The sequence below is a fragment of the Pinus tabuliformis genome, chromosome Q (genome assembly GCF_031772625.1).
Source record: "Pinus tabuliformis cultivar Carrire ecotype Pingquan chromosome Q, CPIR1, whole genome shotgun sequence".
Lineage (NCBI taxonomy): Eukaryota > Viridiplantae > Streptophyta > Pinopsida > Pinales > Pinaceae > Pinus > Pinus tabuliformis.
This window is the reverse complement of record NC_142296.1, coordinates 88,225,662-88,297,750: the sequence shown is the minus strand read 5'-3', so window position 1 is coordinate 88,297,750 and position 72,089 is coordinate 88,225,662. Positions and strand designations below refer to the sequence as shown.

General features: G+C 38.1%; 2 protein-coding genes across 2 annotated transcripts; both read left to right on the top strand.

Annotated features, from left to right (window-relative positions):
* Positions 1 to 27,030: 27,030 nt before the first annotated feature.
* Positions 27,031 to 29,120, top strand: LOC149218384 (F-box protein SKIP22-like). The gene is given in 2 exon segments (XM_089383931.1): positions 27,031 to 28,706; positions 28,708 to 29,120. Coding segments are annotated over 2 exon segments (1,662 nt in total). The 5' UTR covers positions 27,031 to 27,134; the 3' UTR covers positions 28,798 to 29,120.
* A 6,471-nt stretch (positions 29,121 to 35,591) lies between these two features.
* LOC149218383 (uncharacterized) lies at positions 35,592 to 36,074 on the top strand. Its single transcript, XM_089386547.1, has one exon. It carries the CDS (start codon positions 35,592 to 35,594, stop codon positions 36,072 to 36,074), a length of 483 nt encoding a protein of 160 aa, XP_089242673.1.
* Positions 36,075 to 72,089: the final 36,015 nt, after the last annotated feature.

The window sequence follows — 72,089 nt, the reverse complement described above, 5'->3', positions numbered from 1 at the left end:
AGAGGCATCAATGGTAAAAAGGCATAAGAGAAATAATTCACAACTTTGGTCAGTTCAGTTTTGGTTCTCTCCTTTCATTCTCTCATATTCTTTAACACTTAGAGTATTCTTGGAGCATGCTTGGAGCCGTTGGGTCCCTATAATACTAGTGATTACCCCATTACTATTGTAGTTGCATCCCTTATTAATATTGTTGTGCCCCTATTATCCCCATATTGTTATTACTGTGCCCCATAGAATCCCTCTATTGTTATTTTTGTGGCTTTATATTATTATTGTTAGGTCGGCTGGGTTATATTGTGACTCCTTAGACTCCTATATATAGAAAGGAGGTTTTTTCATTTGAATCATCTAAGAATTGTTCATTTATGTAATGTAAAGGAGGTTGCCCCCTCGAAGAGGCTTAATTCTAAGGCGTCGATCTATCTTTTATTGAGTTGGTTTCATAACATTTGGTATCAGAGCTTTAGATTCTAGGGTTTCGCTGCTCCAAACAGAGCTGTTCGTGCTATATTTGCGGAGATATGATCTGAGGAAGTTGGTCTTCTTGCAAACTCCTGAATTTCATTCCAAACAGGTGACCTGGGGAAAATCATCATAACTTTCTCTCTGAGAATCTGATTGAAATTTCATAAGAAGGTACAGAAAGAGGACGGACTGTAGTTTCTTGTATGTATTTTTCAGAGCCAAAGGCCAAAACAGTGACTGGTGGCATGTCGTACAAGTTCGTTCTACTGAACTAGTCTATAATCAGGTCACTGTGGGAGATTTTGCATAACTCTTCCTTGGAGAATCCAATTTGGATCAGATTGGTGGCATTGGAAAGAGGACATAGAGGGCTACTGTAGGTTGCAATTTCAGAACTGGATGATCTAAAAATATAGAGATACATCAGAGGCAATATCGAGCTCCTGCAAAGTGAAAAAAGGTGTGTAGATTCTTTTAAATTTTTGCTTAAGATTGGTTTGAAAATTTATTTTGAAGGAATTCAAAGGGCATAGTAGAGCATTATTATTGGTAATGGATGCCCCGAGGAAAGAAAATGCAAACACCTAGTAAGCAACCTGAAAGCCCTAGCATGACTCATGAAGAAGATGAAGAAATGCTACATGATATATCAAAATTACAAGAACAAGTGCAACAAATGTCACACTCACAAAAGCTAACAGAAGCTAAGATAAATGGCGTGGAATCTAAGATAAAGAGCATGGAAGCTAAGATGGACGATTTGAAGATAGATTTGAAGACAGATTTGAAGAGAGACATGGCAGATTTGAAGACAGACATAACAGATTTGAAGACAAATTTGACAAATTTTCTACAGGAAATACTTACTAATGGTGAAAAGGTTGTAAAGGAAACTCATGATGCGAATAAAAGAAATGTTAATCATGATTTCATAGATTCCAATGTGGGATCGAAGACCCACCATATTCCAAAAATCGATATGAGGAAGTTTGATGGCAAGGATCCCGAAACATGGATATTACAGATGGAGCAATTTTTCGATCTCAATAATGTGCAATACACACAAAAGGTACGTATTGCAACTTTATATTTCGAACCAAATCAGTTTCTATGGTATCAATGGCTTTGCTCTCATAAACAAATTATCACTTGGGCAATTTTTACGGAAGAATTGACAACACATTATGAGGATACAAAAAGCAACACTTTTTTCAGCCAATTGATAAGTCTCAAACAAAAGGGTTCAATAATGGAGCACATTGAGGAGTTCCAAAAATTGAACATAGGGGTAAAAAATATTTCAGAGGAGCATAGGATTGATGTGTTCATAGGGTCTTTAAAGGATAATATCCAACATGATGTTCGCCTTTGGGAACCTGATTCATTAGAGAAGGCATTCAGGTTAGCAAGAAAAATAGAAAGCAAAGTTATGGCAACCAAGAAGCATACCACTCACAACTATAAAGATGGAAGTGTTGTTGCCCCTAGTCTTCCACAACCTATAAGGTTGACACCACAACAATTGGAAGAAAAAAGAGCAAAAGGGCTTTGTTACAGTTGTGATAGCAAATACACTAAAGGTCATAAGTGTGCTTAGAAGAAATTATTCTACATAGATTGCGAAGAGGAAGAAGAAAAGGAGCAAGAAAGGTCTAAAGAAGAGGATATACTCTAGGAACAAAGCCTAGATAAAGAAGAAATGAATCTGACCATATCTTGTAATGCATTGGCTGGAATTACCACTCCTCAAACTATCAAGATAGAAGGACAAATCAAGAAGAAAAGGTAATAGTGTTGAATGATTCAGGAAGTACCCACAATTTCATTGATTGTAAGGTAGCAAAAGAATTGAATTGCTTCTTATATCCAACACTAGAGTGTCAAGTGATGGTTGCAAATGGAGGAACAAAAAATTGCTCTGGAAAGTGCCATAATATCAAGCTATCAATGGGAGAATATGTATTGACTAGCCCAATGCTTTCCATTCCAATGGGAGGTGCTCATGTTGTACTAGGAGTCCAATGGCTACAATCCTTGGGTACAATAGCTTTTAATTTTCAAGAAATTTTCATGAAATTTTCTGTGGAAGGAAAGGAAATTGAATTAATGGGTATTGCAGGGAAACTAGGAAAGATAATAAGCTCTAACGGTATGACAAAGCTTCTAAGAAAGGAACAAAGGGGTGTAATTGCACAACTATGTTCGCTAGATGTTTCCACATTGGAATAATCTATTTCTCCAGATCTCCAAAAAGTTTTGAACAATCATTCCAAGGTATTTGAGACTCCCAAAGGTCTCCCACCTATTCGTGATCATGATCATGCTATTCATCTGATTCCAGGAAGTGTTCCTCCAAACATCAAGCCGTATAGATATCCCTATGCCCAAAAGAGTGAAATTGAACGTATGGTTACAGAAATGCTAGAGGTCGGTATAATTCAACCGAGTCAAAGTTCTTTCTCTGCTCCAGTAGTATTAGTGCACAAGAAGGATGGATCATGGCGCATGTGTCCGGATTATAAGGAGCTCAACAAGCTCACTATTAAAGATAAGTTTCTGACTCCTGTCATTGATGAATTGCATGGATCAATTTACTTCACCAAGTTGGATCTTCGTTCAGGATATCATCAAATCAGAATGAAGACTGAAGACATTCCGAAAACAACATTTAGAACTCATGAGGGTCATTATGAATTTTTGGTCATGCCTTTTGGCCTTACCAATGCACCTTCAACATTTCAAGGTTTGATGAATTCATTTTCAAACCATTCCTTAGAAAATTTGTGTTAGTATTTTTTGATGATATACTAATCTACAACAAGTCTTGGAAGGATCATGTTGAACATGTTGACAGGGTGCTACAACTATTGGAGGAGAAACAATTATATGCAAATATATCCAAATGTTTCTTTGGAGTACAAGAGGTGGAATATCTGGGTCATATTGTATCTCATGAAGGAGTTAAGGTAGACCCTAGCAAAATTAAAGCCATTAAGGAATGGAAAATCCCCACATCCATAAAGCATCTGCGAGGATTTCTCGGGTTGACAGGGTATTATCGCAAGTTTGTTAAGAATTATGGGAGAATAGCAACACCTCTAACAACATTATTGAAGAAAGATGCATTTTCATGGACTCTAGAAGCAACAAAGGCCTTCGAACATCTTAAAGAGGCAATGTGCCAAGCACCGGTCTTAGCTACACCAGACTTCACAAAAACCTTTATTGTGGAATTTGATGCTTCAGGAAATGGAATTGTTGCTGTTTTAATGCAAGATGAAAGACCCATTGCTTTTGAAAGTCGTCCAATCAAGGGAAAGTTTTTACACAAAGCTATTTATGAGAAGGAAATGTTGGCAATACTCCATGCACTTAAGAAATGGCGACCCTACCTAATGGGAAGACACTTCAAGGTAAAAACAGATCATGATAGCCTTAAATACTTTTTAGAACAAAGATTATCCTCTGAAGAGCAACAAAAGTGGGTCACAAAGATGTTGGGTTATGAATTTGAAATCATCTACAAAAAAGGGAAGCAAAATGTGGTGGTAGATGCACTCTCAAGAAAGGATGAGGACGTGGAAGCATTGTTGTGCGCCATTTCTATTATCCAACCAGATTGGATAAACGAAGCAAGGGAGGAATGGAAGAATGACGAAGAAGTGTGGGCACTTATTCGAAAGTTTCAACAAGATTCCAGTACGTCTGATACATTTAGCTGGCAAAATGATTCTTTATGGTACAAAGATCGCTTATACCTCTGTAAGAATTCCAAACTAAAACAAAAGATTCTTATGGAATTGGAAACTTCTCCCTTAGGGGGCACTCAGGATTTTTAAAAACTTAACACAAGGTTAAGAAGGAATTTTTTTGGGATGGCATTAAATCAGATATTCAAAAGTTTGTGGCAGAATGTTTGGTTTTCCAACAAAATAAAGTTGAAACAATTAAGACCCCGGGTCTATTACAACCTTTATCCATTCCAAGCCAACGTTGGGAGGAGGTTTCAATGGATTTTATCACAGGTTTACCCAAGTCTGAGGGAAAGAGTGTCATCATGGTGGTAGTTGACAGACTTACCAAGTAAACACACTTTTGTGCATTATCACATCCATTTAAAGCTAGTACAGTATCTACTGCATTTATGGAAACAATTCAAAAGCTACATGGAAACCCAAAGATTATTGTAAGTGACAGAGATCCCATTTTCATTGGAAATTTTTGGACAAAATTATTTTCTTGTCTTGGTACTCAGTTAGCTCATAGCTCATCTTATCATCCTCAATCTGATGGGCAAACTGAGATAGTAAACAAATGTTTGGAAGGATATCTTCGTTGTTTTGTATCTGATAAATAGACACAATGGGTCAAATGGTTGCCTCTGGCTGAATGGTCGTATAACACTTCCTTCCATACAGCAACAAAAATGACCCCATTTACGGCACTTTATGGATATCAGCCACCATCCATCACATCATATTTAAGAGAAAATTCTAAGGTTCAAGCAGTGGAACATCACATCGAACATCAACAACAAGTCCTCCAACTCTTAAAGGATAACCTTGTGTTGGCACAGAATAGAATGAAACAACAGGCAGATCAACATCGCAGCGAAAGAAGTTTTGATGTAGGTGATTGAGTATTCCTACGGCTACAACCATATAAGCAAATGTCCCTCAAGCAAGCTAAGAAGGATAATAAATTATCACCAAAGTATTATGGTCCGTACAAGGTGTTGCAAAAGATTGGCACTATGGCATACAAATTGGAGCTTCCTGCAGCTTCTCGATTGCACCCAGTTTTCCATGTTTCATGTTTAAAGAAGGTTATAGGCGACAAGCTCCCAGTTCAAACAATATTGCCAGAACTTGACGAGGAAGGAAAAATTATATTGGAACCGGAATCAGTCACAGAAACAAGAACTCAACAAATACGAAATCGATCAATTTCGGAGTATCTTATCAAGTGGAAGAACTTATCCGCTGAAGATTCCACATTGGAGGATGAGAATTTTATACAGAAGCATCTAGAACTACTCAAGCGTTGAGGACAACACTTTTTTGAAGGAGAGGGGCATGTTGGGTCCCTATAATACTAGTGATTACCCCATTAATATTGTAGTTGCATCCCTTATTAATATTGTTGTGCCCCTATTATCCCCATATTGTTATTATTGTGCCACATAGAATCCCTCTATTGTTATTTTTGTGGCTTTATATTATTATTGTTAGGTCGGCTGGGTTATATTGTGACTCCTTAGACTCCTATATATAGAAAGGAGGTTTTATCATTTGAATCATCCAAGAATTGTTCATTTATGTAGTGTAAAGGAGGTTTCCCCCTCGAAGAGGCTGAATTCTAAGGCATTGATCTATCTTTTCTATCTTTTCTTGAGCTGGTTTCATAACAGGAGCATTCTAGCATTCACTTGGAATGGAGAAAGAAAGCAAAGGAAAGCAAAGGAGCACAAGATAAAAGTTGGGTCAACAACTAGAACATGATTACTTTACAGGTAAAATGTTGCATATGTGATTTCCTTGCTTATTTTCACATGCATGGTATATGCATATGGTTCCATGGTTATGTGTTGTCATTAGCATGGAGATTTTTCTGGGTTGATAGTGGTTTTAGCCTTGCCTTACCATTTCCTAGATAACTATGGTGTTGTGGTTTTCCCACTTATTTTTCCGATTGGTTCTCAGGTTCCCTATGGCTATGGGTTGGAACAAACACTCTGGAGACTTGGAACAGCTTGGGTTGAGTTACTAGTTCCGGAAACCTGCAAGTTGGGACAAATGCTCTGGAGCCTTGTGGGTTGAGTTACTAGTCCCTGGACAGGTTGGAACAAACGCTTTGGAGCCCTGAGTTAGTTGTGGGTTGAGTTACTAGTTCTTGGAACACCGAAAAACTTGGGTAGAGACCGATCAGGTTGATGTTAGTGATTTTTGGACCGTAGAGGTGAAATCACTATGGTTGAGGATTGAGGTGGTTTGGCCTCTGGAAGCCCTGGATGGTTTTGTGTTGTTTTAACCCTTATGATCCTATATTCATGCTTGGAATATGGAGTGGGGGTGATTGGCTGAAAGAGAGATTTGGTTAAAGACCAATCTATGGTCAGGTGGTGTGTGGAAGTCCCTGACTTGGTTGACATTTTCATATGTTAATATGATACATTTTCCTATTGTGATCTATGAGCATTTGTAGTGATTATGTTGGTGATGTTATGGCTGATTTGCCATGGTTTCTATACTGGTTATATGACATATTCTATCTATGACCCTTGTCATGTTTTGATAAGTTATTGAATGGTTGATGAATGCATGGGCTAACAAGTGTTATTGCAGCTATCTTGAGAGGGCATTAGACCTTGGTGATTCTCAGATGCAGTTCAGACCCTTATGATCAGATATGCATTCATGACCTGTAGCTTTCATGTTTACCATATGTTTGATGAAATGTATATCATGGATTAGGCATGTCTAGGTCAAGTTATTGCTTGAGTTTTGATTGATTAGAATTGTCATTACCTTTGATTGAATTCTAGAAAGTTATAGGCAGTTCTGGGCAGTGGTCTGGAGGCTAGCTTGAAAAAATAGCTCAGATCTCGGAACCACTAGCACTGAACTCAGGAATTTTGATTATAACGACATCGAGTCAGGCCTATGCATGTATTTGAGACCTCATAACTGCACTGATGTTGTGTTGTGCGTGTGGTTGGGGAGTTTCCCTAGTGAAAAGAACTCTAACTCAGGGATTGACCATCTGGAGTGGTTTGTAGGCTCCTGAGTGGTTTGTAGTCCTTGAGGGATGTCTGTAAGTTGTCGGTGTGTCGGCCCCACTTCCATAAATGGATCTTGGAGGTTAGATCATATCATAGTGACACTCATCTCATGTTTACCCTATCAAACTTATAGAAATGGGTAAAAGTTGGAGGAGGCGTATATATATATATATATATATATATATATATATATATATATATATATATATATATATATATATATATATATATATATGTATATGTATATATATATATATATGTATATGTATATGTATATGTATACAATTTAGCTTTTATCCTTACTTACTATCTTCAATTGATATGATTCTACCACATGATAATCTCGCCTAACAAATGAAAATTTCTTAATTTTGCTTCACTCCTAACAAATAAAAAGTTGCTTAATTTTGCTTGTAGCATATAACTTAACTTCATATCCCCTTATTTATAAGAAATCCACTTATATGCATGAAGAATCCTCAACCTCTTAAAGTACATATATCCAAGGCATTGATTATTCCACTTAATTATTTGTAAATTGTCATGGATATTCCACTAGACAATTAGTCACAATAGATATGATAAATTATACTTAAAAATCTGGAATCTACGATATGAGGGTTTATTTCTCTTTAGATTTTTGGATGTATAAATTATTATTTATTGCATGTGCATGAAAATTATAATTATGTATAAAATAGAGAGTAAATAAATAAAATCTAACATACCACAATTGCACACAAGATATAACCCGAGAAACCCTTTTGGGAGAAAACCTAGCTGGAAGGTGAGGTTGCTCTACTCTTTTACTCTGAATAGAAAATGGTTGTGAGTACAAAGAAGTAATGCTTATGGCCCTTGGGCTACTACAATGCTCAAATCCTTTTTGTGTGCTCTCTCCCTATCCCTCTTGGCTATTCTGCTTGTTTATGGAACAAATGCACTCAAAAAGAATGAAACCCCTTTTCTCTTAGTGACCAAGTTATAACAAAGCCCGATAGCCTACTAGTGGTTAGGTTTGACTCCCTTAACTCTTAAATATAGTTACAATATAGAATCTTCTAGAGTCTTTTTCATCATAATCACATGGCTAGCCTCTCTTCCATGAGTTATGTGGGATGATGTGGAATACTCTAGAATTGTGGTGGTGAAAATAGGAAGATCAACTTCCTAGTGACAATTTTTGCAGAGGAGCTTTGATTGAGGCGATTCTTGCGTCGTTGGGAAGGTCTTTGTGTGTAACATATGAAAAAAAAAATACATGCTAAAGTGACAAAGTTTTAACCCCCAAAAAATGTTATTCAATGCCTCAAAATACTCCTAGAAGGTGTCATACTCCAATTTTCCAAACTAGGTCCCGTTGGTAAAAATAGTCCAGTGTGCTAATTCCTCCACTTTTCCACTTTGTAAACATTGATATAGATGACAAACAACATAATAATCCAATCTAGATCACTAACTTACATGAAACACCCTCAACTTCAAACACATGTATGTAAAACATCCCGTATATCTTTAAAATTATTACTAAATAATTATAAATACGTCTTATTCATTAAGCCTTGCTATGCATTTTAATGCCAAAACTTACATTTCTTTTATGTAATCATTTCTCAACTACACTACTTTGATTACTATCAATACATTCATTTCCACTTATGAGAAATTCCATAATTTTGTTGTTGTTTTTTTTAATGTTTAGGGTCTGTATTCTTATTTATATTTATCCCTACCAAATTAATTTTGATGTAATTATTTAAATGTTGATTTGAACTTTCTTTGTCACCCCACTTTCATAACTATTTGTGCCATGGTTGCAATATGAATTCCAACCATTGATATGGAAGGAGTATGTAAGGTTCGTACGAATGATTTGTTTTTGTTTTTTTATTTTTTATTTTAAAAGTTAAATTTTCATTTTTATATATTTTATTGTTATTATTTTGTTGTTCGAAAGTATATTGAAATAGGTATTGCATTGATCTCAATTAGTTAGGTCAAATATATGAAATTTATTTTGATTTAATAAAGTTTAGATATATAATTAATTTTTTTTTTTAACAAAAAAAATTATTAATATTTATATTTTATTATTAACTAAAAATTTGAATAGGTCAAATATATGAAATTTATTTTGATTTAACAAAGTTTAGCTATATAATTATTATTATTATTATTTTTAACAAAAAAAAATTATTAATATTTGTCTTTACTATTATTAACTAAAAATTTGAATATCTTATTGCACAATATATTGTAAACCATAATTTTGCAATTATTACCTTTTATTAATACAATTTACTCATTCTTGTTTTATCAATACTTTTTATAAACTAATAATTACATTAGAAAAAAAATAATTGAATATATATATATATATATATTAATTCAATTTTAATAAAATAAAATATACTATTATTTATAAACTAATAATAATTTTTTTTTTCTCCGTAAAAACTAGCTAAGTCATATATTAACTGTACAAGTAAAAATTACAGACTGTAAGACGAGTTTTCCAGGGCCTCTGGTAGCACCCTGGGAACCTTGACCAAAATTCTGAAGGTTCCCACGCAGGGAAAGCCTTATCAAAACCATTCAGACCATGCTCGACACTAAAAGCTCCCACGCAGGGGCAGCACCGGATCAAATTTGCAAAAACAGTTCTAGAAATCAACGGACTCCCAGTGGAGCCACAGAAAGAGGACCCAACACATTACTGCCCATGCAGGGGCTAACTGCCAAAAGGGACTGACTCAACAACCAGATAGAAGTGAGCAAGACAGAAGCGCTCGACGTGGACCAATTGAAATTAAGATCAGACCAGAGACAAGGCTTAATTACATATGGCGACGATGCAAGCATCAGCTGCCAGCAAGCAAAACGAAAATGCAAGAGAGAAGTACCCGCGTCTGCGTCTGCGTTAATCCTTGTGATGAGTTGAAGATGAAGGAAGGGTCGCGAAATAGGCATCAGCTTCTTCAGCGAGGCTTTTGTCCTCCACAACATACGCCCAGCCATCCCCCTCTGGTCGTCCCTCCCACATCTTTCTCCATGTCTCTTCATCAATATCTGAGGGAGCTGGCCCCACCGGAGGAGAGGTATCGTGCGGTCCAGCCTCAGACGCTGGTGGCTCCATAGCTGAGCTCTGTTTCCCTGCTTCATGTTCTCCTTTGTCAATTTCTTTGCCTTTGCCTTCCGCTTGCTTCTCCTGCAAGTTCTGAGGGGTGTTCTCCCCATTTCCTTCCCGAAGTTTTGTGAACATGACTGAGATGTGGGCATTGAGCCCTGGGTTGCTCTCAGAACTTTGCAATGTGAAAACCACTGAGCCAAAGGAGGGAAGCTCGGATTTTTCTTCATTAGCGCTCCCAACCTCCAAGAACTGACTGATGGGGAGTGGGGTAGCTCTGGCTCTCCTATGGCAATAGCAGCAGTAGCAGTGGTGATGCTCATCCACTGCTGGGGCTCGCGAGGAGGAACCTCTTGCTGGACCTCTCCTACATGGCTGTCGTTGTCGGAGTTTAACCATGGTGATTCTGAATCTTTTCTTGTGTGTTTGCAGGTGAGCTTGGAGTCGAAGACAGAGCCAATTGTTTCCCAGATCTCTCTCTGGTGCCCAATTTCCTTTCTGAGACCCGTCCCTTGGTAGCAAGGTGGACCAATTCCAGTTCTTACCCTGCAATTGAGCCAATTGCCGCCGTCTACATGACCAGCAACCAGAGTGGCAATGGCAGTGACAGTGACCACGAGAAACCAGGCGTCGAGGTGAACGAAGCTGCCACCGCCTCGGCTCTCTGTAATTTCCCCTCTTCCAAAATTCTTCAGACAATAATTCCTTGCGCACTCCATCGCGCCTGATAAACTCTGCCTTATGCCCTCGAACCAGGCGCGCATTAAGTGCTCTCTGCAGATCCATAAACCTACCACCCTTGCCATTAACTGCATTAACGCAGCTGGGGGGTTCATGTTAAGGTTGACGGCCTTCCCCTGGTGGCCGTATTGTTTACACGGGGCAGCCCATGCGTGGCATGTGGCGTGCCCATCTCTTCCGTCCCTCCACCCGCATCCGGGGTATAAACTAATAATAAATTAGTGTTATTATTATTTTCAAATATAAATTCAAAATTTTAAAATAAAATATATGTATATTTATAAACTAATAATTATATTAAAAGATTTTTTATTGAACATTTTATTTCAAATTTTAAGAAATAAAATATATAATTTTTGATTGGACGACTAATGTAGTTCAAATGTAAATGCAAGTATAACATATCATAGTTTTTTAAAACTATATTTATATAGGCATTGAAATCAGGGTCTTGCTCTTTAATTGCACGGATTAAGACTTTACCAATCAGTAACACAGATTAAGACTTTACCAATCAGTAAAACTCAAATTGATGGAATTATAAACCTTAACACTAATTTGAATTTAGTATTTTTACCATAAACTAGCTATATTTAAACTAAGCGGCATGACCCTTTAATTGCACAAATTAAGACTTTACCGATCATTGAACTCAAATTGATGGAATTCTAAACCTTAACACTAATTTGAATTCAGTATTTTTACCATAATTTAGCTATATTTAAACTAAGTGGCAGGACTAGCTATTATGTAGCGCATGTTTTATATTTGTTTTGAGAAAATATAGAGATGGTTTAAATTTAGTGTTAACTTCTAGACAACTCTCATGTCAATCCAAAAACTCTTTATTAAATTTTAGATATTAAATTATTATATTATTATTATTATTATATTGGAATGTAGACTAGAACTTTTTATTGTATTCTTTCATTATAATTGTAGTCTTTGTCTCTCTCTTATATATGTGTATGTGTCAATGCGACGTAGTCTTAGGATTATCATATCTTATCTCATACATTTTTTTCATGGTAAAAGAAGGTTTCCCCTTGGACTATAACTATTAACTTCTTGTCATTTTTTAGGCACATGGTTCATAATATTTGGTATAATTTTTTCTCTGGGGAAGATTCAGAATGTGAAATTTTGAGATGATTGAGGAGAGATCTCGAAGTACATCTCATAATTTTTTTTATTTTATTTTGGTTTGCTATACTTTCTAAGATACACCATATGGAAGTTAGGGTTCATCAATGATCCCAAAATCAGTTTCAAATGAGTGATCTTGGAATTTTCGTGATAACCTTATTCTGGTACACTTTTGATGGTAAAACACTTTACAAACTAAGTAGAGATTGCAGGATACATTTGGTCACAATTTTAGATTATGGTTCACTACAAGTTTGGAGATATATTATGTGGAAGTTAGGGCTTGTGAATAGTTTTGAAATTAGTTTCAAATAAGTGACCTAGAAAGTTTTATTGTAACATTGTCCCAAAGAAGTTTCATACCATGAATTTTATAGAGATCCAAAGAGACATAGCAAGGTACGTCAAGTAAAATTTAGAACCGTATTTAAAAAATTAGACATGTGGCATGCTATATAAGTTTTTTATGGGAAATATACCAAAATGAATAAGTTTGGTAAAGTTAGCATAACTATCACTTGGAACACCAAATTTGGGTGAAAGCTATGAAATTGTAGATAAAACATGTCAACGTATTGTAGGCAAAAACTTTAGATTCGTAAGGGCTAAAATTTCAGAAATCCACTAGGACAAAAGTCAACGATCTAGATATCTACCAATTCAGGTTTTGAAAGGTACGTAACTTACAATTGAATAAATTTTGACTATAAGATATGGTTTTGGTGATTTAAAAATTGTGATAAAGACGAAAAAGAGGAGCACTATTATTTACTTAGATGGATCCTAAGGGTGCTACAAAAGTTACTTCACCACTAAAATCTCCATAAATCTCATCCATGACTCATGAAGAAATAGAAGATATCCAATGCCAAGTATCCAAGTTGGAAGGTTAGTTGTCACACATGGAATAAATGATGATGGAAAGCATGGAAGAAATGCAAAATGTCAAGGAAAAAATACAAAAATTCATGATTGAAAGTAAGGAAGAAATAAAAAAATTACAAACCATTTTATTAAATGATATCCCTAAAAGAGATATAAAGATCCAAGGAAATCATGAATATCAGGAGAAGGATGGTGTTGAGAATCGATCACATGTTGGGAGTATTTATCACAATTTGAAAGCATAAATATTAAATCTTTTTCTTTTTTTCCCAAGGAAAAATCGCAACTTTATTCAAAGAAAAAAAATTACATTTTGTAGATGCTAAAAACCATTCGATCATACCGGTATGAGGCTAGTTCCTAAGAAAACAATAACTAAAAAGTAGAAACACAAACACGAAAAATAAAACATTTCGGAGCTAAGTGTGATACACTAAGCTACCCTTTTTTTCCTTTATTTTTCTCCACTTTTCGCCAACCATTTATGTTTGGAGTGGAATCTACATGATTATCTTCAACATTAACAAAGACTTCTTTATTTGAATATGAGACTTCTGGGGAATGAATTCTTTTTGTTCCACCCACCTCTATTTCAGGAGGGGTCTTCCCAATTCGCTATATTTGAATTGTAGTTCCTATGGCTTTGTTAATTCTTGGACTTTGAACCAATATTCCTGCATGTTCAACTCTTTCTTCCACTAATAATTTCTTGTGGCTTCTACACATCATTATTTGTATCATTCTCTGTGATGTCTTCCTCCTCTATGTCCAAGAGATGTTGTTCTGAAAACTGCCATCCCTTTGGTTTAGGGGACCTGTTTCTTTTTTCTTTTTGGATCTTTCTTTGCTTGAGGACACGAATTTTGTAAATGTCTTGTTTGTAAACTAATTCGACATGTAAATGTCGTGTTTTCAAAATCTAATGACAGGGTCAACTGAAAGATATTATGAAGCAAAAGTGTGTGATCTGGTAAACCTTTCCTAAGATCTACCTCCACACGGATCCTAGAAAAAGTAAAAATATATTTTTGAGCTCTATCTATATCGAAATTTAAGAATTTCCCCAATGTATATTTGATTCCTTATAATACTTTATGATGCCAGAAATGTAAGGGAAGAGTATGTAATCTAACCCAAACATGCATTTTGGAAACCATCATGGTATTTGCATCAAAACTTGGAAACCAAGGGGTCATAAAAAGGCTTGCACTTCCCCAAAACCATGGCCCCTCTTTGAGAGCGAAATCCACATCCTTCAATGTATCAAATTTCATAATAAAAAATCCCCAAGAGCATAAATGAATATCATAGTTGTGGTCCAAGTGGCGTAAATTTACTAACGTAAATCCTCCGACTTGGGAAAAAATCCATTAAATCTATGTATAATTGCCCGAGAATGAAAATCATAATACAAAGCATTAACCTTAGGAATGTTTACCATCATAGTCAAAAATTGATTCATTTGTTCCACGTTGTAAGGATCATGAATGAAAGGAGTTTGATTAGGTTTCGTTTGTGTTTTTGCCTTTCTTTTTACTGTGTCTTTAAACGAAACTGGTCCCTTTGAACTGTTGGCACCAGGAACACCCCCTCATAACCTTAGGTTCAATGAAATGGATGCATCTTGTCCAATTCCATAGTCTCGCAGCTTATATTCATCTTGGAAAGCTCTCCCTGTATAAATAAGGCTTTGTTGCTGCACCGTGTTAGCATTTTGTAATTCCTACAGGCTGAAGAGAGGAACCCAAAGGTAACCACAAACCACTTAGAAGCTTGGAATCTATCCCTTCCAGCTTCTGAGAGGGCTCTCTCTGTTTAAAACTTCTATCACTTATATTTTAGGTTAGGTATGGTGCTGAGAGGGATATAGATTTTAAAGGTTTATTGGTAGGGAAGAAGATAGATCCATTGGGCAATACAATCATATAAATTGATTCTTTTCCAGTGATAGGATGAAGAGAAAGAGGATCTTCTATAGGGGCAAGGTCGGCAGTATTTTTGGATTTTTTCAGTCATATTCGTTGTAGGAGGGTGAGTAGAAGAAAGTTGGAAATAACATATAGAGCATCAAATCATGGGATGAATTCTAAATGCCATCAAGGAGAAAACATAAATTGTTTAGTAAACTGAAACATATCACTTTTTAAAACAAATTCTGAGACAAATTTTTGTTTATCTAAACAAGCGGACACACATTTCAAAGCATTATTGATAACAGAAGATAACTTACAAAAAAAGAAGCACATCTCCATAGAAATTGACATAGGAATCCCTATAAATTCAGACCTTTGTCTTTTCATTCACCGAAAAATATATCTAAAAAATGCAGCACATAATTTTTCTTCTTCTAAAACCTAACCAACCCTTTGCTTCATGACAATTACAACATAAATATATCAAAACAAATCAATTCCCACCTCTAGGAATTGCATTCCCTAATAGGATTTGTGTTTCTACCTAATGCAGAAAAAATAGAATTGTTTTTCAAAAAACTAGGAATTGTTTGACAAAGGCTTTCTAAAATAAATTTACATTAATTTCAAAGCCTAAACCGAGATCCAAGGTCCTTAGATGATTCATATTATTAACCAAGATGATAAAAACAAATTACATATCCTTTAGACATGAAATTCTCGGTCAAAAGGCTAACTGTGTGAAAGTGTAGTGTCGGCGTTGCACAACCTCCTAGTTTAACAAAAACGCAACATAAAAGCACAACAAATCGGTGGTTGTTGTAGCTCTGGTCACTCCCTGAGTTGCTTGATGCCTGGTACACATGTGAAATGGCTCGGACAACAACATCTTCCACTCTAGAAACCTTCTTCCATGATGCAAAGCTCAAGCTTCCAAAATTTCACTTACAACAAAAGCACAATGCTTGTGAAAGTGCAGCAAAACCTGTCGTCCATGGGATTTAACCAACACTAAGGTCTCTGAACAAGATGTGAAACCTGGTGATGATGTAAACATTCCTGATACCCCTTTTCAAACCTCCATTCACCAAAATTATGACATAATTCCTGATTTCCATCAAAACCCTAACCCTAATGCTTGGTCAAAATACAAAACTGTTGTTTGAGTTTCTCTTTTAACAAAGTTTCGTGGTTTCTTGAGTCTAGTGATTTTACTCTCAAGAAAACTTCAAACAGTACATGACCCCCTTATACAACCTCATTCAACCATCATTATTGGATGAAAAACAAAAAGGCCAAAATTGTTTTCATTTACCTATTCCAACACTCAAACTTTGCCTGCTTCAACCAACAAATCCAACTTACCCCTGCCTTTCTCTCGTATCTCCTTCAATTTATGGTTGGTAGCTCTCAACTCCTTCCTCATGGTAAGGTTCTTCCTCCATATGTTTTTCAGTTGCTTATGCAATGGGAGAGACCTCTTGAACATATACTTGGCATTTTCCATTGGTGGTTCATACATGTTCAAAAGATCATACATATTTTTCCTATCCCTTTCATCCCGCTCCTTAAGTTCAAAAATATCACAGTGGGCTTTCTTCAATTGCATTCTTAACCTGCTAAAAGTATGTTGCCCCTAATTTATTTCAACCTCCTCTTTTTGTACTGACTTTTCCTCCCATAGCTACAATTTTCTAACTGAGGACCTAGTGACTCTGGGTGATGGAACTTCTAATTATAGAATGTCTTCTCTCACTATCTTCTCCTTGCCTTTATACTTAGTGGAAGATGGTGTGGCCTTTATCACTAGGTCCTCTTCTTTAGCCTAAGTTGTCCTTTCTAGAGAAACCTTCTTCAATTCTCAGTTATCATGTTGTAATTGGGCAATAACCAAGTGTGCTTTCTTAAACTGTTCTTGCAATTCTAAAATCTCCTTGTCTTTTTCACTTGGAAAAATTTCCTCTGGTATAGCCTCTAAAGGTTCATATGGTTGCTCAAATGTTTTTTCCAAGGGCAGTTTCTTTGCAATAGATATAGTGAGGGGTCTTTTGGGAACCTTCAATATTTCAAGAGAAAAATGTAGCTTCTTACATTTTTTCTTTTCTGATGGATCCACAACAACTAATGGTCTTTTCACGGAACTTCGAGTTGGTGATTGTATGTATTTTGACACAGATGACGGTGTGTCTTTTTTACTCAGAGAACTGGTTGGTAAGTCAACTGCGAATTTTGAAGAATCTATAAATCACTGCCATGATTGATTTCTCCTATTTAATTCCTTCAACACCAACAATTTAGTCAAAGAAAGTGGAAAAGACTAGGTTCCACTTGGATTTGTTTTCCTTTTACTTTGTCTGCCATCTTTCTAAGGCTTCTGCACAAATAGAAGGGTAGATTTAAAGGGCTCTTCCCTGTGAAATGCATTAAAATCCTAAAATGGAACTGATAGATCCTCCCAAACATGCCCTCACTGGTAAATATATATGGATTTCCATCAAAATATTGTTGTAGGACTCAAGCAAATGTTCTCTAGGTATAATGTCTCCATACCCTTTTTTTGTTTTTGGGTTTTAAGAAATATTTATAATTGGCTATGTTAAGAGGAATGCCCTTGAAACACTGCTCTCCTTGTAGAGGTATCTCTGTGGCAGTTGAGATAGTGACATCTGACACTGGAAAAGTGAGTCCTGCAACCTTAACATATAATCCACTGAAACTCGTGGCAAAGTCTTTGGTGAGTTGTACATTAAACCCTTGGATCTTCTCACAAAATATCATGCAACCAACTTGTTCAAAGGCAACTCTAATTGATGGGTATTGAGGTTGACAAGATTTTCACAGCAAAGATGATTTCCAAGGTTCCTTGAATGCAACTTGGTGTACATTAATTAAGCACAACAAATGAGGTGGCAGCGATGAAATGGAGCTTAGATCAAGGTTTTATGACAATTCAAAATGAAAACCTTACATGGCAAACTCAAACAACACAACACATATCCCAAATCCAAAACAACAACTAATGCTTGCTTGGTCATAGTGGCAGAATTAAAAACACAGGTGCAGCACTAGAAGCACACCGAATGAGGGAAAAATTGTTTCTTGACCTCTGAGGAAAGAAACAACTAGGTATGAAGTTTCAAATCACTTGCATGATAAGTAGGATTTAATTATCAAGGTGGAAAACAAATTGTGGGAGTTTTGTGAGGATAAGAACATAAAAACGCAACGTAAGGGCTAAGCGCAATGTGTTCCCCCGGAAATGCAGCAAGCTAACAAATTAGAATTTTGTAGGTTTAATGCATTGCCTTAGCACAGGAGAGTAATTTCAATGGCATTCAAAACAAACGGCTTCAAGAAAACAAAAAATTGACACCTAGATAAGCAATTTGACCACTGACTTAGAAAATGCATCACCTGTCTGTGAGCACAACACCTGTCTGCAAGCACAGTGCCTCCCCTACCTCCTTTGCGCAATGAACCTCAAGTGATGCTCAACGACCTCTCGATGTAAAAATGAATGGTTCTGTGATGCATATGGAAGTTAACCAAGCATTTGAACTCCCAAGGTGGCTAAATTCGAATTTCAAGAATGATGATGACAATATTTGAACCTCAATCATAAAACACAACAGTTGTCAGAAGCACAACGTTATCCTCCCAATTGTTGTACTAATGTGATGTCATGGAAAGTTGTGATTTGACATTCTAACTGACTCAAGTGACACTACAAATATGTCCCAATGATGACAAGACATGACACCGTGACCTTATTCTTGATTTTTTGGTGAAGCATGAACCTAGACCCAATTAACTCAACCTCTAAGGATATTAATGGCTATTCCATGATCCTTCACACTCTTTAACATAATTACATTCAATAATGAAACTTTTATTCTATACTAAGACCAATAGCTTGATCTCCACAAGATCATAACAAGAACTATGTACACTTGCCAAAATAATTTAAAAGACAAAACTTGTTTTCTGACTACTATAATTATAGGATACTAACACATCGTAACTCCCAATCTGTTCAGAATATTATGCTTCAGATCTCGAACTAATTCCTCCATTCGAAACTTCAAAATGGTTGATTTCCCTTTTAGAGTTCTCACAAAAATTTGGGTCATCTTCTTCAAACCTGGATCTAAATGAAGACCTTCCAGATCCAGATCTGATTGATTGTCTGGGGTTTTTATACAATCATGAAGTGGAATATTCTTTATCAGATCTATTTTGTAATACTTACCAATCTCTGATTCGATGCCTTCATCCACAAATCCTGGTATTGTGAGGTAGACAGGTTCCATTAATCTGTATAGACAACTGATGGAAAGTCATATCTCTATAATCCCTGCCACCTCCAGTCATCGAGCATTGATAAGGTTGATCTACCAACGGGCCATGTCTTCCAATCGACCCCATAGATAAATAGAGACCTAGATTTTCACATTCTAGACCCTCCATTCTTGATGCAGTAGGAAAAGGAAGTTCCAACAAAAGAACCTTCCTGTAATCTTCATAGGATGACCAAATCCTGCTTGAAAAAAAATATTAACTGTGGATCCATAATGATAGGAGCGAGAACAGTTACAGTGGATGTATAAACACCACTTGAGACCCATTTCTCCTCATAAAAATCAAACCCGCAAGCGAAAAAAGTATATGGGATTTTGAGTGAGAGATTCCTCGTAGGGAAGAAATTTCCATGAAAAAAATCACCAAACCCTGATCCATACTACCTTTGTCCCATACTAACACCAATTTTTCCAAATCTCCATTGCCTTCCACCATGGTCCATCGAAAATTTGAAACCTTAGTTCGCAACTCGCCACCAGAGAGAAGAGCTAGCACATGATCTGAGATGGCAAAGCTTGCACTGCAAAAAACCCTAACACTCCTTGCAACCATCGTACTCAACCCCCAACATAAATATTGAATCACAAAACCATAATCATGACTTTTCAATCCAAAATCCATATCACTAGGGCTTGAAGTTGAGATCAAGGAATCACTTCAGTTTGAAGATAGATAAGAGGAAGTTTGATGGAAACGGTCCTATAACATGGATATTCTAGAGGGAACAATACTTTGATATACACCAAGTGACAATCTTACAAATGATAAATATGGCATCCATGTATTTCAAACAAGATCAATTTGTCTGGTGTCAATGGATTTGTGAAAGGAAAAAGGATTTTGTTGTATCTTGGTCCATTTTTATGAAGGGATTGACACCATATTATGGGGATAATAAAAGCAATACATTGTTTAGTCAATTGGTAAATCTTCAACAAAAAGGTTCAATTACAGAACACACTCAACAATTCCAAAAGTTGAATATTAGGGTAAATAACATTTTACAGGATAATTGTTAAAACTATTTATGTGAACTTTAAAGGAAAGAATCCAACATGAGGCACATCTCTTTGAACCTAAATACCTAAAGCATTCTTTCAATCTAGAAAGGAAAGTTGAAAGTAAAAATATGCTTACTAGAAAATTGGTCACTAACAACTATAGAGAACATCATGCTCCCTCTCCTAAAATGACAAGGTTGACTCTTAACAAATGGATGAAAGAAGAGCAAAAGGACTATGTTTCAATTTTCATAGCAAGTACAATAAGGGGCATAAATATGGGGAGAAAAATTTATTCTACATACACTATGAAGATGAAGAAGATCACGAATTGGAACTGTCACAGGACTTGAAGCTATAAGAGACTACTCTAACAATACCTTGTCATGCATTGACCGACATTAGTACCCCACAAACCTTCAATATAGAAGGATATATTAAAAATAAAAAAGGTAAAAAGGTTGATTGATTTAGGTAGTACCCATAACTTTTTCAATTACAAATTGTCAAAACTTCTTAATTACTTTATATTTGCACCATCAAAATTTCAAGTAATGATTGTAAATGGATATACCATAAATTGTTTAGGGAAGAGCAATAATATTGAGATGAATATGGGGTACTATTTATTGGATAGTCCAATGATTGCAATCCAAATGGGTGGAGATGATGGTTATATTAGGGGTCCGATGGTTACAATTATTGGGAACAATGACCCTTACTTTTTAAGATATTTTCCTCGGAAATAAAGGAATTTTAGCTTAGAGTTATCCAAGGGGAACCCATTAAAGTGATAATTACTAATAACATGACAATATTACTCAAAAAGGTACACCATGGTGTAATTACACAAGTGTGTTCATTATATGTTCAAACATATATATCCTCTATTCTAATGGATCTCCAAAATTTTATCAACAATCATTTCAAAGTATTTGGAGACATGTCTAAGGGTTTTCCACTTGCTTGAGTTTAAGATCCTCCTATTTCTTTGCAACTTGGAAGTGTACCACCTAACATTGGTATCCATATGCATAAAAGAGTGAGATTGAGCACATGATTCAATAAATGTTAAAGGTCGACATTATTCAACCTAGCCAAAGTGCTCTCTATTCACCAATGGTGTTGGTTACAAAAAAGGATGGTTTATGGCCTATGTGTCAAGATTATACACAACTAAAAAAAGGACCATGAAAGATAAGTTTCCTATTCCTATTCTTGTCATTGATGAATTATTAGATGAATTGCATGGAGTAATTTTCTTTACTAAGTTGGATCTTTGTTTGAGATATCATCAAATCATAATGAGGCAATAAAATATTCCCAAAACAACCTCTAGAACACATGAAGGTTGTTATGGGTTTTTGGTTATGCCATTTGGAATTACTAACATACCTTAACCATTTCAAAGCTCAATGATTTTTTATTTTCGAACCCTCCATTAGAAAAGTTGTGTTGGTACTTTTTGATGAGATATTAATCTATAGAAAAAGCTAAGAAGATCATTGTATAACATGTTGATAAGGTCTTAATACCACTAGAAGAGAAATAACTATATGGAAATTCTTTAAGTTTGCCTTTGGGGTTCAAGGTTTGGGATATTTCGCTCATATTGTATCTCATGAAGGTGTCAAAGTGGAACCTAGCATAATTAAAGCTATGATGGAATGTCCAATCCCCAAAATGTTAAAGAAACTCAGAGGATTATTAAGATTGACAAGTTATTATGATAAGTTTTTCAAGAATTATGGTCAAATAACAACACCTCTAGCAACATTGTTAAAAAAGAAAGCATTTTCTCGGACTTAACCAGTAATCAAGGCCTTTGAAAAACTTAAGGAGGCTATGTGTATAACTCATGTCCTAACCACAATTAACTTCATAGAAATATTTGTGGTGGAGTGTGATGCCTAGGGCCATGACATTGGTTTAGTTTTAACGTAGTAAGGAAGGCCACTTGCCTTTGAAAGAAGCCAATTTAAAGGAAAGAATTTGCTAAAATCCATTTATGAAAAATAAATGTTGGTTTTCTATAATATGTATACACAAATTGTGGTTCATCATGTCACAAGTTCAACTTTTATCTCAAGGTGTCCCCGTAACTACTTCAAAATATTAGGCAAAGGTCATGGTAATGGAACCTTGACACAAATGTTCTCTTCAAGGAGAACATGGGTGTTTTGTTGGATTCATAATCTACATACATGTAAGTTCCCCCTGATGTCATAGGTTTGACCCCTACATCCCCTTTCCCCACAATGACCTTAATGTGGTAGACAGACATTATTAGAATGAAGCCTTGATAATGGCATCTACCTTGAGAAGGTGTAAGGGTGGACTTGGGTCCATAATATGTACACCTTGATAATGGAATCTACCTTGAGAAGGTGTAAGGGAGGACTTGGGTCCATAATATGTACACAAGTTCGATTGCCCCTTGGAATAATAAGTTAAATCCTAGGATTTCAAGGGTCTCCATAGCTACCTCAAGGTGTTAGGCAGAGATAACAGGAACGAAACCTTCATGACTAGTGTTTCCTTAATGATAAAATAGGGGTGAGCTTAAGTACATAACATGGAAGCCATTGCCTCCCAGTGCCATAAATTCAACCCTTTCTTCTAATAACTCCCACAACTACCTCAAGGTGTTTGTAATACCCTCCTCGCACATTTACCCAATTTAATCGCCCCGTTGAGGTAAACATGTAACGAGAGGTTACTATGATGTAATTCAACTCGCCGTGTATAGTTAAGAAGTGGAACCGACAAAACCAAACCAACTTGACCTTCCACAAATGTTACAGAACCTTTAGTAGCCAACCAACCCTTCCAGGTGACCAACCCCTGAGGCAACTTGACATTTCACTGATAAGGACCCCTAGCCACTCCAATGACAAGTCATACATGGAATTGAGGCCTTCTAGTCACTTCCACAACAATGCATGCCAGTAACTGAGGACTTTTTCAACTAGTTCTGAGATAGCAACCCCGGATTCTTTGCAACTTTTTCAGGGCCAGGACTTAGGCCACTGCCCATAACTTCATGAAACTTCTAGAAATGATAAATATCAACGGAACAAAGGTACTAATGAAAACACTTGATCAATGAATTGACTAGACCCCTACTAGCCATGACATGCATTTCATCAAACATGTCACAAATATGCAATCTACAGGTCATAACAACATATTTGAGCATAGGGGTCTCATACTTATCTGAGATTCGTAAAGAAGCATTTTTGCCATATCACAATAGCTACATTATCATCTATTAGGTCATGTATTCATTGTACTTTCAATTACTAATCAAAACATGATGAGAGCCATACATCAAGTCTGTCATAAAACATACTCATAACCAACATATAACCAACAAAAATAACAAGGATATAACAACCATAAAATCCACATATAAGCCAATATGTATACACATGAAATACCATGGAGAAGGAACTCTTATTATTGAATGCAAAAGCCAACTAAGTATGGGACTTCCATGAACCACCCAACCATAGATTGACCGAACCAAATCTTTCTTTCAGCCAATCACCCCAGTGCCATATTCCAAGCATGAATGTGTGACTCAAAACCAAACCAAACTAGGTTTCCTCAAGCTTTACCACAATCCCCACCGAATCACTAGACCTTAAACAAACATGGATGCCACTAGATTTCTCCACCTACAACAGGAGGAATTTTCCTGCCTCCTAGTCTCTAGGATTTACCGTATATCTTGCCATACAATGGTCAAGGATTCCTGGGCCCACGGAGGCACACAAAATGCTTGATGCTACTCTTCCTTGCTTGATCTTTGCCTTCCTTTGCCTTCTTGGTCCTTCCTTTGCTTTCCTTGATCCAATGCTAGAGTGCTCCAATAATGCTCTAAGTGTCTAAGAGTGTGAGAGAGAAAGAGAGAATAGAGAGAGAGCTCCAAAACTGAACTAACAAAAGGTACCAACTGATCCTCATAAGCCTTTTCATTAATGAGGCCTCTATTTTCTTCAATTTTCCATTATTTTCCTTCATTTTCCTCCTCTCCTGTAACCTACGACCTTTCACCTTCCTTTTCTACTAATTTCCATTATTTTCATAAATAAAATGCCAATTAATGCCTCATGCCTTTCGAAAGCCTTTGCCCTTGCCTTTTCCAATTTCCTTAGCCATAATAAACCAAATGAATACCAACACTAGGATGTTTTGCCCAACACTAAGCTTGGAACATGTGTCCCATGACCTTGGTTATTATTTTTCCTTTATTAACTTTATTACACGAAATTTTGACCAGGGTTGTTACAGTGTCAGTGAAAGAACATAGAAATGGAACCTTGGTCATTCACAACTACTTTAAGGAGAACTTGACGAAACTTGACGTGTGCTTAGGTTCATGATATATATAAACATATGCATGGGTCATCTCCTCCTAATCTTACAAGCTCAATTCCTCCAAATAAGAGCCCCACAACATTGTTAACATATGGTGGACATAATTATCATACAAACACCATGAAAATGATGGTATTTGATATGGGGCACTCAAATCACAATGTATTCTCTTAGAATCCAACTAACCGATAATCTCTGAAATCATACTTAGCATTGATCAAATCATCATTTCAATCATTTGGGTGGATTGGAAGATGTCATATTAATCTAAATTTGTAGTCTACAAAAACCAATATTGCATAATTGTGTTGATCACAATTTCACTATTGGATTTAAATCAACTATTACCAAATTTATTACCACATCCCCTACTCAAAATGATGATGATGTTGATGATTAATAACCATTGACACCAAATTTGGTTTATCATGAGCATAAAGAAGAATGATGATGACTATGCTAGCTCAAGTCAAGGCAACATAACTTGCTTCTTCTAAACAACTTTCTAACTTGTCAATATATATGCAAAAAAGGGTAGGGAACATGGGATAACCTTTCTTAACTCCCATATTACAATTAATTTCTTTTGACTAGTAATACTTTCTCACACAACCATATTACAACAACTCCTAGTTTGAAAGCAAGTTTTAACTCTTCTAACATTTTCCAAAGTTAGTCTATTTGTGAGACAATGTCAAAAACTTTTCCAAGGTTAATGAAACAACACGAGAGATTGGTTTTATTATTGAGACACTCCTTGACAATGATTATAAGCATAATAAGGTGGTCCATAATCGAATGGTAGCCCCTAAATCTAGCTTAGCTTTTAGCTCTTTTTCAATGGCTTTCTAGCCACACATTGATTTTCTTTCCAAAATAATTATGTATAACTTTGCTAAAAAAGGGTCAATCACAATTGTCGTGTACATAAAGGGATTATTTTTATCCACACTTTTAAAAATAGGTACAATAAAGCTTTGAGTCCAAGGTTTAGGGAAGTCTTGCTTAATTGTTAAATTGAAGAGATTATGGATGTGAAGTATGAGAACAAGTTCTCCAATTTTTAAGATTTTGACATAATAGTTGTTGAGTTTTTGATGAATTTTACTTTCTCATTTTCTAACCACTTAAACCCAACCTCAAAATCCATGTCCGTATAAAAAACTTCTTCCTTTAAGTCCCCTCATGAGTGATCAAGTGGTTGGAACAATGAGATGTTATCCCATCCCCTTGGTTTTAAATACCACGAGGGGACATCTTTGGCTTGCTATAATAAGGTTAAAGGAGTAAGCACTCCCATCCCCGTGGAGTCTCAACCCTTGCTAAGTCATGAATTACTGGTATATCGACTTGTGGGTTGTTAGATATACTCTGGGTGTTATAGTAGCAATCTCATAAATTACTAATATATCCGATTTGTGGGTTGTTGTATATATCTTGGTACTCTTCATGTTATAATAACAGTGTCATAAATTATTGGTATATTCGACTTATAAGCTATTGGATATACTCTTGGTGTTATAATGGAGTCTCATAAATCACTAGTATATCTAACTCATGGGTTGTTAGATATACTCTTAGTATTATAGTAGCAATAGCTAAAATTAATTTTAAATCTCACCCATATTACTTCAACAAATTACCACTTTATATAGTAGCAATAGCTATATTAAATTTTAAATCTCACCCATATTACTTCAACAAATTACCACTTTGTATAGTAGCAATAACTAAATTTAATTTTAAATCTCACTCCTATTACTTCAACACATTACCAATTCAAAGTGGTTAAGAAAAAAAAACAACAAAAATAAACCTTATTCCTATTAAAAAAAAATATTTATAAGATTACAAGATAAAAAACGGAGTTGTCTTTAATACGATTTTTTAGAGATTCTAGTGACGGAATCCGGCGGAAAAAATTGAGGTTAAATCTTGATTTGTATTATTTAAAATGGTTTTTTAACTGCATATTTGGATTCAGCACCTGAAAAACCCCTGGACACTTTGATTGTGCAAAAATTAACTATCAAACTTGCGATTTCAATAAATTGATTCCGGATTTTGACCGAAAAAACCCACCGAAAAAACTTCCAATTTTTTTTTTAAAGACAACTCCATAAAAAAAACGAGGATCAAATCACCGCATCGAATGCACTCAAGTTTTGGAATATAAAATATTCTAAGTCTGGAAATGATTATATATATAAAATTAAAATGAAAAATGAGAAATTCCTCACATTGATTGGAATATAAGCAACGAGGGTGCGAGCACCGCAACGAATGTGTCAGTCAGGTTTCGGAATGAAAAATATTCAAGTCTGTTAAAAATGAAAGTTAGGGTTCGATCTGTTAATGGCGGTGAGACTCTGAGACTTGATCTTCCGCTGAATTGTAGTCTGCAGTCTCTAAAGGATACTATCGCCGATAAAATTGCCTCAATTCCGCCATTAATTCGTCTTTCTCTAAACAAGAAGGACGAGCTTCAGGGTTTACCGCAGGAGCCTCTGCAAACCCTTGGCATCGCGGGTGGCGATCTGATCTATTACACACTCAGTGCCGATGGCTTTCAGATCGCAGATACCCCCAAACGGGGCCGAGAGGAAGAGCAAAACCCGAAATCTATGAGAGAATTATGCGCTTCTGCCGCTGTCAAGCGGACTTCGAATGACGAGGGTTCGAACTCAGGGCCGTCTAGAGAAATCTGCGTTAATGACACTCAAGATGATGACGATCACCAACTTGGGGTTGAATCCATGGAGGTGGATGGCGAGGAATTGCCCTTGCTGGAAAAATCGAGGTCCGTCCCATGTTTTCTTGAGAGGGTTTTGTTGGCAGAGCGGGAGAATGCAGAAAGTGGCCACCGGTTGCTGGTGATAGCCGTCCACGCGGTGATGCTCGAGTCAGGGTTTGTAGGGTTTGATTTGAAGGCCTCAGAGGAGCCAGGGTTTCACGGATTTCGACTCCCTGAGGGTTGGTCTACGAAGGCAATGGTGAGTCTTTACTACACGCTCCCTGAACTCGTTTGTGATAACGGTAAATGTGTGGAAAGCGTCTGCGTTAGATTTCAGATGTTGGGGAGTTTTTTAGTCGTTTATGGGAGTCTGGTGAGTGTAAAGGATTCACAAGTATACCGTCTTTCTCTGAAAGTTGAAATGTTTTTAAGTGCTTTACAGTTTGCTGTGAATTCAATAGAAGCTATCTGTAATGGGGGAAATTCCACAAATTCTTTATTCACAGAGGGCAAGAAGCGAAATGAAAATAATGAAAATTTTTCTCTTAACATGAGAGATTCCCAACGTGTTGAAATGATTGGGGGGGGTTCTTCAAGGCAGGAAATGGGTGTGAAGGGTTCTTCATCTAGCTGTGAAATCGATGTGAAGGCTTCTTCAAGCCATGATATGTGTGTGTTTGAACTGTGGAGAATAGTGAAAGACAGGTTTTCGATGCCGGTGCTTACTTCTTTGTGTGAAAAAACTGGGTTGCCATCTCCACCATCTTTAATTCTGCTTCCCACAGAGCTTAAGCTGAAGATTTTGGAATTTCTCCCCGCTGTGGATGTCGCCAAGTTAGGTTGTGTGTGCACAGAATTTAGGTTTCTCTCTGTTAATGATGAATTATGGAAGAAGAAGTATGCGGATGAGCTTGGCTCTTTTTCTGAGGTTGATAGACCAGCAGGAGGACGTCCGGACGGTCAGAGATGGAAAGATGCTTTTGCGAGGGATTGGATTATGAAGAAAAAAATGGAGGCCCAGAGGAGAAACTTCAGGAACAGATACGTTCGGCAGACTCCTCGAATGCGATTGCCCCGGTACATGCCTGTTCCTTTCCCAGGGACGGGTTTCGGAATTAGTGGAGGGGATTATGATCGGTTTCCTGCCATCGGTGATATGGGATTTTATCCAGGTAGTGGCTTGCTGGGGAGCAATGGAAGGAGGCTTTGGCCGACAGGGAGAAGACATGTGGCAACGGGCTGTGATTTCAGTGGATTGAAGGGTGATTCTAGTTTGTGAAAATCGAGTTTATACTTTGTCAAGGTAGGCACGTTATAACCATTGCACAGTGCATCATGTAAAAAGCCTTTTTTCCGAGTGTTTTAACCTTCAGTTTATCGCAAGTTCTTTCAATGCAATTCTAAATTGTCTATATTTGGGATCTAGCACGAGTAACATATTTGAGTTGTTGTTACACAACGTATTTTGATTATTGTTACGCAAATATGAAGAGAGAAATGAGGATTTTATGTAAATCTATCAATATATGTGTGACTTTTTTAATTAAATTTGGGGTAAATATGAAAAGTGTATTTTTGTCGATATTTTTTTAAAAGCTTAGTCTTGATTGAGTTTAATGGAAATGTGTGGTTATTATTGTCATTAATGTGTGGTTATTATTGCCATTAATGTAAAGAGTCACAAGGAGCCCATCAGGACTGCCATTGAATGTGCTATGAACAAAGTTGAACCTACGGGATACTCATCACAATAAGATTTTTATGTTTTGATTCCCAAGTTTTGTTGCGTTTCAAAGAAATGCATATAATGTTTTGTTTGTAAAGATCAGGGTCTTGTGTTAAATACGTGTACAGTTATATTTAAATAGTCATCCAATTTTGTAGATTTATTGGTTATATGTTTTTAAGCTTTGAGTACGAAGTTAAAATTTTAAAGCAAATTAAGCAATTTTTTCTTTTATCTTTTTAGTAGCTGAAATTTGGTCTGCCCATCATCATCGTCGGGTTTGAGCACGAAGTTGTCTACGTTAATGACTTAATCCTAGGAGGAATATTGTTGTCATTATTTGTTCCGAACTTTTTTCTATTCAATCTCATTTTTCTGTTAATCAAAGATTGGAATGATAGCATTTTTTACATCGTAAGAGAACTTGTCCGAAAAATTTGAAGGCCAAGCGTGCCTATTTAGTTACAACTTCACGTTTTTGATCATTTTATGCTGAGTTGAATGACCTTTATGAGTCGCATTGCTTTAGAGCAAAAGAAATCTAAGAGCCAAAGTAGAACCATGAACTTCTAATTTGAGATAGGGACAGTAGAATCAGTTGAGCATCGATAATTTGGAAAACGTGAGCCAATAACTTCCTTTCAAAAGTATCGGCTTTCATATTGTCTAATTCTTTGGTTAAGTCAATACAATGAAAATCCATTATGAAAAACAAGTGTCATCAAATGTACCCAGTGAACAATTCTGATAATTACATGGTTATTATGTGTGAAAGTTTGAACACACAAATTTGGTCTTTTAATTCAATGAACCGAAAAATATGGCTTTCGTGTTTTGGTTACAGGCACCTGAACAATGTGGACATTGGAGACGGAAAAACAATAATCTTGCAGAACTAAAGGGTAGAGCTTTGCACGTTTTGCATGAAAAATAAGTATAATAACACATTGTGACAAGTTAATTGCTCCTTGATGATAACTTGTCTTCCCATTGGTCAATAACGTAATTTCTGTTTTGATATATACAAGTCTATTATGGTCTTAAACAAGCATTCATTCGATGAACATAGCTCTGAAATTTGTCATTTGTCTTGGGAGGGGCCAGAGTAAAAGAGCAGGTACACTATGATTTGAAAAACCTAAATCCACTAATCATGGGCATTGGCAACCACCTTTGTTTTTGTGAGCGAAAAGTACAACTACAGTGCCCTTACCATGTGGCTTTCGAATAGATTGAGAAATGCTAATCCTGGAAGGGAGCAGGTTATTTCGGTTTGCTCTAGGTTACACACTCGCTCGTCCTCATTTCTTCGATGTAAGCTCCCGCAATGCATTCGTTGAATATAATCTCAGCGTCCTCAATTGCTGGGCCCGACCTTCCGTACACCTCTCTCTCTATCTATGTGTATTATGATCAAATGGTAGTCTATAATGGTAACCACAACACCAGTGTGAAACGGAAACTAGGCTTCCAATACTTGGCCTAGCCTGCGCAAGCCCGAGGTTTTGGGTTGTTTTTATAGTGGTTTGTCATTGCATATGCACAGGTTAAGGGACTTGTGCAGGGGAGAATATGAGGGTGGTCTCCATTCCCTCAAATCAATAGAGGTAAATGATCCAAACAAAAAGTAAATGGTCTTAATTTCAGACACGAGTATTTCTATTTATATTGTATTTGTGTATTTTTTTTTGGAGTGGTGTGACTTCAGTCTATTTTCTAATTGTTAATATGACATTGTTTATATATTACTTTCGAAGATGAATTCATATCATAATCAAGAATAATCGTAAATAGTCTTTGTAAATTGCATTGCATTGGTGTTTCGAAGATGAATTCATATCAGAATCAAGAATAATCGTAAATAGTCTTTGTAAATTGCATTGCATTGGTGTTAGTGAAAGTTAAAACACTATTGATTTTGTGACATGGAGGATCAGAGTTTTTGATCTTCATCCTTGTGAGTATCCTTGTGACATGGAGGATCAGAGTTTTTGATCTTCATCCTTGTGAGTATTGTGAAAAGATTTTCATCTTTCTCAACTTGAATCTGAAAAGGGGGAAACAATATCAATGATTGACAATCAAGACAAAAAGTTTCAAATCCTATCAATTGAGCTTGAATCAGAGCCATTAACTATAGCCACAACTAGAGTTGTCTTTGTAACCAGAGCTAGAGTCAAACCACTGAGCATTATTTGATTTGCGGTCTTCATTAAACCACCATTTAATAGAAGTTTTATAGCTTTTGCCATACACCAATTTGCGGTTATCTTTAAACCACCAACAATTTGCAGTTATCTTCAAACCACTAGTTGCGAGCACTTCCACTTAGCAGAACACAAACATCAACTTCTAGCCAATTATGGAATGTTCTAGGTAGCTGAGCCTTAGACATTGGAAGTTAATTTCAAAGGTCATAGACATTGTATTTATATGTGGATCATTTTTAATAAAACAGATTCCATGTTCATCTATTTCCTGTGTATGACAGCGGTATGGCGAAAACATAAGAGAACTTTGTTAATAAGGGCGAGGGTGGGGGAGAAATAGCAGAGATTCTCATTCTTTCCCCCTACCTCTACCCTCCTTGATTTAATTCTCTTTCATTAGCAGAGATCACCCTCATCCTCACCCTCATTAATTTAATTCTCTCCCATTTCTCCTCCAACTCTTACCTTCATTGACAAAGTTGATAAAATTTTATTTTGTAATATATTGGGCTAGTTAACTTTATTATGTTATCATGTATAACATAATATGGTAAGGAACATGTGTTTCATCTTAAATAGTGACAGGTTTAAATCCAGAGGTTGATAATGTATATACACCTTTGTAAATTTTAGCGGTCAAATCGTTGTGTGGAGGTGGGTCCTTTGCTTCACAAACAAAGGGGTTTCATACACCAATTTGGTGTCTCGCTTGGCCATAACCTTAATTACATTATCATTATTAATGAACATGCCTTTATAATATACGCTCCTTCCCATTCACCACATCATACATAGAGAAAGGGAACACGTGTAATTTTTCAATATCGATTACTAAATAAAGGATATATTATATACATAAATTTTCCTTGATCAATGTTAGACATCAAGGTTCTTTTTAGATATTTAACTTAACAAATTCACTTAATGCATGCATCAATTATATTGAGTAGTGTGGCTTCATGTTTATCATCATCTTAAGTGAAATGGCTATCCCTTAAGTAAGGGTATGCCCTACAACTTTGTCTTTTTTTGCTTTGACCCTAGCCACCACAAAGCATCATTTTGGAGCAAATTTTGGCATTCAAGTGGCTTGTCAAATATTCATATTTTTTTAAACTTTACCTTAATGGCAAAATCTTAACTTTAGAAAACACAAAAAAGAGAGGAATCCATAGTCCCTATTGATGTGCTCTTTGCCTTTCCATCCTGGAATCTTCTCACCACTTATTTTTGGATTGTCATTTGACTATGGGGTTGGTTAGTAGTGGTTAATGGCGTTGAGTATCGATTCAAGTGACCAAATTGATTGAAGCAACTATTTGAGACTTGGCCCGATCATTACACATGGCCCTTTCATCACAAACCTCTCTTTAAAAGGGTGTGGACTGCATTGTTTAAATTCGTACGTGGAAAATCCTTGTTGACAAGAAATCATGCCATCTTCCAACAAATGATTACTCAACCAAAGATTGTGGAGATTAAAGCTCAATCATTACTATTTTAGCATCTTAATTCAAAAGGGATAATTTCACTCTAGGTCGAGATCTAAACAAAGAAGAATGTTAATGGCTAGATCAATTTAATCTTTTAGATATTCTTGTCCTTCTTCACAACCCAAGCAAGTATGTCTACATTCATGCTAGTAGATTTAATTAACTTCACAAGAATCTGATCAATGGAGTCAGGCTAAAAAACCCTTCATTCTCTAATTTGATGGTGCTTTGAAATTGAATCTCGGAGTGATATACCTAGTAAAGAAGATAGAATGTTCTTATGCATGGAGTCTAGGAATATTTTCCAACAATCTCGCTGAGGCTCATGCCTTTCTACAAGGTTTTTAAGGCTTGTTGCTTATCTTAATATTCCAAATTTGATTGTGGTGAGGAATTCAAAGAATGTCATTAGACATAGTTTTTGACACAAGCCCCATGGATTTAAAGTTAGCATTGATGTTTGTTAGGGCTTGCCAAGTTGTATCCCACATTTTGAGCATGATATTTTTTCATATGCTTCTAGAAAATAATCAAATTACAAATAATTACACAAATAAGGCTAAGGATGGAAACGGGGGGAGCATTGTTATCAATAGCAAGACATATATCCAACCAATTCTATGAGGTAACTTGTCTTCTCATGACATGTCAAATCGAAGGGGCAGTGGAGTCCTTCTATGAGGTACTAGTTAGACTTGAATATGTAGGTGTACGACAATGACAAGGAAGCATCAAAATATGTTAACAACTGTTGGGTGTGAACCCTGATTGTTCAGAGGTTTTTGTTTCAGTTGCATTGGATACTAGTTCCTATCGGTTGCCGCTCGTTTAATCATTGCCATGGGGGTTCGAGCAGGGGGGAGCAACGACGAATTTTATGAGCCCCCCCGGGAGTGGGGGTTCGGGCGCAGCGTCCCTGAAGCTAAAAATAGATGTAAAATTGCCTTGCAAAATATTGTAATTTCATAATCAATTTAGGCCGTTCATTAGGCGAATGATCTGACGGTAGAAGTTATGTTAATTTAGGGTTGCAGGGGCATTACGCCGAGCACATAAAAAATGATAAGTTATTAGAGTCAGACCAATAGCCTAGCAATGTGATGGATTGATCACATGTCAAGGCTAGAACATTTTAAAGTTTATTTGTGAAAACTCTTTGATATTCAATTAAGATTACTTAGGAATATCTAGTTTAAAGAAATGATTTTATAGTTAGTAGGTAGTTACGGCTAAGGGAAATTGGTTCACATCCATGAACTCATTTCTTAGACAGTTGCTTTTAGTTTTTGGAGAGGGGAGCAACATTTTTGTGGGTTGGAAGTTTTTTGGGTTTGAGAGAGAGAAACTTACGCTGTTTTTTTTTTCTCTGTGGAAGATTGAAGTTAACAACATTTCTTAGACAATGGTTTTTAATCAGGAAATCGAAATTTGTAACTGTGTGAGACAGTTATTTGCAGACGTGCTTGTGAGGTTTGTGAACCATAATATTAATACTAGAAATTTAAATTGATTTGGTCTTTAAATCGCTGTGTTGAATGTTGAATGAGGAATTCATGCATTGTATTTTTAGAAATTTAAATTGATTTGGTCTTTAAATCGCTGTGTTGAATGAGGAATTCATGCACTGTATTTTCTCCATTATTTACATTTAAGTGAGAACCCAGAGAATCACATTTCAGTTAATCTTCTAATTCAGTGCTTTTGCATCCAAGATTGTGTATTGGAAGAGTTTTTTACATTACAGATTCGAAAATACAAATCACTCTGTATCAAGCCAATAGAAGAAAGATAAATTTGTAAGGGAAAACCGTCATCAAATTTACGGGTCAATTTCTGATAAAAGGAAGCCGAAATTTGAAATTCTGGCATTTTGGTTTTGTGTAGAGCAGGGTCTATTTGGTAAATGGCGAGCAGTATTCCAAAAAGGTCCTTGGTTGGGGAGTTATGAAGGGATCTTTAAACTGTATTTTTACACACTGCGTTGCTGGGAAAAACGATTCGCTGTTCCCCTGTACCAGCACTGTGGTTTGCTGAGATAGCAACGATTTGTTGTTCCTCTTGTACCAGCACTGTGGTTTGCTGAGATAGCAACGATTTGTTGTTCCTCTTGTACCAACACTGTGGTTTGCTGAGATAGCAGCGATTTGTTGTTCCCTTGTATTAGCACCGTGGTTTGTTGAGATAGCAACGATTTGTTGTTCCCCTTGTATCAGCATTGTGGTTTGCTGAGATAGCATCGATTTGATGTCCCCCCTGTATCAGCACTATGGTTTGTGGTATCAGAGCCTTAACGTTGTTGGTATCTACAATATAGAGAGATGAATAGGGGAGCAGGAAGGGCACGAGGTTGCGGAGGCAGACCCACGGGTAATGCAGAACTCTGGGAAAAGATAAGGAGACTGCAAGTTCGGTGAGAAGCCATGGAAGTAGGGAGACAACGAGACCCTGAAGGTGAAGATGTTAGTGAGGCCGAAGAGGAACTTGAAGGAGCAGCGCATGTTGAAGACACTGCTGAGATTAAGTTGTTGAGAGCAATATTGGGCTCAAGTTCAAGGCCAAAACTTGAAATCTCTATTTACGATGGCAGTTTGAAAGATGAGAATCTACTAAATTAGATTAGTGAGATGGACAAGTATTTTGAGTACGAGGAAATTGATGAAGATAAGAGAGTCAAGTTTGTTGTGACAAGGTTGAAAGGCTATGCTGCACTATGGTGGGACAATGTATACGCTGAAAGAAGGAAGAATGACAAACCATTGATCAAGAGTTGGGATAGAATGGTGGCAAAGATGAAGAGTAAGTTGTTGCCAAAGGATTACCAGGTAACTCTTTACAAACATATGCAAAATCTTAAACAAAAGATAATGATAGTGAGGGACTACATCGAAGAGTTTTACAAGGTGAATTTGAGAGCAGGCTATGTAGAAGATACCCCAGGGAAGACAAAAAGGTATATCAATGGTTTGAGGTTAGATATCCAAGATGAAATCAACATAATTTCTCCAAGGACAATAAAGGAAGCATGCCAGTGCGCCTTGAAGGCAGAGGAAAAGATAGCTAGGAAGAAAAGCTCTGGAAGAGGACATGGTTTTTCCAAAGGGAAATGACAGACAAATGGAAGAGGAAAATTTCCTGCGAAAAATAATGATGAAGGCAACTCAATCAGCAACGACAGTCAGAGAAAGAAGGTGACAACAGAGGAGGGAGACCTTACCAGAGAGGTAGAAGTAGAGGTAGAGGAAGACGCAGAGAGACCATCTACCGGTGTTACGAATATAACAAATTGGGTCACCGATCTTTTGAATGTCTTGAGAATGACAATATGGGACATCGAGGTGCATACATAGCTCAAACCGAAGCAGTAGAAGCACAAGTACTTGAGGTAGAGAATGTGCCAAAGACTGGAGAGGTGTTGATGATGCACAAAGTCTTGTTAAAACCAACAAAGGAGACTATTGAACCAGTCCAAAGGAAATCCTTATTCAAGAGAATGTTCAAGGCAAAAGGCAAACACTACATATTGGTGATTGATAGCAGAAGTACAAACAATCTAGTCTCCTAAGAAATGGTGGAAAAATTGGAATTGAAAAAGATTAAGTACCCCACACCTTATAAGGTATCGTGGTTACCCCACACCTTATAAGGTTTCGTGGTTGCAAAAAGGACACCAATTTTTGGTGCATGAACAAAGTGAAGTTGAGTTTCAGATAGGCAGGTATAAAGACAAGGTGCTTTGTGATGTAATGCCAATGGATGCTTGTCTCATTCTTTTGGGTCGCCCATGGTCTTAAACACGCATTCATTTGATGAACATAGCTCTAAAATTTATCATTTGTCTTAGGAGGGGCCATAGTAAAAGAGGAGGTACACTATGATTTGAAAAACCTAAATCCACTAATCATGGGCATTGGCAACCACCTTTGTTTTTGTGAGCGACAAGTACAACTACAACGCCCTTACCATGTGGCTTTCGAATAGATTGAGAAATGCTAATCTTGGAAGGGAGCAGATTATTTCGGTTTGTTTTAGGTTACACACTCACTCATTCTCATTTCTTCGATGTAAGCTCCCGCAATGCATTCGTTGAGAGAGAGGGGGAGAGAGAGGAGGAGAGAGGGAGGGAGGGGGAGAGAGAGGAGGAGAGAGGGAGGGAGATAATGACAAAGTTGGAGGGTGGAGAGAGAGTGTGTGTATGATGGGGGCAGAGGCAGAGGGAGGTGGGAGAGAGAGGAAGCAAAAAGAGAGAGGACTTGAGAGAGAGGAGAGAGAGGGGGAGAGAGAGGAAGGAAAAAGAGAGAGGACTTGAGAGAGAGGAGAGAGGGGGGGAGAGAGATGGAGTTGGAAGGGGAAGAAAGACATAGAGAGAGAGAGAAGGGGAAGAGATAGAGAGGGAAAGGAAGAGGGGGAGATAGATAGATATATAATATGTGGGGAGAGAGAGATAGCGTGGCATGCGTTTAGGGGGTTGAGATAGAGAGACAAATAAGGAGAGATGGAGAGGTATAAATATAGATGGCGGGGGGAGAGAGGAAAGAAGAGAGAGAGAAAGTTAGGGAGAGGCAGGTAGAGTGAGACGAGGGAGAGAGGGAGGGGAAGAGAGATAAGGAGAGCAGCAGGGAGATAGACACAGAATGAAAGGTGGAGAGAGAGGGAAGAAGAAAGAGTCTCACAGAGACAAATACAGATAGAATTTAGATCTAGAAAGTCATGAATATTTTATATTTTCACTAAAATAGATGTATTTATTTCAATGTAATTGTTGATTTCTAATCAAATTTGATCACATGCACTATATGCATTGATTTCAATGTAGATGTTGATTTATAATTCTATTTAATACCTTACACTAGATGCATTGATTTCAGTGTCGATGTTGATTTCTACTCTTATTTGATTGCTTGCACAGGATGCATTGGTTTTAGTGTAGATATTAATTTCTAATCCTATTTGATCGCTTGCACTAGATGCATTGATTTCAGTGTAGATGTCGATTTCTAATCATATTTAATACCTTACACTAGATGCATTGATTTCAGCGTACATGTTGATTTCCATTCATATTTGATTACTTTTTTTAGATGCATTGGTTTCAGTGTACATATTAATTTCTAATCCTATTTGATTGCTTGTACATGATGCATTGATTTAAGTGTAGATATTAATTTCTAATCCTATTTAATTGCTTGCACTAGATGCATTGATTTCAGCATAGATGTCGATTTCTAATCATATTTAATACCTTACACTAGATGCATTGATTTCAATGTAGATGTTGATTTCTACCCATATTTGATTGCTTGCATTAAATGCATTGGTTTCAATGTAGATATTGATTTCTAATCCTATTTGATTTCTTTCACTAGATGCACTGATTTTAGTATAGATGTTGATTTATAATCCTATTTGATTGTTTGCACTACATGTGTTGATTTTAGTGCAGAGGTTGATTTCTGATTTGATGCAACAAGATGTATGATGTACATCAATTTCAAAGTAATTAGATTAATAATGTGCATTGATTTCAGTGTAAGCACATCTCTACCTCCTCCATCTATATCTCTATCTCCTATTGTCTCTCCTTCTCTATCTATCTATCTCAGCCCCTAAACATACACACTCTCTCTCTATATCTATCTATCTATCTCTCTGTCCCTCCCTTTCCCCTCAATCTCTCTCTATTTCCCTTCTCTCTCTCTCTCTCTAACGTTTCTCTCTCCATATATATCTCTCTTCCTCCCTCCCTGTCTTTGCTCTCTCTTCTTCCCTCTCCTTCCCCATCTATATCTCTATATCCCCTTGTCTTTCATTCTCACCCCCAAAAGACACACACACTCTCTAAATGTAAGCACATAAAAATTATTCAACATTAGATACAATACTTGATTTTTCATCCCATATAAAATATTTGCTTCTTGAAACTATAAACTATTTATAATTGGCCACATTCTTATTATTTCAATTTTCCATCATTCAACATTGTTAATTACTTTGCATTCCAACGCAATAATAGAAAATAACTACCATTGAAAATTATTTGGGGTTTAACACTCCATAAGTCAGAATGATTGACTTTGGAGAAAACTACTATTAATATTGGAGAGCAACAGAGACAAGGTATGTTGTTTACTACAGTAGATCAAGTTAAATATTTGAATGGTCTATGCTTCCAACTACTCTTTTCATATGATCGATAAGAGAAAATGGAAAAACTAATAGGTGTGATAATAGAAACAATAGAAGAAAATAGTTTCAGATTGATTGCAATGAACAATATTTGTAATAGATTATATTCTTAGTATTCACATTTTCTATCTATCAAAATTGTTACATTGACACTTTGCACGCAAAATTTGTATTTCATCATTTTTCATCATTCAAGTTACTAATAGTCTCTCTCATCTCAACAAACTGAGGTAATTAAGCAAATTTTAAATTAAATTGACCAAATTAATCTTAGACATATTTAGCATATTTAAAAAAAATAAAATTAGATGTTCAACAAATTTTGTATGACTGCACATGACCAGCCTAGATCCATGTTAACACCGGATCTATCAAGCGCCGAGAGGGATCAAATCTGTCGATGCACAAACCTTTCCTCAAGTTTTTCATTCAAAAAATAGGTTTGCACCTCGAGAGATTTGATCCCTCTCGGCGTTTGATAGATCTGGCGTTAATATGGATCTAGGCTGGAGAGAGCAATTGTTATAAGTTTGAAAAGGATGGCATCAAGCGCACTCTTGTACCATTGAAAGATGAAGGTACCACTGAAACAAGCAGCCCAAAAGCACTTCTACTTAGTGGAAAGGAATTTCTACAATAGATGGAAGAAGAAGAGGTAAGCTATGCAGTGGTTTGCAAGCCAAAGATAGTACTTCTGCACACTAAAATTGTAGATTTACCTCTTGAAGTTTAGAAGTTGTTGCATGAATTTCATGATATTGTAGTTAATGAATTGCCAAGTGAATTGCCACCCAAAAGAAGCATTAGTCATCACATAGACTTGATACCGAGAGCAAGTCTTCCAAACAAGGCTGCATATCAAATGACACCCAAAGAGAATGAGGAAGTGAGGAAGCAAGTCCAAGAATTATTGGACAAAGGACTAATAAGAGAAAGTTTGAGTCCGTGTGCCGTACCTACAGTGCTAAGTCCAAAGAAGGGTGGAGAATGTGCACTAACTCTAGAGAAATCAACAAGATCACCATTCGTTACAGGTTTCCATTGCCACAAATGGATGATATGATGGATTGCTTGGGTGGAGCAACTTACTTCTCAAAGATTGACCTGAAAAGTGGTTATCATCAAATTCGGATTAGAGAAGGAGACGAGTGGAAGACAACTTTCAAGACCAATGAAGGCTTGTACGAGTAGATGGTCATGTCATTTGGCTTATCAAATGCACCCAATTTTTTATGCGGCTAATGAATGAAGTCTTGAAGGAGTTCATTGGTAAGTTTGTCATTGTTTACTTGTATGACATTGATGTTGTTTTTAAAGAAGCTTTTGCAGCGTGTAAAAATCCAGTCAATAGGGACAACAATCCATGGAAAGAGTTTATGTTGCAGGATGAACTATTGTTCAAGAACAATCAACTATATATTGTCAATTGCTCAATGAAGGAAAACTTGGTCCAAGAAAAGCATAATGGTGGGTTCCATGGACACTTTGGTGTTGAGAAAACATTTGGGCAATTGAGTCACTTCTATTTTTGGCCTAAGATGAAGGCAAGTGTACAAAGGTATGTATGTAAGTGCAGTGTATGTCAACAAGTGAAAGGGAGATGTCATAATGCTAGACTATACATGCCATTTCCCATTCCCAACAGACCTTGGGATTCGGTGAGTATGGACTTTGTTCTGGGTTTATCGAGAACTCAACGAGGTAATGATTCAATCCTTGTAGTTGTGGATATATTTACTAAGATGTCTCATTTCATTTCATGTTTCAAAACTAGTGATGCTACCCATGTGACTATTTTTTTTTTGATGAGATTGTTTGGTTGCATGGTTTTCCAAAAAGTATAATCTCTGACAGGGACACAAGATTCACCAGACATTTCTGGAGGACCTTGTGGAAGAAACTTGGCACTAAGCTAAATTTTAGCTCATCCTATCATCCACAGTCTGATGGGAAAACAGAGGTTGTAAACATGAGTTTGGGTAATTTGTTGAGGAGTTTAGTAGGTGACCGACCAAAGCAATGGGATCATGTGCTAGCCCAGGTTGAGCTTGCATATAATGAATCACCAAATAGGAGCACAAGAAAGAGTCCATTTCAGATCTTGTACAACATGCATTCGAGGGGAATTTGTGAGCTAAGAGACTTGGGAAAGCTTGAGCATAGAACAGCTGATGGAGAGGATTTTGCAACGTCCATGAGTGAGCTGCACGAGCAAGTAAAACAAAGATTACAAGATACAAGCAACAACTATAATCAATGAGCAAATGTACACATGAAAGAGGTAAACTTTGAAGTGGGAGATGTGGTCCTAGCTCACCTAAGAAAATAGAGGTTTCGAAGGGGAGAATATAATAAATTGAAAATGAAGTATATAGGACCTTGTAAGATCCTCCGCAAGTTTTCAGCAAATTCTTATGAGTTGGAGTTACCTCCAGGAATTGGCATTTCACCCATTTTTAATGTAGCAGATTTGTATCCCTACAAAGTTGGTGATGCAGATCAATCTTCTGGGAATATTGACCAGGATGAAGGAAAGGAACAACAGTGGCTGAAGCAAATGCCCATGGCAAAGAGTGTAGAGGTTGAACAGATTTTGGATACACATGTTGCCAAGAAGACCATAAGGAAAGAATATCTTGTGAAGTGGAAAGATCGTTCGATGGAGGATTCTACTTGGATGGATGAAACAACACTATAGAAGGTAGGTCATTCTATAGAAGATCTTATGAGTAGGAGCTCATAAAATTTTCTTTTTTGGGGAGTTTGATGCAGGAAACTTAGGTCGAGCACATAAAAATTGATAAGTTATTAAAGTCAGACCAAGAGCCTAGCAATGTGATGGATTGATCACATGTCAAGGCTAGAACATTTTAAAGTTTATTTGTGAAAAGTTTTTGATATTCCATTAAGATTAGTTAGGAATATCTAGTTAAAAGAAAGATTTTATAGTTAGTAGGTAGTTACGGCTAAGGGAAATTGGTTCACATCCATGAACTCATTTCTTGGAAAATTGCTTTTAGTTTTTGGAGAGGGGAGGTACATTTTTGGGGGTTGGAAGATTTTTGGGTTTGAGAGAGAGGTACGCTGTTTTTTTTTTCTCTGTGGGAGATTGAAGTTAACTGAACAACATTTCTTAGACTAGTGCTTCTATTATCAACAAATTGAAATTTTAAGTGTGTGTGAGACAATTATTTGCATATGTGTTTGTGAGGTTTGTGAACCATAATATTAATATCTGGAGATTGAAATTGATTTGGTATTTAAATTGCTGTGTTGAATGAGGAATTCATGCACTGTATTTTCTCTATTATTTACATTTAAATGAGAACCTAGAGAATCACATTTCAGTTAATATTCTAATCCAGTGCTTTTGCATCCAAGATTGTGTATTGGAAAGAGTCATTTACATTACAGATTTGAGAATATAGAGCACTCTGTATCAAGCCAACAGAAGAAAGGAAAATTCGTAAGGGAAAACCGTCATCAAATTTGTGGGTCAATTTCTGATCAAAGGAAGACAAAATTCGAAATTATGGCATTTGGGTTTTGTGCAGAGCAGGATCTATTTGGTAACTAGCAAGCGATTTTCCAAAAAGATCCTTGGTTGGGGAGTTACGAAGGGATCTTTAAATTGTGTTTTTACAGACTACGTGGCTGGGAAAAACGATTTTTTGTTCCCCTGTACCAACAATGTGGTTTGCTGAGATAACAATGATTCGTTGTTCCCCATGTACCAACACTGTGGTTTGCTGAGATAGCAACGATTTGCTACTCACCTTCTATCAACATTGTGGTTTATTGAGATATCAACAATTTGTTGTTCTCCTGTATCAACATTGTGGTTTGCTGAGATAGCAACGATTCGATGTTCCCCCTGTATCAGCACTGTGGTTTGCTAAATAGCAACGATTTTTTGTTCCCATTGTACCAGCTTTGTGGTTTCTTGAGATAGCAACCATCAATTTGTTGAAAATAGCAACAAGAAATGCTAAAAATAGCACTGCTATAAATAACAGTTCAGCTAATGTTGATCTTAACAACAATGGATGGAAAAAAATAGAAGTGCTAAAAACAACATTCTATAAATAGCATTTCGAGATACCTTCCTATTTTAGTCAGTTCCTAAACTAAAATAGTGAAGTAAAATTCGAATTTGATCTTAAGAGCAGTTTGTAAAATAATTAATTAATTCATCTTGATTTAATTAGTTAACGAAAATCAAACTTGAAGTCTATGTGAGGACATGCAACAGTTTCTCCATTAATTGAGGATTTTATCTATCAATTAAAGGATAAGGATGAGTTGTAATTAGTTGACTTAGTTCACCGAGTCAAGTCCAATTAGATTAATTCAAACAATTTGTTGAATTAATATAAGTTCAATTAGTTAATGCTTGCATACATGTAACTACTGCACTTCAGATAATTGAGTATTCTCTCATAAATAACTCATGCATGTCCATTCAGACAGAGGCCCAGTTGATATCTGATGGAGGGGTAGTGTACTATCAGTTGCTAGAATATTCCATTGTGAATATTTCTTGCATGCAGAATGAATTATTTCCTTGAGGATTGCGTAGTTACTTCTTTAGGTTTAGTGCGTGTGATGAGGCCAATTCACACATGTGACATCATTGGACCCCAAGGAAAATTGCGCAAGGAAATAGGAAGCTTGGAGGGCTTAAGGAGGACATATATAGTGTCTATTCAATCTATGAGCTGTATTGTTTGATTGCAGAGAGAGCAGGATAGCTTGAGCGCTGATTCTTTTTGTAACTTGAACAAGATTTCCACTTGTATGATAACACAAAGTTGGGGTTTTAGGTTGAGTCTTTCCCCGTGATATTTCTTCTGTGTTATGTGTGATTGATTTCTCATTCTCAGTTATGTGTGTTTTCTTGATCTTGCTCAATTCGATTAAGCTTCCGCAAGTGTTGTAGAAGTAGATCTTGTATTGTGTTTTAGTATATTGCATAAACTGTTGATCTACAATGGGAATTTCTACATGGTATCAGAGCAAAGGTGATCAAGGCAAAGAACAATATACAAGAAGGAGAAGTCCGAAGTTTGGTTCCTAAATATATAAATCGAGTTCTTATCACATCTATATTTCACCTATAGCGTTCAGTGGTTTAAGACTCGAGTATGCCCTTGATGGCAGCTCGAATTATATAGCCTGGAAGGATCGCATGGAGGCAATATTAGAGGATAATGGTCTAAAGGACTTCATTGATCAAGAAGTCCCCAAGCCGACTGATGCTACTCAACTGGCGGAATGGAAGAAATGTATGGCTAGAGTAAGGAGAATCCTCCTGGAGGGAGTCCGAGATCACATTGTCTCGAGCCTCCATGGGAAGGAGACTCCGTTTTCGATGTGGAAAACATTGAAAGAGTTATATCAGAACAAAAACAATCAGAGGAAGCTAACGCTGAAAGACAAGCTTCGTAAGATCACGTGTGAAAAGGGCGACACGATCTCTACATATCTGAACAAGCTCACCACCTGAGGGATGAGCTTGGAAGTGTAGGGATCACGACCGCTGATGATGACATGGTGAGTTTTGCACTCCTCGGTCTCCCTAAGAGCTGGCATAGCTACCAAGAATCGGTTAATGGGAGAGAAAAACTGCCAGATTGGGAACGACTTTGGTCGGATCTGATGCAGGAGGAAATCAGAAGAAGCACTAGAGATGGATCCTCATCGAAGCAAGATGATGAGGAAAATCTAGCCTTAGCGAGTAAGGCGAGGAAAGGGAAAGGGAAGGCATCCCATCCCAAATCCAGTTCTTCCCATGGTGGGAAGAACATTGACAAATCAAAAGTGCGATGCTTTCATTGTCATGAAGTGGGCCATTATGCTACAAATTGTCCATAGAAGAAATCCAAGAAAAGTTCCTTAAAGGGATCTGATGGTGAGGCACTGGCCTCACAGTTTGAGCTAGATTTCTCGCTATTGCATGCATGGTTTCATCCACGATGGGATGTGTGTGGTACCTGGACAATGGAGCTTCATTCCACATGTCAGGTGACAAGAATATTTTCAGTACTTTGGAGGAGAAGGATCTCCAGATGCGGATCGAGATGGGCGATGATGGAAAGTACTGTGTTTCAGGTGAAGGTACGATTGTGTTTCAGAGGGAGCATGGAGCTCCCCTCACCCTGACTGATGTAAAGTATGTACCAGGTCTGAAGAAGAATCTTGTGTCTATCACTATGCTAGAAGATAAAGGCTATGATGTAGTATTTAGTCAAGGAAAGGTATTCCTGAGGCATATTGGTACTAGACAGACAAAGCGAATAGGCATTCAAGTTAAGAAACTCTACAAGCTGGAGGTAGTCAACTGTGCTGCTTTGTGTTCCAAAGTTGAGACGGTGCAAAGTTAAGATGTTGGCGAGCTATGGCATAGAAGACTGGGCCACTTGCACCATGGAGTCCTGAAGATCATGCAACAGATTTCCACTGGATCACCCAAGGGAAAACTTGAGCAGACGACTACATGCAAAGGTTGTACCTTGGGTAAGTATGCGAAATATTCCTTTCCGGATCGAGACAGTAGAGCTAGAGAAATCCTAGAGCGAGTTCACTCAGATGTTTGTGGGCCCTTCTCTACAGCCTCCACCGCTAAACAAAGGTACTATCTTATTTTTATTGATGATTTTTCTTGTAGATGTTGGATCTAATTTATGCAAAAGAAGGATCAGAGCTTCTTGAGGTTTTGTGAGTTTTAAGCCTTGGCAGAGAAATAATCTGGAAAGAAAATAAAAGCCTTGCGTAGCGACAATGGTGGGGAGTATGTCTCCCAGCAGTTTAAAGACTTCTATGCTGCAGAAGGTATTAAACGGGAACTGAGGACACCCCATAGCCCACAGCAGAATGGGGTGGCCGAAAGGAAGAACAGATCGATTGTGGGGGTAGCTCGAGCGATGTTGCATGACCAAAGCCTACCACTGCATTTGTGGGCTGAGACATGCAATACAACAATATACTTGCAGAACCAAAGCCCGACTGTATACTGGGGATGAAGACACCTATGAAGGCCTATTCGAGAAGCGACCTGATGTAAGTCACTTCTGAATCTTTGGATCATCAGTTTACTATCATGTGACCAAAGATGCCAAGAAGAAGCTAGACCCAACAACTGAGTTGGGAATACTTGCGGGGTACAAAGATACACCCCAAAACTAAGGGGTGTACCTTCCTTCCACTCAGAGGGCTGTGGTACGCAGGGATTTGAAGTTTGACAAGCATAAAGCCATGCGCTTATCGCTTGAGAGGGAGCTCGAGTTGCATGTAGATGAGGAACTTTTAGTTCCTAAGGATGGGGAGCCTCAGATTGATGCGGAGCAGCTGCATGCAGAGGATCCGTGAGTGGAGACGTCCACTCATGCTAATACTTCCAGAGATGGGTAGAAACGCTCAAGGGAAGCTGATAGGTTGATGCTGGATGCGCGAGAGAATGTGGGACAACCATCTTCTTAGCGCAGACAGAGGAGGTCACCCGAGCAGTACACTGGGTACATGGCCCTGGTTGGGGAGTGTGTAGATACTGAACCTTCTTCATTCGAGGAGGCAGTGCAACAACCAGTCTGGGTTGATGCAATGGTAGAGGAGTACGACTCTATCATTCAGAACAGTGTGTGGGATGTTGTCCCAAGGCCTCAGGGCAAGTCAGTGGTGAGTTCCAGATGGCTTTACAAGGTAAAGCAGGCAGCTGATGGCAGTGTTGAGAAACATAAGGCAAGGTTTGTTGCCCGGGGTTTCTCACAGGTCGAGGGGATCAACTACGATGAGACTTTTGCTCCCGTAGCGAGGTACTCATTGATTAGATCGATGTTGGCACTATCAACCCAGATGGGGTGGAAGATCCACTAGATGGATGTGAAGACAACATTTTTCAATGGGAAGATTGAGGAGGAGGTGTACATTGAGCAACCAGAAGGTTTTGAAACCTTCGATCGCGAGTTTCATGTGTGTAGACTCAAGAGGGCTATGTATGGGCTGAAGCAAGCACCCTGTGCTTGGTACGTTAGGATCGACAGCGATTTCACCGGTTGGGCTTCACCAAGAGTGAAGCATATGCGAACCTTTACCACATCATGGTCAAAGTAAACCATTGATCATTGTTCTTTGTGTCGATGATCTGATTTTGAAAGGTGATGATCCGCTGATACAGTCTTGCAAGGAGGACCTTGCAAGAGAGTTCGAGATGAAGGACGTGGGCCTTATGCACTACTTTCTAGGCATGGAGGTGTGGCAGAAAGGCGGGGAAGTATTTGTGTCTCAAGGCAAGTATGCCAATGAGATACTCAGGCGCTTTCACATAGAGAAGTGCAAGCCCATGCAGACTCGTCTAGCTGGGAACTGGAGGAAGGAGGATGCTACTTTAGGTGAGGTAGTAGCTGCTACTGTTTATCGGCAGCTGGTGGGTTCACTTATGTATCTGGTGAACACACAACCCGACTTATGCTTTGTGGTGAACCAACGGAGTCAAGCTATGGTTCAGCCTACCACGCTGTTTTAGATGGCAGCGAAGCATGCGCTGAGATACCTCAGAGGCACATCTCAGTTCAGATTGTGGTACAGACGGACAGAGGGAGTGAAGCTTCAGGGCTTCACATATGTGGATTGGGCAGGGAGTCCATCAGACTGGAAGAGCGCCTATGGAGGAATCTTAAACCTTGGTTCAACTGCAGTTCCCTGGTATAGCAAGAAATAGAGATCAGTTGCACTTAGCTCAGCAGAGGCTGAATACATGGTTGCTGGTCAGGCTGCATGTGAGGCCATTTGAATGCGGAAGATTCTAGTGGGATTGTTTGGTCAGATGATGGATCCTACAGTGATCTACTGCGATAACCAGAGTTGCATCAAACTCTCAGAGAATCCAGTTTTTCATGACAGGTCCAAGCACATTGATATCCGATATCACCATCTTCGAGATTGTGTGGTCAAGAGAATCATGTTGTTGCTGTATGTTTCGACCGAGGAACAGGATACAAATATCTTGACTAAGGCATTGTCAAGATGCAAGTTGCAGTTCCACAGAGACAGGATTGGGGTTACTGATAATCCCTTTCTTGTTGAGAGGGAGTGTTGAAAATAGCAACAAGAAATTCTAAAAATAGAACTGTGAAAAATAGCACTGCTATAAATAGCAGTTCAACTAGTGTTGATCTTAGCAACAATGGATGGAAAAAAATGGAAGTGCTAAAAATAGCATTCTATAAATATCATTTCGGGATACCTTCCTATTTTAGTTAGTCCCTAAACTAAAATAGTAAAGTAAAATTCGAATTTGATCGTAAGAGTAGTTTGTAAAATAATTAAATATTTCATCTTGATTTAATTAGTTAAGGAAAATCAAACTTGAAGTCTATGTGGGGACATGCAACAATTTCTCCATTAATTGAGGATTTTATCCATTAGTGAAAGGATAAGGATGAGTTGTAATTATGAGTGGTAATTAGTTGACATAGTTAACTGAGTCAAGTCCAGTTAGATTAATTCAAACAGTTTGTTGAATTAATGTAAGTTCAGTTAGTTAATTCTTGCATGCATGTAACTACTGCACTTCAGATCACTGAGTATTCTCTGATAAATAACTCACGCATGTCAGTTCAGATAGAGACCCAGTTGAGATCAGATGGAGGGGTAGTGTACTATCAGTTGCTAGAATATTCTATTGTGAGTATTCCTTGCATGCAGAAGGAATTCTTTCCTTGAGGATTGTGTAGTTACTTCTTTAGGTTTAGTGAGTGTGATGAGGCCAATTCGCACATGTGACATCATTGGACCCCAAGGAAAATTGCGCAAGGAAATAGGAGGCTCGGAGGGTTTGAGGAGGACATATACAGTGTCTATTCAGTCTGTGAGCTATATTGTTTGATTGCAGAGAGAGCAGGATAGCTTGAGAGCTGATTCTTTTTGTAACTTGAACAATATTTCAATTTGTATGATAATATAGAGTTGGGGTTTTAGGCTGAGGATTTCCCCGTGATATTTCTTCTGTGTTATGTGTGATTGATTTCTCATTCTCAGTTATATGTGTTCTCTTGATCTTGCTCAATTTGATTAAGCTTCCGCAAAGTGTTGTAGAAGTAGATCTTGTATTGTGTTTTAGTATGTTGCATAATATGTTGATCTACAGTTGGAATTTCTACATGGTATCAGAGCAAAGGTGATCAAGGAAAATAACAATATACAAGAAGGAGAAGTCCGAAGTTTGGTTCTTAAATATAGAAATCGAGTTCTTATCACATCTCTATTTCACCTATGGCGTTCGATGGTTTAAGACTCGAGTATGCCCTTGATGGCAGCGCAATATAGCCTGGAAGGATCGCATGGATGCAGTATTAGAGGATAACGGTCTAAAGGACTTCATTGATCAAGAAGTCCCCAAGCCCACTGATGCTACTCAACTGGGGGAATGGAAGAAATGTGTGGCTAGAGCAAGGAGAATCCTCCTGGAGGGAGTTCGAGATCACATTGTCTCGAGCCTCCATGGGAAGGAGACTCCATTTTCGATGTGGAAAACATTGAAAGATTTATATCAGAACAACAACGATCAGAGGAAGCTGGTGTTGAAATACAAGCTTCGTAAGATCAAGTGTGAAAAGGGCGAGACAATCTCTACATATCTGAACAAGATGACCACGTGTAGCGATGAGCTTGGAAGTGTAGGGATCATGACCGCTGATGATGACATGGTGAGTCTTGCACTCCTCTGTCTCTTTAAGAGCTAGCATAGCTACCAAGACTCGGTTAATGCGAGAGAAAAACTGCCAGATTGGGAACAAATTTGGTCGGATCTGATGCAGGAGGAAATCAGAAGAAGCACCAAAGATGGATCCTCATTGAAGCAAGATGATGAGGAAAATATAGCCTTAGCGAGTAAGGCAAGGAAAGGGAAAGGGAAGGCATCCCATCCCAAATCCGGTTCTTCTCATGGTGGGAAGAAGATTGACAAATCGAAAGTGCGATGCTTTCATTTTCATGAAGTGGGCCATTTGCTACAAATTGTCCATAGAAGAAATCCAAGAAGGGTTCCTCAAAGGGATCTAATGGTGAGGCACTGGGCTCACAGTTTGAGCTAGATTTCTTGCTATCGCATGCATGGTTTCATCCATGGTTGGATGTGTGTGGTACTTGGACAATGGAGCTTCATTCCACATGTCAGGTGACAAGAATCTTTTCAGTTCCTTGGAGGAGAAGGATCTCCAGATTTGGATCGAGATGGGTGATGATGGAAAGCATTGTGTTTCAGGTGAAGGTACGATTGTGTTTCAGAGGGAGCATGGAGCTCCCCTCACCCTGACTGTTGTAAAGTATGTACCAGGTTTGAAGAAGAATCTTGTGTCTATCGCTATGCTAGAAGATAAAGGATATGATGTAGTCTTTAGTCAAGGAAAGGTATTCTTGAGGCATATTGGTACTAGACAGACAAAGAGAATATGGATTCGAGTTAAGAATCTCTACAAACTAGAGGTAGACGACTGTGCTGCTTTGAGTTCCAAAGCTGAGATGGTGTAAAGACAAGATGTTGGCAAGCTATGGCATAGAAGACTGGGCCACTTGCACCATGGAGCCCTGAAGATCATGCAACAGATTTCTACCGGATTACCCAAGGGAAAACTTGAGCAGACGACTATATGCAAAGGCTGTACCTTGGGTAAGTATGCGAAATATCTCTTTTCGGATTGAGACAGTAGAGTTGGAGCAATCCTGGAGCGAGTTCACTCAGATGTTTGTGGGCCCTTCTCTACAACTTCCACCGCTAAACAAAGGTACTATGTTATTTTTATTGATGATTTTTCTCGAAGATGCTGGATCTACTTTATGCAAAACAAGGATCAGACCTTCTTGAGGTTTTGTGAGTTTAAAGCCTTGGCAGAGAAAGAATCTGGAAAGAAAATAAAAGCCTTGCGTAGCGAAAATGGTGGGGAGTATGTCTTCCAGCACTTTAAAGACTTCTGTGCTGCAGAAGGTATTAAATGGGAACTCACGGCACCCCATAACCCACATCAGAATGGGGTGGCCGAAAGGAAGAACAGATTGATTGTGGGAGCAGCGCGAGCGATGTTGCATGACCAAAGCCTACCACTGCATTTGTGGGCTGAGACATGCAATACAATAGTATACTTGCAGAACAAAAGCTCGCACCGTATACTGGGGATGAAGACACCTATGGAGGCCTATTCCAGGGAGCGACCTAATGTAAGTCACTTCTGAATCTTTGGATCATCAGTTCACTGTCATGTGACCAAAGATGCCAGGAAGAAGCTGGATCCAACAACTGAGTTGGGAATACTTGTGGGGTACACGGATACACCCCTAAAAACTATCGGGTGTACCTTCCTTCCACTCAGAGGGCTGTGGTACGCACGGATCTGAAGTTCGACAAGCATAAAGCCATGCGCTTATCACTTGAGAGGGAGCTTGAGTTGCATGTAGATGAGGAACTTTCAATTCCTAAGGATGAGGAGCCTCAGATTGATGCGAAGCAACTGCATGCAAAGGTTTCGTGAGTGGAGACATTCACTCATGCTGATACTTCCAGAGATGGGCGAAAACGCTCAAGGGAAGCTGAGAGGTTGATGCTGGATGCACGAGAGAATGTGGGACAACCATCTTCTTACCGCAGACAGAGGAGGTCACCTGAGCAGTACACTGGGTACATGGCCCTGGTTGGGGAGAGTGTAGATACCGAACCTTCTTCATTCGAGGAGGTAGTGCAGCAACCAGTCTGGGTTGATGCAATGGTAGAGGAGTACGACTCTATCATTCAGAACAGTGTGTGGGATGTTGTCCCAAGGCTTCAGGGCAAGTCAATGGTGAGTTTCAAATGGCTTTACAATGTAACGCAGACAGCTGATAGCAGTGTTGAGAAACATAAGGCAAGGTTTGTTGCCCGGGGTTTCTCACAGGTCGAGGGGATCGACTGCGATGAGACTTTTGCTCCCGTGGCAAGTTACTCATCAATTAGATCAATGTTGGCACTATCAACTCAGATGGGGTGGAAGATCCACTAGATGGATGTGAAGACAACATTCCTCAATGGGAGGATTGAGGAGGAGGTGTACATTGAGCAACCAAAAAGTTTCGAAACCTTCGATCGTGAGTCGCATGTGTGCAAACTCAAGAGGGCTTTGTATGGGCTGAAGGAATCACTCCATGCTTGGTACACCAAGATCGACAGCTATTTCATCGGTTTGGGCTTCACCAAGAGTGAAGCAGATGTGAACCTTTACCACATCATGGTTGAAGGTAAACCATTGATCATTGTTCTTTATGTCGATGATCTGATTTTGACATGTGATGATCAGCTGATACAGTCTTGCAAAGAGGACCTTGCAAGAGAGTTCGAGATGAAGGACGTGGGCCTTATGCACTACTTTCTAGGCATGGAGATGTGGCAGAAAGATGGGGAAGTATTTGTCTTAAGGCAAGTATGCCAATGAGATACTCAGGCGCTTTCACATGGAGAAATGTAAGCCCATGTAGACTCTTCTAGCTGGGAACTGGAGGAAGGAGGATGCTACTTCAGGTGAGGTAGTAGCTGCTACTGTTTATCGACAACTGGTGGGTTCACTTATGTATCTGGTGAACACACAACCCGACTTATGCTTTGCGGTGAACCAGCTGAGTCAAGCTATGGTTTAGCCTACCAAGCTGTTTTGGAAGGCATCGAAGCATGTGCTGAGATACCTTAGAGTCACATCTCAGTTCGGATTGTGGTACAGAAAGACAGAGGGAGTGAAGCTTAAGGGCTTCATAGATGCGGATTGGACAGGGAGTCCATTAGACCAGAAGAGCACTTCTGGAGGAATCTTCAACCTTGGTTCAGCTGCAGTTTCCTGGTACAGTAGGAAACAAAGATCAGTTGCACTTAGCTCAGCAAAGGCTGAATACATGGTTGCTATTCAGGTTGCATGCAAGGCCATTTGAATGTGGAAGATTCTAGTGGGATTGTTTGGTCAGATGATGGATCCTACATTGATCTACTGCGATATCCAGAGTTGCATCAAACTCTTGGAGAATCCAGTTTTTCATGATAGGTCCAAGCACATTGATATTTGGTATCACCATCTTCGAAACTGTGTGGTCAAGAGGATCATGTTGTTGCTGTATGTTTCGATCGAGGAACATGATACAAATATCTTGACTAAGGCATTGTCAAGATGCAAGTTGGAGTTCCACAGAGACAGTATTGGAGTTACTGATAATCCCTTTCTTGTTGAGAGGGAGTGTTGAAAATAGCAACAAGAAATGCTAAAAATAGAATTGCTAAAAATAGCACTATGATAAATAACAGTTCAGCTAGTGTTGATCTTAGCAACAATGGATGGAAAAAAATGGAAGTGTTAAAAATAACATTCTATAATATCATTTCGGGATACTTTCCTATTTTAGTCAGTCCCTAAACTACAATAATAAAGTAAAATTCAAATTTGATCTTAAGAGCAGTTTGTAAAATAATTAATTAATTCATCTTGATTTAATTAGTTAAGGAAAATCAAACTTGAATTTTGTGGGGACATGCAATAGTTTCTCCTTTAATTGAGGATTTTATCCATCAGTTAAATGATAAGGATGAGTTGTAATTAGTTGACTTAGTTAACTGAGTCAAGTCCAGTTAGATTAATTCAAACAGTTTGTTGAATTAATGTAAGTTCAGTTAGTTAATGCTTGCATGCATGTAACTACTGCACTTCAGATAACTGAGTATTCTCTCATAAATAACTCATGCATGTCAGTTCAGATAGAGACCCAGTGGAGATCAGATGGAGGGGCAGTGTACTATCAGTTGCTAGAATATTCCATTGTGAATATTCCTTGCATGCAGAAGGAATTCTTTCCTTGAGGATTGCATGGTTACTTCTTCAGGTTTAGCGAGTGTGATGAAACCAATTCGCACATGTGACATCATTGGACCCCAAGGAAAATTGCGCAAGGAAATAGGAGGCTTGGAGGGCTTGAGGATGACATATACAATGTCTATTCAGTCTGTGAGCTGTATTGTTTGATTGCAGAGAGAGCAAGATAGCTTGAGAGCTGGTTCTTTTTGTAGCTTGAACAAGATTTCCACTTGTATGATAATACAAAGTTGGGGTTTTAGGTTGAGGCTTTCCCTGTGATATTTCTTCTGTGTTATGTGTGATTGATTTCTCATTCTCAGTTATATGTGTTCTCTTGATATTTCTCAATTCGATTAAGCTTCCGTAAAGTGTTGTAGAAGTAGATCTTGTATTGTTTTTTAGTATATTGCATAATCTATTGATCTACAGTGGGAATTTCTACAAAATTTGCCCTAGAAGGAAACCCTAGGTTTATATGAGGGAATTGTATCGCGACTATGTATTATTATTCTGAGAGAGAAAGAGAGAGGAGATGGTGTGAGAGTGGAGGAAATTACATCGGATCTGCTATAGGTTGTATTTATTCATTTTGCTAGATAATATTAAAGGAAAGATTGACTGTTTCTTTGTCAACGTATCCCAAATTGAGTGAACCACGTATATTTGCATCTCTCTTGTTTTATGTGTTTCTATATTTGTGTTTCCGCAATATTTTGTGTATTTCATTGCTTTGGTAATTAATTTCTAACCACTAGTATTAGAGTCGAAAGTTTATTTCGTTGATAAACTTGCAGGAGAGAAGGGTTCATGGTTCGAGTGGGAGCAATGGTGGAAGATGATAGGTTTAAGGTCGAGAAATTTAACGGCCAAAACTACCCGCTGTGGAAGTTGCAAATGGAAGATTATATGTATCAGAAATATTTGTAACTACCATTGAGCGGAAAATCAAAGAAATCGACGAGTATGACAGACACATAATGAAAGATTCTCGATAGAAAGACTAGGAACAAGACGGTTGTGTCTGACAATGTCGATGGCATTCAACATTTCAAAGGAAATGATAACAAAAGGTTTAATGATAACATTGAAAAAACTATATGAAAAACCATCAATGTCAAATAAGATATTTCTTATGAAGTGTCTATTTAATATGAAGACGTCAGAAGGTGGTTTTGTTGCTTATCATTTAAATTAATTTAACATTGTTACCAATCAATTAAGTTCTGTGGGGGTAAATTTTGATGATGAAGTTAGGGCGTTGTTATTTCTGTGCTTATTGCCAGAAAGTTGGAATGGCCTAGTTATGACTATTAGTAACTCTGTCTCTGGATCTAGTACTTTAAAGTTTGATGATGTTGTTGATGCCATCCTTCGCGAGGAAATGTGATGAAAAAGCTCCAGTGAGATATCAAGTAATGCTTTCACTGCATAGACTATGGGAAGAAAAATGGAAATACGGAGCCGAGGAAATCATAATAAGTCAAGAAAAGACAGATCCAAATCCAGATTAGGTATAGTGTGCTGGAAATGTGGGAAGAAAGGACACTTGAAAAAAGACTGCAAATCTCGGAATGGAAAAGAAGGAGATGGACAACAATAGAACAATCATGAAGCGAATGTGTTAGGTGATGTGCTACAAGATGCTTTGATTCTTTCATTAGATAATATTATTGATTCTTGGATGGTAGATTCAAGGCCCTCATTCCGTGCCACACCTAATAGGAAACATTTTCATGACTATGTTCAAGGAGATTTTTGACATGTTCATTTGGTTGATGATAAACCCTGTAAAATTGTTGGAATGAGTAAGGTTTTTATAAAGAAACAAAATGGAAACCAATGGCTATTGAAGAAGGTAAGGCATGTTCCAAATCTGAAGAAAAATATAATTTCAACAGGGGAGTTAGGTGGTGAAGATTGTGTAAACTACATTCATAGACAAAATCTGGAAGGTCACTAAAGCAGCTCCCAGTAATAGTGAAAGGAGAAAATGTTGGTATATTGTATTTATGCAATGGTATTTCTAATTTTGTTAATGCTTTAACCTACACAAGAGCAGACACGACATTGTGACATAATAGGCTTGGCCACATGAGTAAAAAAGGGATGCAGATTATTCACTCAAGAAATTTGTTGCTAGGTTTGAAGCATGTTGATTTGAATTTCTGTGAGAATTGTGTTTATGGAAAACAGAAGAGAGTCAGATTTATCCGAATTGGGAAAAAAAAAGATGAGAGAAAAATTAGATCTTGTGCATACAGATGTATTGGGACCAACTCAGGTATCATCTCTCGATGGCTCACGCTATTATGTTACTTTTATTGATGATGCTACTGGGTAACCCTTAATTTATTGTATTTAGAATAAATCTGATGTATTTGATACTTTCAAAAAATGGAAAATTTTAGCTGAGAATGAGACAAGAAAGAAGTTGAAGTGTCTCAAATCAGACACCGGAGGTGAATATTGTAGAAAAGAGGTTGATAATTAATATTCAAAGCATGGGATTCGTAGAGAGAAGACAGTTCTAGGAACACCACAAGAAAATGGTGTGTCAGAAAGGATGATTAGGACAATCATGGAGCGTGAAAGGTGCATGAGCTTGCATGCAGGATTACCCTTACAATTTTGGGCAGATGTTGTAGATTCTGTTGTTTATCTAATAAATAGAGGGTCTTCAAGTTCCTTAGATGGTGGTATTCGAGAGGAGGCATGTGTTGAAAATGTGTAACTAGGTTTGATCTTCATAAGTGTGAAATGTATTCTTGTAAATGTAAAATGAAAAATAAGTTATTATTAATATCAGAGCATGGATTTCATGCTTAAGTTCTTTTATTTTATAGTTCAAACACCCATTGAATGCTTCTAGGGTTTTTCTTAGGCATAAGAGTCATTGTCATATATTGAAAATCCTATGGGCACATTGTAAATTGAAATGGAAAATTTATTTTGTCTGTAAAGTGTCGAAATATCTCCAAGATCAAGTCGACCTGATGAGCTGTCAAGCCGACCTACATGAAGAGCCACATCAGCCCTTGAAAAATCCTATATATAAAGAAACTCGTCCTCCATTTGGATCACTCACTCACTCATCTCTTATGCGAAGAAGCAAAAGAAGAAGAAGTCTAAGAAGGAAGTGCAAAGAAGAGGAAGTCAAAGAAGTTGAAGTGCTTTTGGGCCTTATTTATCTCTCTTGGGAAGATCAAAGTTAGGGTTTTTGCGCTAGGATCTCTTATGGTTCGATCTTGGAAGCAAACTAGAAGGGAAGACAAGCGAATGTCTTTTAGGGCATATTATTAGCCCTAAGACTCAAGACAAGGCAAGCGAAGTCAAGAGGAAGGATATTAGAGGGAGATTAAAGTCTCTTAAAGAAGCAGTAGCAGTTGAAGTAGTTGTTGGGGAGAAGAATTTCAAATCTATTGCAAGGTCGAAGATATTGCAGTAGGAGGCTATGGTAGATGTGATCTTGGAGGGTATTTTTCTAAGTCTCTAGGTCATGGTATTCAACAATTCAAAGGTATAAGAAAAGAAGAGATTTACAAGTTTTCCCCTCAAGAGGAGGGGTTTTGGCCCTGGCTTGTAGCCTATATATTGTGTCAATGTTCTTATTGTTTTAGTAATTGTTTGATGTATTGCACATTGGAATAATAACGAACAAGGCTAATAAGTAAAAGATAACACAGACAATTATCAAGTTAAGAGAATTAACATACTTATTGCACTATTGAATTCTCAACATGGTATCAAAGCTTTGATTCTCTAAGGGCATCATGAAGATCTACTCTACAATGAAGAATGTCATCAAGAAAATTACAAGCCAACTCAAGAAAGGTATCAAGGAAGCATGGAGTTTCTTATTCTCTTCAAAGAAAGCATCAATCAATGAAAGGGATGAAGGTCTCTTCTCGGCTCTCTCTGGTACATTCCAAGACAAAGACATCTGGGTAATTGATAGTGGTGCATCAAGGCACATGACTGGCCGCTCCAACCGACTGAAGACCTTATCAAAAGGAAAATTTTCTTACTCTGTGGAACTTGGAGACAATAAGAGATATCTTGTGAAGGGCATTGGATCAACTTCCATAGAACTCGAATATGGAAGCAACATCCACCTCAACAACATTCTATTTTTTCCAGGTTTGCACAAAAATTTACTTTTTATTTCAAGTTTAAAAGACAAAGGAGATAGAGGAGCCTTCATTGATGGAAAAGTAATTGTTTGGGGAAAATACTCGAGCATAGATCAAGGTAAAATTATTGGTGTCTGAGAAGGAAGGCTTACAGATTAATATCTCCTGTAAACCAAGCCCTAGTTCACACTGAGATTATTCCATGTGAAATTTGGCATCGAAGGTTTGGTCATCCACATTTCAAAATACTTCCAACTTTAAGATCCATAGTAGGTGGAATCCCGAATCTAAGGGAAGATCATGAAGGTGTCTACAAGGGATGTGCATTGTGCAAGAATAACAAGAGACCATTTGGAAGCAATGCTTCATGGTCGAAAGAAATCTTGGATCTCATTCACTCTGATGTGTGTGGCCCTATGAATCCAAAATAACTTGGAGGCCATCTATACTATGTCACATTCATAGAGAATCATTCAAGAAAGACCTGGGTTTACTTGATGAAAACCAACGATGAAGTATTTACAAAATTTCAAGAATTCAAGGCTGAAGTGGAGAACCTTACAGAAAGAATAATCAAGATACCAAGATCTGATAATGGAGGAGAACATACATCTAAAGAGATTATAGTATTCTATAAGGAGTCTGGGATTAAGAAGGAGCTGATAGTTCCATACAATCCCGAACAAAATGGAGCTGCAGAAAGAAAGAATAGATCTATTGAAGAAAGTGTAAAAGCAATGTTACATGATCAAGATATACCTAAGTCTATGTGGGGAGAGGCAACAAAGACAATGACCTATATTTAGAATTGATGTCCTCACAGATCTCTAGATAACAAGACTCTGGAAGAAGTGTTCACTCGAAAGAAGTCCTCTGTAGATCATCTCCAGGCCTTTGGGAGTCCTGTTTATATTGATATACTAAAGGACAAAAGAAAGAATCTGGATCCTTACTATATGAAAGGTATATTTGTTGGGTATAATAACTCATCAAAAGCTTATAGAATCTATATGAAAGATGGACATCACATTGAAGTTAGTCGTGATGTCATATTTGATGAGAGTATAACATTCAAGAAGTCAAAATAAATTTCTATAGATTTTGATGATGAATAACTTCTGATATTTGAGGAAGAAGTTGACAAGGACAGAGAAGAATCAAACCATGAAGAAGAAAGGCTAGCGAACCTATTCAACCCGTGGTCATTCCAGAAACAAGGAAAAGACCTAATTGGTTGAAATCCACACTACTTGATGCATAAGGTCATGGGGCAGCGCAAGGATAATTTAGAGAAAGTAAGATACACAAGAAATATTATGGGTATGCTGCATACATGACAAAATTAATAAAAGTAGAACCATCCACCTTTGAAGAGGTTGTAGAACATCGAGAATGGAAGGATGCCATGAATGAAGCGTATCAATCTATAATGAAGAATTTTGGCCCAAAGACAAATCTGTGGTTACTTCCAAGTGGATCTATAATATCAAGCATGCAACTGATGGAAGTATAGATAAGTATAAATAAAGATTTGATAAGGCATCGACTATGAAGAGACATTTGCTCCAACAACAAGATATACAATAGTTTGATCATTAGTCTCTCTGGCAACATCAATGAGATGGAACATCCACCAAATGGATGTCAAGACTGTGTTTTTGAATGGAAACATAGATGAAGAAGTTTATATAGAACAAACCTTGGGGTTTGAAGTCAAAGATAGGAAGGCATATGTTTGCAGATTGAAAAAAGCACTATATGGCCTCAAGCAAGCACCAAGGGCATGGAATGGATGCATACCTGCATAGAATATGCTTCACAAAAACTTTTGCTGACTCGAATCTTTATATCAAGGTTGTAAATAATGAACATGTAATTATTCTTCTGTATGTAGATGATCTTATCTTGACAGGTGTAGAAGGTCAAATTGAAGAATGTAAGAAGAAACTGGTAGTAGAATTTGACATGAAGGATTTTGGGCTAATGCATTACTATTTGGGACTAGAAGTCTGGAAGGGACTGAATGAAATCTATTTGGGTCAAGGAAAGTATGTGATCAAGATTCTAAAGAAGTTTGACATGATGGACTGTAAACTTATGACCACTCCAATGATCAAAAAATTGAAGAGACTAAGGAGTTCTGAATCAAGCCTTGTGGATCCTTCCAAGTATAGAAAACCCATTGGCTCATTGATGTCAATGGTGAATACTCGACCAGACGTATGTTTTAGAGTAAATGTACTCAGTCAATTCCAAGTGGAGCCGAAGCATGATGATTGGATAGCAACAAAGCATATTCTGAGATATTTGCGAGGAACCATCAATTACTGTTTGAAATATTATAGAAGGAATGATGTCCAATTGATTGGCTATATAGATTCCGACTGGGGAGGCAATGAACAAGATGGAAAAAGAAATACGGGAGGATGTTTCAGTTTAGGATCCTCCATGGTCTTATGGATGAGCAGAAAGTAAGACACCGTTGCTTTCAGTAGTGCTGAGGCTGAATATGTTGTAGCATGTGAAGTAAGCAAAGAAGCATTATGGTTAAGGAAGCTATTATCCGACTTGTTTGAAGGACTGATGAACCCTAAAGTGATACCTTGTGATAAACACCAGTTGTATTTGTTTTTATGAGAATCTAGTGTTTCATGGAAATACAAAGCACATCAAAAACAAGTATAACTATATTCGAGAGCTAGTACAAAATGGTGTGCTGTAGCTATGATATATATGCACTGATGAATAGGCAGCTGACATATTGATGAATTCACTTCTTAACAAGAAGCTTGTATACCTAAGGGAAAAGCTTGGTTTGGTTGATTTGTCCTCCCTAACTGAGAGGGAGAGATAGGCACTACATTCTTGTCTTCACTTGGGAAGAAAGAATGGAGGATTGGAAACCATTTGGCATTCGATACTCTTTGAGAATGTGGTAGGGCATTCAAGACTAGAGTAGTCGTGGACCGATATTGTTTGAGGATTAGCTACCCAAGATAAGAATAGTCCAAAGGAAGGTCATACTCTATGAACACCCGGGTGGAGTATGTACCTTGGGAGGTAATGATAATGGTGTCTATACATCATTGGTCTCGCCAACATTGTGCTCTGATCTTGTGGAGAGATAGAATTGTTAGTCAGGGCCTTGCTATATGACAATGTCGGTTAATATGATGCTAGATAGATGGGTTACCAATCTGAATCTTCTTATGAGATCTCTTTAGATTGAGAATGACCATGTATCTCTTATGAATACCTCCCTACTTAAGAGGGAGTGTTGAAAAATGTGTAACTAGGTTCGGTATTCATAAGTGTGAAATGTATTCTTGTAAATATAAAATAAAAAAGAAGTTATTATTATTATTAGAGCATGGGTTTCATGCTCAAGTTCTTTTCTTTTATAGGTCAAGCACCCATTGAGTGCTTCTAGGGTTTTTCCCAAGTATAAGAGTGATTTTCATATATTGAAGACCCTATGGGCACATTGTAAATTGAAAAGGAAACTTTATTTTGTCTTTAGAGTGTTGAAATACCTCCAAGATCAAGCCGACCTACATGAAGAGCCACGTCCACCCTTGAAGAAGCCTATGTATAAATGAACTTGTCATCCATTTGGACCACTCACTCACTCATCTCTTATGCAAAGAAGAAGCTGAAGAAGGTAGTGCAAAGAAGAGGAAGTCGAAGAAGTCAAAGTGTTTCTGGGCCTTATCTATCTCTCTTGGGAAGATCAAAGTTAGGGTTTCTTTGCTGGGATCTCTTGTGGTTCGATCTTGGAAGCAGACAAGAAGGGAAGGAAAGAGAAGGTTTCTTAGGGCATATTATTAGCCTTAAAGTTCAAGACAAGGCAAGCAAAGTCAAGAGGAAGGTTATTAGAGGGAAACCGAAGTCTCCTAGAGAAACAACAATAGTTGCGACATTTGCTAGGGAGTATAATTTTGGATCTACTAGGAGGTTGAAGATATTGTAGCGGGAGGCCATGGTAGACTTGATCTTGGAGGGTATTTATCTAAGTCTCTAGGTCATGATATTTATCAATTGAAAGATCTAAGCAAAAAAATATTTATGGGTTTTCCCCTCAAGAGGAAGGGTTTTGGCTCTGGCTTGCAACCTATATATTGTGTCATTGTTATTATTGTTTTGGTAGCTGTTTGATGTATTGCACTTTGGAATAATAACAAACAAAACTAATAAGTAAAAGATAACACAAATAGTTATCAAGTTAAAAGAATTAACATATTCATTGCCCTATTGAATTTTCAACAACATGGGCAGGTAAAAAGGTAAACTACTCATTTTTAAAGACTTTCGGTTGTGAAGCCTTTGTTCACATTAATCAAGAAAATAGAACAAAGCTTAAGGAAAAATAAAAGAAATGTACTTTTATTGGATATGGTGTTAATGATTTTGGTTATTTTTTATATGATTATGAAAATCACAAAATCATCAGGAGCCGAGATGTCATATTCAATGAAAATGCCTTGTATAAAGATCAGATGCAGGGAAAGAAACAAGAAAAGGAAAAAAAAGAACATACAATGCTTGATGAGATCACATAAAAAGTAAAGGTGCCTGTAAATTATAATAATCAACAACCACAACAACAACAAACACCTCAAACACCTGAGAGTGGTGTTAGAAGATCTACTAATGTAAGTAGACCCCCTAAATGATACTCTCCTTCATTATATTATGTATTGTTGACTGATTCTGGTGAACCAGAAAGATATGAAAAAGCAATGCAGGTAGAAACCAGGAAGAAGTGGGAGCAAACCATGGAAGAAGAGATGGACTCCTTGATGCATAACCAGACTTGGGACTTAGTCAAGTTGCTTGAAGGTAAAAAAACATTTCGGAATAAATGGGTTTACGGGTTGAAAGAAGAAGATGGAGGAAAACATAGGTATAAGGCTAGACTTGTGGTGAATGGGTTTGCACAAAAGAAAGGTATATACTTTGATGAAATTTTTTCTCCTGTTGTTAAAATGACTTCAATTAGAACTATTTCAAGTCTAGTGATAACATAAGATTTACATCTTGAGCAGTTAGATGTAAGACAAACTTTCTCCATGGGGATTTGGAGGAATAAATATATGTGCAACAACCAAAAGGGTATGAGGTCAAAGGGAAGGAGAAATTAGTGTGCAAATTGATGATTTTTTTTTTTTTTTGATAAATTAAAACGGGCTCCAAGGCAGTGGTATCTAAAATTTGACAGATTTATGTTTAGACAAGGTTATACTATAGATGTAACTCTGACTATTGTGTTTATCTTAAAAAGAAAATTGATGACAACTATATTATATTACTATTGTATGTAGATGATATGCGTGTAGTAGGGCCTAATATGAAAGAGATAAATGTGCTTAAAAGAAAATTGGAAAATTCATTTGCAATGAAAGATTTGGGTGCTGCAAAAAAAATCCTTGGTATGAGAATAACTAAAGACAGAAAAAATCACAAATTAACATTGTTTCAGAGTGAGTACATGGAAAAGGTGTTGAAAATATTTAATATGCATAATGCAAAACTAATTGCTATACCTTTGGCTAGCCATCTCAAGGTATTTGAGAGGTACCACAAATCAAGCATTATGCTTTGGTGGTTCAAACATTTCTCTATAGGGATATGTTGATGCATATATGATAGGTGATAGAGATAACATGAGGAGCACCACATGGTATCTGTTTACTGTAGGTGGAACAAATGCCAGTGGAGTTTCAAAGTTGCAAAACATTGTTTCACTTTCAATAAAATAAACAGAGTATGTTGCTGCAACAAAAGCTAGTAAAAAATGATTTGGTTTACAAAGCTTTATGGAAGGGTTAGGAAAGAAGCAAGAGATTGACAGGTTATAAAGTGACAACCATAATGCCATTCATCTTGCAAAGAACTCAAAATTTCATTCCAAGGCTAAACATATACAACTCAAGTACCACTTCATATGGTCAGTGTTGGAAGATGGACAATTGTTGCTGGAAAAGATACAGACTAGCCAGAATCCTGCAGACATGTTAACAAACGTTGTAACCAAGGAGAAACTGAGATCTTGCTCAGTTTCGATTGGTCTTCAAGTATGATGATGAAGATGAGAAACAACCAGGTCCAAAGTGGAAGAATTGTCTAGCGAGTGAAGCAACATTGGAGTTGCTATAATCAATCTCCAAGTGGGAGATTGTTGGGTGTGGAGCCTGATTATTTTCCTGATTGTTCAAAGGTTTTTGTTTTTGTTTTATTTTTGTTTTGTTTTGTTTTTTTTTTAATTATTATTTTTGTTTTTGTTTTGTTTTTGTTTTGTTTTGTTTTGTTTTTTGTTTTTTTGTTTTTTGTTTTTTGTTTTTTGTTTTTTTTTGTTTTTTGTTTTGTTTTTTGTTTTGTTTTTTTTTTCTCAGTTGCCTTGGATCTCTGTTCCTATCGGGGTGACAATGCCGCTAGTGGAGGGGGAGTGCGGGGGGCGGGGCCGGTGACGACAACTTTTATGAGCCCACCCTGGCGGGGGTTCGGGGGCAACGTCCCTGAAGCTAAAATTAGATCTAAAATTGCTTTGTAAATTATTGTAATTTTGTAGTCAATCTAGGTCGTTCATTAGGCAAATGATCTTATGGTAGAAGTTATGTTAATTTAGGGTTTTTTATCCTTAGAAGGCAACCCTTGGTTTATATGAGGGAATTGTATTGCGGTTATGTATTATTATTCTAAGCGAGAAAGAGAGAGGATACTGTGTGAGAGCGAAGAGGAAAATACATCGGATATGTTGTAGGTTGTATCTCTTCATTTTGTTGGATAATATAGAAGGAAGGATTGACTGTTTCTCTGTGGACGTAGCCAAAATTGGGTTAACCACGTATATTTGTCTCTCTCTTGTTTTATGCATTTATGTATTGTGTTTCCCCAATATTGTGTATTCCATTGCTCTCGTAATTAATTTCTAACAACAACAACCTCATCTTCAATTAGTTCTTTTTGTAAACCAAAATGAATTTTTTTGTATTAAGATAAAAGTCTGCACCTGGATGGCAATGAGTACTTCAAATATTACATATCAACATCAACAAAAATTCACAGTGTTCCCTCCTATCCAATAGAATTACAATTTTATCTAGTGGGACACGATTTTGAGCATCATAAAAGGGGGTTTTGTAGGTGTACACCTCAAAAAATTGCCCCATCAAAAGGTAAAACTTACATTTAGTTCAACCACTGATTGACTATATAATATTTCTAAATAATGAACTTTCTTAAGTCATGGGTAGGGTCATTTACATGAGGACTATTGACGGTACCTAGAATGCTTGAATTGGCCGTATTGCACGAATCTTGGGTAGGTTCATTTAAGTCAGGAGAATTAACATTGTTTGAATTGCTTGAATTGGTTGTATCTAATCATGTTGAGATATAAGATTGTTCACCTATGCTTGGAGCTATTCTATTTGCCTATGAAGTGCATCCGTTTCGTCTTCATTTTTCTCTGATTTTGCTTTCATCTCTTCGAGATTTTCCATAACATAAGAAGTAGAAGCTATATGTTCATTATGCTTCATATTAAGTGTGAAAATATCTAATTTCAGTGAGTCAAGCCTCTTTGCAAGTTGGGAATGGTTGCCTTCTTATTACACCGCTTGGATGCCTTACTGTTAATGCCAACAACATTGAAACTATTAGGGGAAATCAAGTTGATACCTAGGCACTTGAGAAACCAACTGTGAGGGTAATTTGTTGTTATTTACCTAAATGATTTAAATGTGGACATAGAGTTCTTTGTTCAAAACTAAACTTTGAATCAGACCAAAGTCAAGAAGGCTCCTTACAATGACGACTGAATAAAAAGGAATGGAACCATGATACTCCATAGAGACAACATAGTATATGATCCATTTCCTGTAGTAATTCTCCACTATAACCAACGATACACTCCCTAAATCAAACTGAGATGTACAACATTCATCAAATATAACCTGGGTGACACTACACCATAAATATTTAAAACTACTCTGAATACATTTCCCCACGATAACACATCTTCCATGCCAATGTGTAGACACAAAATACTGAGTTGGAAGATGCACACACCGAACTTCAAATTGCCAGTAGTTGTCCTCGATGGGAATTGCATGGCCTCCACTCGCTACCACTGGAGCTCGTCCCTGGGTCTAAGGGAAAATGCCCTCCCTTTCTTCAAAAAACATTGCTTGTTGAGGAAACTTGCCTAAATAGGGAGTGATCCCTTTACCCACTCTTATTTTCCAAATTAATTTACACTTGGACATCATACACTAGGAACATTGGGGACGAGATTGACTTGAGCCATCCTTTCACCATATTTCCGCATTTGATAACACACTAGTCACCATAAATATTCGTAATTGACTCCCCACGCAAATTGAAAGCAGTCTACAGGAGCATGATTTGGGAGGTGAGGTACTTAATACTTTGACGCCTAGAAGGGATGGCCATTTGGAGCTTCACAACTTGTGAAATGATATGGGAGTGAATGTTGGATTTGATCACATGCAATATATTTATAGGGGTTTCCACGTGTTCCATTGCCCCCCCAACATTATTATTATTATTGTTAATTTTAACAATTTTATTTTAATTTTTAACTCCATCCATTTCCAAGGTATTAGAGAAGGTTTGATTTGGCTATTAAATTTCAATTCGCCCATACACAATTTACACCCCTCATTGGCACAATGGTCTCTTTCTTTATTGAAGTCTCTTAGAACTTGGAATAATTCCAAGTGCAGGGATTCCTTTTGAAACTTTTCAAATTCTTTTCATAAGGGATTTTAGGGATTTTTCCTTTGAGTAGGACCCTTCACCAAATGCATAAGAATTATGAGAGGATCTCCCAAGATAGTAAGCACACTGACATGATTTTCTTTAGCCAACAAAAGACCTTCATAGAGACCATAGGGTTTGGCTTGGTTATTCATCAGTTATCCTAAATCCCATGAATTCTTTGTAATTTTGAATTCATGGGGGTCATAAATCGCCCTTCCCCCTCCTTGTTGGCTTGGTGGGGCCTGACCCAGGTTCGGAAGTGTTTTAGCCAAACAAACCCTGCACTACCGGCCCTTTCGGCAACAATATGTGAAGCGCGGACTGAAATCTCACCTGAGGTAGTATGGGAGGGTGCTGGAACCAGGTTTCCGCACCCTAGGGATGTCTTGATGAGGACTGGAAGGGTCACGAACCAATCTACGCACTTGCACTACTCTGCTCAACTCGTCTGGCCTTCATGAATCTCGGTGGTGAGGCACTTCTTAGATTCTTATTATTAATGTGGTTATTATAGATTAGATCTAATTTTTAAGGTCTTTAAGCAAGAATTTAACAGTTATAACCAGTGCACGCACCCATAAATCTTTATAAACTCAGAACATAAGCATAAACATATAGAATTGCGATAAAACACTCAATGATTCAAAAACACTTATCTTTATTCAATACCTGTTCATTACAACCAGATCCGCCTTGCGCACTCAGCTGCAGGGGTCCGCGCATGCAGCTGTGGACTCTACTGGGCCTCTGCACACACAGCTGCAGAGCCTATTCTACTACTATCACCCCTAACTCTGACTTCCAGACTCAGATCAAATATTGCAATTACAAACCCATAATACATCAGATCTTCCCCCAAAAAGCTACCTTCTACCATTAGAGCCTCACTCTATTTATACATTCCCATGGTCGGCGGACCATGGGTAAGCCAACTCACTTTCTATTATTTTACATTATTTTTGGATGGAAAACCTTTTGACTCGACCTATTACAGTTCGCGCTCCGCACACTTTGCGGAACCTTTACAATATCATCACCCTAAATTATGGGCTTTAAGTCCCAAAACCATTACACGGGGCCTCCGCTACCCAACAGGCCCCCAACATAATCATCGTGACTCATCCTGAGTCACTCGTCGGTGCGGCGATACCCGCTGCCAAGGCTTCGCGGTCCACCATCCCTGTGAGTGACACACTACGTTCTGCTGCTCCCTCCTTGTCTCCTGCAACTCTTCTTCAAGCTCCTGCTCCATTGCCTTTAATTCTCACAACCGATGATGCTCATTCTGCTATGCTCGGTTAACACAGAGCACCCCCTCATAGGATTTTAGCTCCTTTTCGCCAGAACTCAGACATCTTGTCATGAACAGTGACAACAACTGTTACCTCCGTGTTTATCCATGCGGCAACACAGCCCCTTCTGCGCAACCACGACCCTGGTGACATATGCAACTCTTTAACAAACTATTTTACCATCCTGTGCTTTCTTTCAACTGTCCGGAGTGGTGAGATTGTGCTGCGGTCGGTTAGTCAGGTAACCGGCCCACCCGTGTAGAGCTTCAGGTGATTTCCATTTACTCTGCCTGGGAAGAGCTGTCCATTAAGCTTGCCAAGCTAGACCGTGCCTGTAGAAATTTCTTATTTCCCACCCCGGTTTTCAGTTTCTCCTTATTTCTCCCATATAGTTAAATGCCCTTTCCCATAACCATACATTCAACAAGCTGGAAAAAATAAATATTGCTGAAAACACAAATTCTGGAAATTTTACAGAATGCTGGAAATTGCAGAAATAAAAATCAGCAGTAATAAACAGCCATTAAAACACATTTAAACACAGATATTTTTGGTCAACTTGACCCCGGAAAAACCCCCTACAACTCTTGGGGAAAACCAGTTTGAGAGCTCTTCTTTATTTCTGGAAAATGACTTTTTTACAGTAGGAGAAATGTTCAGCAAAAAAATCAACAAACAGACTTTTACAACTTATCTCAGCCTTGCTGAAACACCGTTGCTGTTACACCGCTCACAACTGCTGATACACCGCTGCTGTTACTCCGCTTTCAGCTTTGCTGTTACTCCGCGTTCAGCTTTGCTGTTACTCTGCGTTCAGCTTTGCTGTTACTCCGCTTGCAGCTTTGCTGTTACTCTGCGTTCAACTTTGCTGTAACTCCGCGTTCAGCTTTGCTGTTACTCTGCGTTCAGCTTTGCTGTAACTCCGCTTGCAGCTTTGCTGTAACTCTGCGTTCAGCTTTGCTGTAACTCTGCGTTCAGCTTTGCTGTAACTCCGCTTGCAGCTTCGCTGTTACTCCGCGTTCAGCTTCGCTGTTACTCCGCTTTCAGCTTTGCTGTTACACCGCTTTCAGCTTTGCTGTTACTCCGCTTTCAGCGTTGCTGTTACACCGCCCAGAAATCCCCCTTGCTCTCTTGCTCTCCTTCTCTCAATCTGCTCATGAAAGAATGAATGATCTTTTCCTCCTTTTCCTCCCTTAACCCAACCCTAAGTGACTTTTGGGTGATCCCTAAATCCAATGGCTGAAATAGATTTAGATCAATGGCTGAGATTAAATGCTCATTTAAATCTCACTTTCTATTTTTTAATTCACCCCACTTTAATAAAGACCCACTTAGTCATTTATTTCCAAAGTCACTTTTCCTTTCTAATTTTTCATTGACTTTATAAAATTCACTTTAAAATTAGACTTAGTAACTTTATCACTTAAAGTCACTTTTAAATTAGATTTAACTTTATAAAAATTATAAAGTTACTTTAGGAGAAAAATTAAATTCTTTTGGACACTTTTCCCTAGGCCAAAGATCAAAGCCTAAAGGAACCACCTGTCCTCCGGTACCAAATTTCAACACTCCCTCTTACCGAGGAAGGTGTTCCTCACCACACCCATCTTGTCTCTGAAGTAGACATGCTTGCCCCGTGGTAAGGCTTTGGTAAGAATATCTGCAACCTGCTCATCAGTGGAAATATACTCAAGCTTCACAGCTCCCTTCTGAACATAGTCTCTGATGAAATGATATCTGATCCCGATATGCTTTGACCTGTCATGAAATACTGGATTCTCCGTGAGTTTAATGCAACTCTGATTATCACAGTAAATCACTGAAGGTCTCAACGGCTGACCAAATAAGCCAAACAACATCTTGCGAAGCCAGATGGCCTCACAACTAGCTAGACTCGCTGCCATATACTCTGCTTCCGCTGAACTCAGTGCTACTGACTGCTGCTTCCGGCTGAACCATGACACTACTGCTGAACCCAACCCAAAACAACACCCTGAAATGCTCTTCCTATCAGAAGCACAACCTGCCCAATCAGAATCAGTGTATCCTGCCAATCTCACTCCATCTCCCTGCCTGTAGTCCAAACCATAATCCACTGTCCCCTGCAAGTACCGCAAAATGTGTTTTGCAGCCACCCAGTGAACCTTCCTAGGCTCACACATAAACTGACTCATCGTGTTGACTGCAAAACAGATATCTGGTCTAGTGTTGACCAAATACATCAAGGAACCAATCAGCTGCCTGTACAATGTGGGATCCACCAACTCGGAATCCGAAGCATGAAGCTTCTTCCAGTTGGTGATCATCGGTGTCGACATGGGTCTACAATCCTCCATGTGGAATCTGCTAAGGATGTCCACAATATACTTCCCCTGCCCCAGGAAGAAATGCCCCTCCTCCTGCCACACCTCCAAACCCAAAAAGTAATGCATCAAGCCGATGTCCTTCATCTCAAACTCCGCCGCAAGATCTCTCTTGCAGTGCTCTATGAGTCTCTCTGCACCTGTAATGATCAAGTCATCCACATACAACACCAGAATGAGAGGCTCCTCACCAATCACAATAAAGTAAAGGTTCGGATCTGCCTCACTCTTCGTGAAACCCATCCCCTGCAAGTATGCATCTATCCTGAAGTACCAAGCTCTGGGAGCTTGCTTTAGGCCATAAAGGGCCTTCTTCAATCTGCACACATGGGACTCCTTCCCATGCACCTCAAAGCCCTGTGGCTGCTCAATGTACACCTCCTCCTGTATGAAGCCATTGAGAAATGCGGTCTTCACATCCATCTGGTGGATCTTCCAACCCATCTCTGCTGCTATCGATATAATGGAGCGGATCGAAGTATATCGAGCCACGGGAGCGAAGGTCTCCTCATAATCAACTCCCTCTACCTGGGAGAACCCTCTAGCCACAAACCTCGCTTTGAATTTCTCAATGCTGCCATCTGCATCATGCTTTACCTTGTAAAGCCATCTGGAAGTAACCACGGATTTGCCCTCAGGCCTCGGCACCACCTCCCAAACATCATTCTTCATGATAGAAGAATACTCCTCCTGCATGGCCTCTCTCCAGACCTGCTGGCTAGCTGCCTCCTCATAGCTAGAAGGCTCAGAGTCAAGGATGCTGGTAACCATCGCCATATAACTACAAAACCTCTCAGGTGGTCTACTCTCTCTGACCGGCCTCTTCGGCTCAGCAACAGATGTGGCATCTCTCAAGGTGTCCTGAAGCCACTTGGGCTTCCTCTTCCCTGAGCATGCTTCTCCCATAGGAGAATGAAACTCCTCCTCCTCATCACCATCAGTAGCCTGAACTCCTGACTGTCTGTCTGCTGTCCTCCTGCCTGCACCTGAACCTGTAGAAGCTGAGGTACCGTGTGAACTGTCCATTAGTGGACTCCCTAGTGAACTGCTCTGTGAACTGCTCTGCATGCTGCCCGGAGCACCACCCCTCTGGCTCGGCGAGCCACTGCTCACTGATGGACCTGACATCCTCATAGATGTACCTCCGGATCCCCCTGATCCCTGCCCACTGGATCCCTGCGACTGACTCAACTGCTGCTGAGGGTCTGGCTGATCCAGATACTCTAACTCCTGTGACCTCCTAAAGGCCCTGTCCTCCTCGAACTTCACATCCCGTCTGACAACAACTCTCCTCTATGCAGGAATGTAAATCCGAAAGGCCTTTGAGGTCTCACTGTAGCCCACAAAGATACCCTTCTCTGCGGTGGGCTCTAGTTTGGTCCTCTTCTCCTTGGGTATATAGGAGTATGTAATGCATCCAAAGATATGAAGATGACCAAGATCAGGCTTCTTCCCAGAGAAAGCCTCCTCCGGAGTCATGTGCCCCAAGGCACGATGCGGACTCCTGTTCTGCAAGTA

Coding starts and splice junctions, on each gene's coding strand:
- LOC149218383 (XM_089386547.1), top strand. CDS start 35,592: ATGGACAAGTATTTTGAGTACGAGGAAATTGATGAAGATAAGAGAGTC.